This window comes from Nicotiana tabacum, chromosome 6, assembly GCF_000715075.1.
Source record: "Nicotiana tabacum cultivar K326 chromosome 6, ASM71507v2, whole genome shotgun sequence".
NCBI lineage: Eukaryota > Viridiplantae > Streptophyta > Magnoliopsida > Solanales > Solanaceae > Nicotiana > Nicotiana tabacum.
Genome location: NC_134085.1, coordinates 183,127,053 through 183,199,141, shown reverse-complemented (window position 1 = coordinate 183,199,141; position 72,089 = coordinate 183,127,053). Strand labels below are relative to the sequence as shown.

Here is a 72,089-nt window from a genome sequence, read left to right as displayed (position 1 = left end):
ATAAGATTTCAAATCAAATACGTGACTTAACAGTTGTACGGGACGGACCAAGTCACAATCCCCAACGGTGCACAACTCCGCACTCGTCATCTAGCATGTGCGTCACCTCAAAGTAGCACGACGATATGAAATCCGAGGTTTCATACCCTCAGGACAGCATTTACAATCATTACTTACCTCAAACCAGACGAAAATCTACGCTGCGATGCCCTTGCCTCTCTATTCGGCCTCAAATCGCCCCGAATCTATCCAAAATCAGAATCATACATCAATACATGCCAAAGGGACAAAGCCTACGTAAAAATAATCAAATTAAACTCAAAATCCCGAAATTGGTCCAACCCGACCCCCGGGCCCATGCCTAAAAATCCGATAAAAATCACATCAATAGAATCCTCATCCTCTCACGAGTCTATACATATCAAGATCATCAAAATTGGACCTCAAATGGCCCCTCAAATCTGCAATTTAACTCTCCAATTTCAAGCTCTAATTTCCACAACTCTTTCTCTAATTTTTCCCACTATTTTCATGGTTAAACAATAAAATAATCACCATAAACACAAGATACAAAGTCTAAGTAGCTTACCTCTCTATCAACACTTGATTCCCTCTTGAAATCACAACTTGGACCTCCAAAATCGCACTAAAATGATGAACAAATGACTGAAAATCGCGAAGGGACCTTTTTATACATTCTGCCCAGCACTTTCGCACCTGCGATCCCATAAGCGCACCTGCGCTTCCGCTTCAGCGGATTTCACTTATCTCACCAGGCCTCGCATCTGCGGTCGCCTCACCGCTCCTGCGGTATCATAGATGTTGTTACCAAGCCGCACCTGCGATCCTTCACACACCTGCGCCTCTCTTCCGCTCATGCGGAGCTCGCACCTACGGTCCCCAATCCGCAAGTGCGGATATGACATAAGCAACAATATCAACTGCAATTTCTCAAGTTCAACCTTCCCGAAAACTATCCGAAATCATTCCGAGGCCCACGGGACCTCAACCAAAAATACAAACAAGTCGCATATCACCATTCAAATGTATTCCAACTTTCGGAACACCCGAAACAACATCAAAACATTAAATCATCATCTAATTCAAGCCTAAGAGTTCCAAAAACTTTCAAATTTTGCTTTCGATCAAAATGTCTATCAAACCCCGTCTGAATGACCTAAAATTTTGTACATACGTCACAAATGACACAACGTACCTACTCCAACTTCCAGAATTTCATTTCGACCCCTATATCAAAATCTCACATATCAACCGGAATACGTCAAAATTCCAATTTTACCAATTCAAGCCTAAACCTTCCACGGACCTCCAAAATACATTCTAATCACGCTCTCACGTCCCAAATCACCTAACGGAGCTAACCAAATCATAAAAATTCAAATCCGAGATCATATACTAACAAGTCAAAAGTTGGTCAAACCTTTCAAATTTTAAGCTTCAAACTGAGAACTGCTCTTCCAAATTCATTCTGATTGCCCTGAAAACCAAAACCAATAATTTGCATAAGTCATAACACATTACACGGGGCAAGTCATGCCCGAGAACTGGCGAGCAGAGTAAAAAATCTCAAAAGGACCGGTCGGGTCGTTACAGGTATCCACTGCGTAGCTAGTGCCCTGCTAATCACCAGTAAAGGCAACTGACTTGTGAGTATCTACCTTTGGGACCCAAGTTGAAACCAATTTTTGAGGTCTTTTCTTCCTCTCAATTGGTCTAGTTTGCTTATGGTCCTCTGTCTTCAAGTTGTCCCTTCTTTGCTTATCACAATTGTGACCAATCATTAGACATTGTTCATAGTATTCAGGTTTTCATTCAAATATCACTCCCTGCTGAAATGTTTTCCCTGAAGGATTCATCACTGTTACTTCAGATGGCAAGGCCTTGGTGACATTAACTTCAATGAGCATTCGAGCAAATGATATTCTAGTATGTTTTGCTGTACACTCATCAGCATATTTAGGAACGCAAATAGCACTGGATATCCTACTCAATGAGTCCCTGCTCCAATAGCTCATGGGCAAATTTGGGAATTTAACCCATAGAGGCAGTTCTGTGAGGAGCTCTGCATTGAAATCGAAGTCTGGAGTCCATTGTTTTAAGATCATAGGTTTGTTGTTAATGCTATAGGGTCCTGCATATAATATTTCATTCATATCTGTTATGTTTTTGAATTTAACAACATAATATCCCTAGTTATGATAGTGGATTTCAGGCTCCGGTACAATATTCCAGTTTTGGCACGCATATTTGCTCATGAAGTTATACCCAGGTATATCTCCCACTACATATACTATTAGCGCAGACTTCCATTTGTCAATCTCCTTTTCTATTTCTCCTTTGTCAAGCTTAAAAATTACTGATCCTTCAACTAATTCCGGAGGAATGTAATCAAGAGACATACCATTAGTTGCAGCACGATTACGATTGAATAACCCAGTCCAATTGGGCGTTGGGTCCTATATATTCGGTGTTGCTTCAGCATTCTACGTTGTTGAGTTATTACTGCTTATACCTCCTTGTGGTTTGCCATTTCCAGTCAGTTGCGTCTTCAAGTCACCGCTGAGGTTTAATTGCTTAATCCCAGGGTTCAATTTCACCGTCGATGCTAGTGGTGAAAGTGCCGAAAAATGTGTTGCTACTGGGGTTGAGATTCTCTGTTCTCCTCCATTTTCTAAGGTTTCAGCAATTACTCTAGCACTTACCGAGCTCCCTACTGTAACAATTGGTTGTTTCTTCGGTCTTCCTCGCCCTCTAGCCATGGCCGCCGCCGTCGGCGTAGATTTACTTAACTTGCGTCGTTAGCCCTAGTCTAGAGAGAGAAAATTCGTCAAACACCTTAACTTTAGAAAAAAAAACACTTTAGTTTTCTTATTTACTAGGAGTACTATTATTTTTCTCTTATTTTTATTTTTATTTTTTAAGAAGGTTATATTAAATGAGGATACCAAAAAGTAAATGAAAGCTCTTTTCAAGTAAAAGTAAGTGAACTAAATTACGAGTATATTACTTTTAATTAAAAATATTGTTTGTTATTTTTCCAAAATTTTTATTTATATATAGTGGAATAGCACATTAAAAAATTTTCTTATATAAAAAATACATAAACTAACAAGAAATAAACACATTATATATGATTACGTAATTAGAAAAAATTGTCACGCTAATTCTAACAATATATACAAGATTAAATTACTTCAATAACGTTAAGTTAATTAAGAGATGATGTTTGCAGGTAAAATCATAAAATCACTTGATAACTAATTAATTTTTAATACTAAAATATACAAACCAATATTGCTTAAATACTATAATTTAGTTTCATCATGTTAAATAAATGTGAAAAGATAATATATGTAGGAGATATAATTTTTGTAATTTATATTAATTTTTGTAATTTTCAAAAACATATAATTTTTGGAAATTCGCAATCGAGACATATGCCCAACTAAATTTCCAAGAACATATCTTTTCATCTAGACATGCAACAATAAAACTTCAGATAATAAACTTCCCAGGTAAATTTTCAAGAAATAATCCCAAGCTAAAATTGCAACAACAAAATTTTCAAGTAATTTTCTATGTAATAAGAGTTTCAAGTAAATCCCTAAAAAATAACCTTCAGCTAAATTGAAGCAATGAATTTTCTATGTAATTCCCTAGGTAATAAAATCTCTAGGTAAATTCTCAAGAAATAATTTTAAATTAATATCGCATCAACAAAATCCCCAGATGATTCCCTAGGTAATCACATCCCCAGGTAAATTCCCAAGAACTAATCCCCAACTAAAATCGTAGAAACAAAATTCTTAGGTAATTCCCTAGGTAATAAAATCCCCAAGTAAATCGCCAAGAAATAATCCCCAGCTAATATCGTAATAACAAAATCCTCAGGTAATTCCCTAAGTAACAATATCCTCAAGTAAATTCCCGGAAAATAATCTCTAACTAAATTCGCAAGTACTGTTACCTGGGAAATGTTTTACAAATTCATAAAGGAAATAAAATTTTCATTTTTTATTATTATTTACCTACGCAATTACTTACGAAAATGATACTTGGGAATTATTTTCCTAAATAAATCCCTAGGAAATATATTGGCGCTAAATGGCGCCAAATTTACTTGCGGATTTACCTGGGGAAATCGTGTCTGCAGGTAAATATTCCAAAATTGCATGAAAATTCGCAGCAATTATCTGCGGAAAAAAAAATCTCAGGTAAAATTCACATGTAATTCGAGTTTTTCTTGTAGTGAAGGATCAAAGTCGAGAAGTCGTCATAGATTAAGGTCGAGGTCGAGCATCCTAGACAGAGTTATAACGGCTAGTTTTAAGATAGGACACTAAAAAGAATATTCTAGTGGATATTCTCTGCACATGTACTATAAGGGTTTCTAGGAATATATTCCCTATAATAGAAAGAGACACAATGATAGGGGACATGAGGATTCTTGTCTAGCTTATCCACTTGATCCACGAACAACTTGAATGTTCTAAGGCTCATCAATCATTCTTCATTGTCAGAAAGAATATCCACATATCCCACCCCTGTTCGGGTGACTCACACATTTTTATTTACTTAAATGACATTCATTGCTACTTATTACTATTTAATGCTATCTTCCATCGTTTTGGATTATTGAATATTATTATTAGTGCTCACATTCATTACATTCGGCCAATATACATATTATCTGTCATAAAATGGATAACCTTGTCTTTTGGATACTATTATTAGCTAAAATTGACTCTTCTTTATTTAAATCTAATTGGTTGAACCAAGATCTATATTTTGGGTCAAGCATGTAATTCCACATAATGATTAAACCTATGAGAGAGAGAGAAGGTAATCGTGAAAGAACTTAATAGTAGAACGGAAAAAATTGAAAGACTACTATTAGAAGCCAAAACCAAACTTACTTTATTCATATGAACTATGTTCCCTTTCTCTATAAACATAAAGAAATTATTCCATTATTCCTTAATAATAAGAGTGGAATTAATGGTTAAGATAAAAAAGAAAAAAGAGAGTCTATTAATAACCCAATCCAATAAATTTTGCTAAATAAATTACAAAACCCAGAGTGAAATAAAGTTCAAATGAATATTAAAATAATTGGGACCATCAAACAGAGGAGTTGACAAGTTAACCCTACAGTCTGTAAGAGGACGGTGTTTATTTTTTTTAAATAATCATGTCTTGGTTAGGTTGCTATATACGGTCAAAATCGGGCTTGCTCTTTTTGTATGATTAACCAAGACTGGGGCATGGCAGGTCAAGGTTCGACCCTATGTCATACCGGACCATGACACGAAGTTAGATTGCCAAGCTTGTGACTCAGGGACCGATCGAGATCGAGATCAAGATCAGCCAAGATCGAGACCGAGCGATATAGAGATTGAGAAATAGAGGAAAGCATGCCGAGCCAAATAACGGAAAGCCAAGATATCCGTAATCAGGCAAGGATCATGGAAGAGATCTCGGCACGTATCAAGAAGAGGCCGATTAATCAGCTAATCATGAGATTTCTTACTGTATTTAGGATTGTATTAAGGGTAGGACTCCTCTACTATATAAAGGGGGTCTAATCATTTGTAAAGCATCACATTCACGTTACATAAAGCAATATATTATCTTTCTCTAGTTTTTATTATCTTGTTACTTTGTTCTTGTATCAACTGAATCTTCACTTGGTTCAAGGGTGATCGAATTCGAGGGCCAAAGCTATTTGATTCGTTTGGTTTGCATTTGTTCTTTTACTATCAATTTCAATATCAATTTGCGTTTTTTCTTAGTTTGTGCCAAGTAAAGTCACGTGTCCTTAAAACCACATATAAATTTAATTGTTATCTGTTTTTAGGAAAAACATTTTGGCGCCCACCATGGGGCTAAGGATAATAGTGGTTGCCTGGTACAAACTTTCATAACACACACTATTTTACACTTGTTCTTTGAAGTATCTTTGATTACAGGATAAAAAAATGTCAAACTCTCAGTCAGCACCTCAACACATTGATAATGATCTCATCCACCACAGTGAAAATGAGAACATTGCACTAGGAAATGTTGTACCCCCTGCTAGCCTCGATGGAATTCCAGCTGTAGATCTAATCAACGTCACTTCACATGTAGCCATCAATGGAAATTTGGCCGTCGATCCTAAAAGCAGAATTCACGGGGGTGCCCGATCAGCTACTCAGAGCACAAATGGCGGTGAAGATGGCGGGATTAGCATGCGGGTGATCTTCGAAATGTTGTAGGCTCAACAGGCAGCAATAGCCCAGCTCTAAAATCAAAACCACACACCGAGCAGGATCGAACTCGAGCCATCCGAGGAAGTTGTACACAGGGTCGAATCGGTTTTGAGGAAATCGAGTGAGAAGGAATCGGAGACCAACCACGCTATCATTAATATGCTCTAATAACTGACGAAGTGAATCGAGACAAGGGAAAAGAAGATCGAGGAAAACGATAAGAAGGTGGAAACCTATAACTCCGAGGTCAACCAAATCTCGGGGGCACCACTAATATTAAAAGGACTAGTTTCCAAAAAGTTTGTACAAAAATATTTCTCCCTAAGTTCGGCTCCGAAGCCAATCCCCAAGAAGTTCCGTATGCCCGAGATTCCTAAATATAACGGCATGACTGATCCAAACAAATACATCACCTCCTACGCGTGTGCTATCAAAGGAAATGACTTAGAAGATGACGAGATCGAATCCGTCTTGCTGAAAAAATTCGGGGAGACCCTACCGAAGGGTGCTATGATATGGTATCATAATTTACCACCTAATTCTATTGACTCATTTGCTATGCTTGTAGATTATTCCGTAAAGGCTCACGTCGGGGCTATTAAGGTCCCAAAAAGAAAGTCAGACCTTTTCAAGGTAAGGCAGAAGGACAACGAGATGCCCAGAGAATTCGTATCTCGATTCCAAATGGAATGAGTGGATTTTCCACTGGTCACCGACGATTAGGTTAAGGTTGTAATAAGAAATTCAGATCTTTTCAAGGTAAGGCAGAAGGACAACGAGATGCTCAGAGAATTCGTATCCCGATTCCAAATAGAACGAATGGATTTGCCACCGGTCACTGAAGATTGGGCTGTTCAAGCTTTCACTCAAGGTCTCAACATTTGAAGCTTAGTGGCTTCATAGCAGTTGAAACAGAATTTGATCAAATACCCAGTCGTCACTTGGGCCAATGTGCACAATTGATACTCGTCGAATATCAGGGTCGAGGATGATCAACTGGGGGCTCCTTCGGGGTTCATTTATCCTATCAGACCTGTAGATAGAATCAAGAGGGATATAAACCGAGAACCAAGGTCGAATAGAGATCGATATCAACCGTATAATGGAGACCATAGAGGCAGCGGGTCTGGACGAAATTCTGCATGGAATGACCGGAGAAATGATCAAGGTCAAAGTTCACGGGGACTTATGAATAAAAGCGGCTTCAATAGATCTATTGGTCCCAAAGAAGCACCGCGATTGTTGGAATACAACTTTAATGTAGATGCTACCATCGTATCGACCATTGGACACATCAAAGATACCAAATGGCCTCGACCTTTGCGAACTAATCCAGTACAAAGGGATCCCAACCAAATATGCAAATATCGTGGCACATATGGCCACAAGACGGAGGATTATAGGAAGCTAAGGGAAGAAGTAGCCCGTTTGTTCAACGACGATCATCTTCGAGAATTTTTGAGTGACTGAGCTAAGAACCATTTCAGAAACAAAGATTCCAACAAGCAAAACAGACAATACGAACCCCAGCACATCATACATATGACCATCAGGGGGGTCGATATTCCCCAAGGTCCGATGATGAAATGTACCGAGGTGTCAATCACAAGAGAAAAACGGACACCGGAATACTTACCAGAAGGGACTCTATCTTTCAACGACAAGGACGCGAAAGGAATCATGCAACCTCATAATGACACAATGGTAATCTATGTACTTATGAATAAAACTAGAGTTAAACGTGTGTTAATTGATCCAGGTAGCTTGGCCAACATCATACAATCGAGGGTCGTAGAACAACTCGGCCTGCAACACCAGATCGTACCAACAACCCAAGTACTAAATGGATTCAACATGGCTTGCAAAACAACTAAGGGAGAAATAACGTTGCCGGTGAACGTTGCCGGTACCATCTAAGAAACTAACTTTTATGTAATCGAAGGGGATATGTGATACAACACCCTATTCGGGAGACCATGGATCCATAACACGAGGGTTGTGCCTTCGACCCTTTACCAGGTATTAAAATTTCCAACACTAGAGGGGATAAAGACGGTTTACGGAAAACAACCCGCCGCGAAAGAGATGTTTGCAGTCGATGAAATAATTCCAATATCAACACTTTCATCGACAAAGGACTCAAATTCGGAAGCAAAATAAGGAGCCAAATAGCAATTATCGGTGCTAGCTTCGACCCAGTCGGACAAGCAAGGGACTGAAGAAGATGATGACTTTGGGGTTCCTCAATCTTTTATCACCCCCGATGATTACGACGCTACAAATTCAACGGTCACAGAACTGGAGCAGGTCATGCTGATCGAATATCTTCCCGATCGGAAGGTATACCTGGGCACGGGTTTAACTCCTGAGCTCAGGAAAAAACTCAGTCAATTTCTTATAGCTAATATGGATTATTTTGCTTGGTCCCATCTCGATATGATAGGGATCCCACCGGAGATCACTACTCATAAACTAAGTTTGCACCTAAAGTTCTGCCCGGTAAAACAAAAAAGGAGACCCCAGTCCGAGATCAAACATGCCTTCATCAAGGATGAGGTAACTAAGCTTCTTAAAATAGGATCCACCCGGGAGGTCAAATACCCAGAGTGGTTAGCAAACGTAGTCGTGGTTCCTAAGAAAGGTAACAAACTTAGAATATGTGTAGATTATAAAGACCTGAATAAAGCATGCCTCAACGATTCTTTCCCTTTGCCCAACATCGATCGCATGATCGACGCTATGGTCGACCACAAGACTCTAAGTTTTCTCAATGCCTATTCCGGGTACAACCAAATACACATAAACCCAGGAGACCAAGAAAAAACCTCTTTCATCACTAAACATGGCACATACTGCTATAACGTAATGCCATTCAGATTAAAAAATGCTGGTGCCACATACCAACGACTAGTAAACCAAATGTTCGAAGAACAAATAGGAAAAATCATGGAAGTTTATATTGATGATATGCTAGTTAAGTCCCTGCGAGCAGAGGACCATTTAAAGCATTTGCAGGAAACCTTCAGTATATTGAAGAAGTACAACATGAAGCTAAATCCAGAAAAATGTGCATCCAGGGTCGAGTCTGGCAAATTTCTCGGATTCATGGTATTGAGTCAGTGGATCTAGATCAACCCCGATAAGATCAAAGATATCGAGGATATCACGACAGTGGATAATGTAAAGGTTGTACAAAGGCTAACCGGGTCATTGCAGCCTTGGGGAGATTAATCTCAAGGTCGTCCGATAAAAGTCATCGATTTTTCTCATTGCTGAAAAAGAAAAAAACTTCACATGGACCCCAGAATGTCAACGAGCCTAAGAGGAACTTAAGCGGTACTTGTCGAGCCTACCATTGCTTCATACGCCCGGGGCGGATGAACGAATGTACTTGTACCTAGCTGTATCGAAAATAGCGATAAGCGGAGTCCTGGTCCGAGAAGAATAAGATACGCAATTTTTGATTTATTATGTCAGTAGGACCTTAGGTGATGTCGAAACTAGGTATCCTCACCTAGAAAAAATTGGCACTTGCCTTGCTAAGTGCCTATAGGAAACTGAAACCGTATCTCCAGTGCCATCTTATATATGTTGTGACAACCTACCCTTTACGATACATAATGCATAAACCCGAACTCTCCAGACGATTAGCCAAATGGGTCGTCGAAATCAGTGGGTACGATATTGAATATCAACCCCGAACGGCCATTAAATGACAAATATTGGTGGACTTCATAGCCAACTTTACATCGGTCCTAATATCCGAAGTCGAAAGAGAATTGTTGGTAAACTCGGGAACGTCTTTGGGAATCTAGACCTTCTTTACGAACGGTGCCTCGAACGTAAAAGGGTCCGGACTTGGCATCGTACTTAAACCTCCCATTGGCAATATAGTTAGACAATCTATTAGAACTGTAAAATTGATTAACAATAAAGCCGAGTATGAGGCTATGATTGCAGGTCTCGAATTAGCCAGAGGCTTGGGGGCGGAGGTGATCGAGGCTAAATATGACTCCCTCCTGGTGGTAAACCAAGTAAATGGGACGTCCGAGGTCAGCGATGAACGGATGCAAAGGTACTTGGACAAGCTACAGGTGGCATTGCATCATTTCAAAGAATGGACTTTGTAGCACGTGCCCGATATCAAAATAGTGAAGCCGATGCCCTTGCAAACTTATGGTCGTTGGTCGGAGACAACGAGCTCAACTCGGGGGCAGTCGTACAGCTTACAAGGTCGGTAGTATAAGAAGGTCACACCAAAATAAACTCCACCAGCTTGACTTTGGATTGGAGCAATAAATACATAGAATATTTGAAGACCGAAAAACTTCCCTCAGATCCAAAGGAATCGAGGGCCCTACGCACAAAGGCAGCCAAATTTAGCTTGCCTGAAGATGGAACCTTACTCAGGAGGACGTTCGATGGCCCTCTAGCAATATGTCTGGGATCGGGAGATACCGAATATGTTTTGAGGGAAGTCGATGAAGGCACATGCAGGAACAACTCAGGCGTCGAATCATTGGTTCGAAAGGTAATCAGAGTCGGCTATTATTCGATTGATATGGAAAAAGATGCAAAGGAGTTTGTGCAAAAATGTAATAAATGTCAAAGAAATGCTCTGATGATCCATCAACCCAGGGAGATGTTGCATTCGGTTCTATCGCCACTGTCGTTCATGAAGTGGGGGACGGACATCGTCGACCCTCTTCCATCGGTGCCAGGTAAGGCTCAATTTGTTTTGTTTATGATTGACTACTTTCTAAATGGGTTGAAGCACATGCATACTAGAAGATTAGGGAGAAGGAAGTCATCGACTTCGGACCACATCATATGTCTATTCGGAATACCATCCGAAATTGCATGTGAAAACGAAAAACAGTTTATTGGCAGTAAAGTGACCAAATTTCTCGAAGATCACAAGATCAAAAGGATCTTATTAACACCTTATCACCCTTGAGAATGGGAAAGCTGAATCAACCAACAAAACCATAATCCAAAACCTCAAGAAAAGGTTGACCGACGTCAAGGGAAAATGGAGAGAGATCTTGCCCGAAGTCCTTTGGGCATATCGCACAACTTCGAAGTCCAGTACCGGGGCCACCCCATTCTTTTTGGTTTATGGAACTGAAGCTTTAATACCGGTCGAAGTCGAGGAGCCGAGCATTAGATTTTGATATGCGACAAAGGAATCGAATGACGTGGCCATGAATACGTGCCTGGAGTTATTAGATGAACAATGTGAAGATGCCTTTGTTCGATTGGCTGCCCAGAAGCAACAAATCGAAAGGTATTACAATCGAAGGACCAACCTTCGATATTTTAATGTCGGGGACTTGGTACTGAGGAAGGTCACATTAAACACCCGAAATCCAAATAAAGGGAAACTGGGTCCGAACTGGGAAGGGCCATACCATATTCTTGAGATCACAGGGAAAGGATCCTATAAGCTCAGAACGATGGACGGAGAATAACTACCGAACAATTGGAACGTAACTCATCTTAAACGATATTACTACTGAGGTACGGCCCCATTTCATTTCTTTCTATTTTTGACTAACACTTACATGTTAAACAAGGAATGGCACGAAGCCTTTAGGTCTGAAAGCATGCCTTGTACTCTTTTTCCCTTGAACCATTTTTGTCCTAATTGGATTTTTTCGGCAAGGTTTTTAATGAGGCAACAGTGGATCGTGCTAACTTAGAATTGAAGGTCGATCACGAATCGGTGTCAAAGACAACATTAACAATATTCGAGGTTCCTCTACAATCAACCTCGAATACTGGGGGGCATTTACCTTGGATGTCAACTTTGTTGCGAGGAAATTACTTCATAATAACGAGGTCTCGATAGGTGAGATTTGTAAGTCCAAACGATCGAACGAACCGTGCCCACATAGGTTGCTCAAGCCCTGGCACAAAACATGTATGCATGTGTAATCATTTTTCACAAGAATAAAGAGGAGTATTTTTCCTTGCAATTATCTTATGTCTTAGAAAAAGTTCTTCTACTTTACAATTCCAAACTTTCGATCTATTATGGAAACAAGATCAAGGGCCAACCATAACCAGAGTTCGGAAAATCACTCCCGCACTCGGAGACAGCCGTCCGAAAAATAAAACTCGAACATATCGAACTATTGAGCGTCGAGGGCATAAGACCTTTTAGGAAACCCTCGAATTTTAAAGGCCACGGCCATACCAACTTGGAACTGTTGTCTTAGGCAATCCTGGATAACTTGGGGAAACAAGCTCACTAGGCTACACCCGAACTAAAAGGCTACGGTTAGTTTAACACGGTTCGGAGATGTCCGAAATCCGTAACAAAAATAGGCCTTCAAAAAAGAAAAAATTCATTCATAACCGGTTGTAAAGGCTACCCTCGGCAGAATCTTAAACTTAAGATATTTTCGGGGGGAAAACTTCGGTAACATCGAACCCCGATAACGCCTTAACCCAGAAGTCAATAAGGGCAAGGTTTTGTTCGAACCCTCGAACACAACCTTATTATTTCATGCTAAGGCATTCCAGCCTTTGTAAATATGAATGATAAAGCAAAGGGAAAAATTCGGGAGCTGAAAAGGGTAGAAAGCCTTATATATATATATATATATATAACGATCTTTTACAAAGGCCAGATTGATCAAATATAAAATTTACAACGGCCAAAATAGCCTCAAAAAAGACACAAAAGAAAGCAAAAACACAAAGGCCTAAGGGCTACTTTTATTTCGACTTCGAGAGATCACTCTCACTATACTAGAAAGCCTAAGGGCTACCTTATTTCGAGTTCGAGCAGGTCCTCACTCGATCATAAAGCCTAAAGGCTACTTTGATTTGGGTTCTAACAAATCTTCTCATTTTTGCATCTACATATTAAGCCTAAGGGCTACCTCAGCTCAAGTTTGAATGATCATTCGGGGTCCATCGATCAGAAACGACCGAGGACATTACTTATTATTGGTCCTTACCGTCTCAACCTCGGACCTTAGAGCACAACTTTGTGATTTTGTAAGGCGCTTTGACCTTTGTAAAAAGGAAGAAATTTTTTATATATACATCAAAAGTCATTTACAAGGGCAACATGCCCCGATGAAAATTCTTTACAAAAGCCGAAACAGCCTCGAAAGAAACACAAAATATATGAAATCCTAAAAGGCCTAGTCATCTCTGGAAGCATCATCTTCGCCCTCGGGATCTTCTCCACTTTCGGATCCTCAGGCTCTCAAAAATAGCTATCATCAGAGTAAGCTAACCCCCTAACTTCAGCTTCGAGCTCCTTAGCGCTCTCGATCTCGGTTATAAGATCTGTTGATACCCAATTTTTCCCTATATATTTTTAATATATAAAATAACTTCAAAATAGCATACATATGCATATATAAGCATATCCAAGTGTTTTATTATTTTTTCATAATTTTTAAAAGATTTTAATTGATTTATTTCCCTTTTTATATCCATAAAGTCCTAATAATTATTTCCAAAATTATTATTTTTGGTAATTTATCTATTGTATTTTCATATTTATGCCAAAACATATCTGATGTAATTTTTACATATTTTTACAATTTTATTTAGTATTTTTTAAAGCTAATTGCATATAATTACAATATTAGCCTTTTTAAGATTTAATTGTGCTTTATATTCATAAAATTAATCCCTATATTTTAAAATTATTATTTAGATGATGTGAATCATTTTAGTACTTTCAATTTATTTCCAGAAATTTATTTACTATTTTTTATAATTTAAAAGGGGGAAAATTGGCTATTTAAATAACAACCCATTTGTATTTAATTTTTAGCCTAAATTGAACCCCAAATCAAACCCAATTTCCCCGTCCCAATTCTAATTAAACCCGACCCCAACCCAATTTCAACCAACCCAAACCCAGATTCCCCACCTACCCGTTTAATCCAGGCCGTTGATCATTCATATCAACGACCATCGTTCATCATTCCTAAAATAAACCTAAACGACTCTTACCCTAATTCATTTTTCACCAAACGCCGCCCTTGAATCCCTCTTCTCTCAATTCTCTCTGTAGCCTCATACGAACCCTAGCCGCCGCCACCTAATTCCACCATAATCCACCCCAATCCCCACCTAATCCATGGTCTCCTATGGCCGTTTAAGATGTATACCGGCCTCTTGCATCTCCCGGTGGCCCGTTTGTGTGATTTCATGGCTAGATCTCAAAGAGATCTGGTCCATTCCTTGCTCAACTTCCATTCATGGCCTTTCTCTGGCCATCCATGGTTATTCAAATCAGATCCTTGACTTTTCCGGCTAGATCGGTAACTTTCAAAGTCTTTCTCACTTTTTCTAGGTTCTCTGAAACCCTAACCTTTAGAATCTTTCAATTTTCTTTAGATCTATCTTAGATTTGTGCATATTATAAACTTCTTAAGTGTTTTTCTCAAAGGTTCTCCGATTTTCTTTCAAAGTGACTCTTCATTTTTCAACGATTAGGGTTTCTCTTAACTTCTTTTTAAATATCTCTTCTTTAACGTTTGGTGTTGTTTTATGATTTTACTATGTTCAAACAACTTGTTTATGCTTTCCTTCTACTTGATTTAGCATGTTTAAAACCCTAGGTCTTTTGGTCTTATCCGAGTTCTGAAATTGTCCTTGTTTGTTTGAATGTGTATTTGTTCGATTAAGTTCTTTGTTTCTGATTTTCTTTGTCCTTGTTTGACTTATTTGATTCTGAGCTCTTACCATTTTTAAAACTCAACTATTGTTAATACCCTAATTTCTTAAAAAGGTTTTCCTCACTTGTTATTGTGATACCTCTACTTGTTTCTGACTCTCTTTACCTGTTGCTATGCTTTCTTCACTTTTGATTCTATGTAACTACCTGACCTTGTTGACTACTGTGCTACGAGTAGATCTCTTTACTACTGAATCCTAGTTTATTTCTGCTACTACTGTATGTTTGTGTTATCTCTTTTGCCAATGTGTTTGGTCTCGCATGTCTGATGTTTCTGTTCACTCTATTTATATATTGAAGTGCAGAATCATGTTTCTTCCTTGATAGATCTTGATCTTGCGATTGATTGTAAAAGCTTTCTTATAAACCCTAATTTTACTCGTTTGTTTAAATTAATTGATTCCCCACCTTTAATTACTGTGATGTTTACTTTGCCGAACCCCTTCCCAAAATTAAGCCTATATTGTACTTAGACTCAGTTATTTATTTCATACTTTTACTGCCCTTATATGACAATAATCAATCTGTTTCAAATTGATTTTCTTTCCTTAATTAACCACTATTAGTATCCGTTAAGCAGTGATTCCTTAATTAAAGGGAATCACTTGCGTTAATTGATTCTGATTTGTGATTATTTACATGTTTGTGTTAAGACTTTACTTATTACCTTATTCTTCACTCGTTTTCAAAACTATAAATACCCACCCTCTCTTCTTTCAAAGACACGAACAATTAGAGTTCAAAAACATGTACTTATACTCAAAACTCTCTCTTTCTCTACTGCTACTTGTGCTACTGCTTTGCCTAGCCGGCTGAAAGCCAAGGCTAGACTGTGAAACCCTGCTTACTTTACCTTTTGCACTTTGTTCTCTACTGGTATGTCCTAGTTAATTTTTTAAAGCCCCAACAACAACATGTTTCTCTAATTGTTCCAATTTCTTTCATTCTTGTCTACTTTTGCTTATGTTTTCTGCAGTCAAGTTACATTAGCAGCATGCTGCAATATGTTCCCTTCCCCTTTTAAATTAATGCTTCCCTATGTGTGTACTCTGTCAGTCACTTGTTATATATTTGCTGACTTATGAATCCCAAACCCCCATATCCCCTCTATGTGTTTGTGTTCTCTGGCTAGTTTGTGGGCATGCCGGCATCAACTATTGTTGTGCATGACCAAACCTGACCCCTACTGTGGTCATATGCAAACAAGCGTATTCCCAAAATCCCTTGACCCCTTTGTGTGACTACTGATTCTGTGTAGTTTTGAGCTTACTACTACAACTAATTTCAAACACTTCTATTACTAATTACTTTCAAAAATCGACTTGCCAGTCCAGTTTTAAACAAACTCTTTTTCAAACTGTGTGTTCTGCACTTTCACTATACTCTTAGAACCTAGGTTTTGCCCCTCTTGTGTGAGCCTTGCCTTTGGGACCCCTGAGCTCCCTCTAAACTTGGACACATAAGGGCTGACCCTTCCACACTGCACTCATTCTATCTGATTATGCAAATCTGGGTGTGAGCACTGCCCGGGATACCATGAGGTCCTTAAGGAACTTTGACACACCTAGATATGAGAAAGGCTTTGAACAACATTGGCATTTGAGGTGGTTTATTCCATAACTCAGAGAGGAAGTCAGAATCAGGCTTCCTATGGTTGTAACTTCTTATTTTGCACTTTTTTCTGATGTAATTCAATCATTTGGTCTGTAATAATTTGTAATAAATATTGGGGTTGGCTAGTGAAAAGGGATATGGTGATTATGCATGCTTTAGCCATTAGAATGGTAGATAACATGTCTATAGGATGTATTTCGATATGATCTGTTAGAGAACATGCCTATAGAATCTGCTTTGGTTTTAATAAAATTCTGCATGCTTACTTTTACAATTAGGAACCATGTCTATAGGATCTAAAGGGCTTTAATAATAGAGATCATGCCTATAGGATTAAAATCAATTTTAATAGAGATCATGCCTATAGGATTAAAATCAATTTTAATAGAAATCATACCTATAGGAATTTCGCTTTGATCAAATAAATCATGCCTGCTTCACTTCATGTTCAATTAGATATCATGCCTATAGGACCAAAAGTTAGCTTTAATACTTAGATACCATGTCTGTAGGAATTAAATCAGTTATAATAGAGATCATGTCTATAGGATTTAAAAACCAGTTTAGTTAAAAATCAGTTTGACTCGTACTTATCTGTTCTGAATCAGATTAAATAACCTACTCTAATAATTAATACGGTTTAGAAAGCATGTCTATAGGATCAAGATCGCTCGTTTAAAATTGTTTACTGTTTTACTGCACTCCTAATCAGTAATAGATATCATGCTCCTAGGTCCTCACTATTACGCCTAGGCAAGCCTTAAGTAATAATAATGATAAAACTGAATTTGCCCTTATTTAGCAACTGCTACAACCAGCAGACAAACCTGATTCAGACTTCTTATATGAGTTATGTAATAAATTTGGTCTTCTTAAACAATTTAAACACCCTGCTTTAGTGTTTTAGAATTCAAACCCTAATTGTGTTTAAGTCATGCTATTTATATGCATTGTCTGCGGAGGTATATATGAGCCCTTTAATTGTTTATATGTCCCCTTCAAAATGCAGTCCTACGTATTTTGTATGTTGCCTTAGCCTTTTACCTTTAAAACCTAAGAGTCAGCCTAAAATCCTCTCTCTTATAGGAATAATAGTCCTAAATTCCTCCGAGACTGATAGGAATGGGGCGGGTAATAGCATGCAATAGAGGTCGAGACCAATCCGCGCTCTAATACCTTAACGGGGTGGGAAGGGTAGATATGGATATGTGTATCACCTCTTCTGAGGAGAGTCATACCGGGTATCGCATTGATGTGATCCATATTATAAACAGACCTAGGACCCTCCTTCCTTTTACATTCTTAAGTATGTTTTAACTCTTTTTTTCAAATTTCGCCTTTTAATAATTGTTTTCAAACTCTTATGTGTTTAAACTTAAATCCCCTACTATTTGAGCCTATACTTGTCTATTTGCTAATTGTACAAAATTCACAAAACTGTCTGGCCGGGAACCACACTAGTGGATCCTGAAGGGTGCCTAACACCTTTCCCTTAAGATAATTTCAAGCCCTTACCCTATATCTGGTTATCAAACAAACTTAGAAATGAACCCTATAGGTGTCCTAATGCACCTTAAATCATTAGGTGGCGACTCTTCGAAAATGCAAACCCAGTTCCCAAAAGGAATGAGTTGTTCCATACTTAAAATGTCATAAACCCAATTTTTCGATGTGAAGAGGGAAAAAGGGGGTGCGACAAGATCGAATCCCCGAGCATGGATCTCTTCAAGAGTCTCCCTTCGAGACTGGTATTTGGCATGCTCGGCGACCCAATTTGCTCAAACCTGAGCAGCCTCGGCGACCTCCTTTGCTCGGACCTGAGCAACTTCAGCGTCGGCCCGGTAAATAGCCACCACTACATTAGTATTGGCCTTGGACGCTTCAACCTCCTATTTGGCCTCTTCGAGCTCTATGACCAGCTTTTCCCGATCGGAAATTGCTGAACACAACTAAACTGGAGCTCCTCGATTTTCTTAGCTTGCACCAAGGATTTTCCCTTTATATTTTTGTGCTGAACTTCAACCGAGGACAGTTGGACCCGGGCAGCCTCATTCTCCGAGTCTAGGCGATCCATATTTTTATTTCCATTCTTCGGCCTCGATCTTTACAATACCCACTTCTTCACGGAGCTGCCCGATTATGTCAATCTTTTGCTGAACCTGCGGGTTTTGACCATTAGTCAACGTGCTCGGTTCACCATCATTAACTTCAAATATTCTTCTTACCTGCTCGACCAGATCGGCGTGCTCTTCTTGAGCCATTTCTAGCTCAGCCAGAGGCTTTTGACTTCCCCTTATCTTTACTCACTAGGAAGTTTGAAGGCATCTTTCTTCTCGATAAGCCCCCGGATATCGGCCTCATACTGACTCAGCTCCTCTCGGGATCGGAGGAAAGCCTCATGATGGAGCACCGAAGCCTGCAAACACGGAAAAAGGAATAAATATAAAAAAAATATAAGTGCAAAACTTGAAAGTTGACAAAGAGATATAAGGGTACCCGATTTAACGCTTGCTGAGCTTCATTGAACAAGCAGGGTATTTCCACCTCGTCCATCTTGGCCTGGTCCTCTTCGGTTACCAAACATTGAAGGTAGCTAGCTACCCCCATAGGGGCAGAGAGGACCCGAGCATCCTCTGGGACCGAGATGACAATCGATCGCTTACGCCCAGGGTCGACACTTGGAGTTGGAAACTGGCTGGTCAGTTTAAGGCTTGAGGAAGCCTTGCTCGATCTCTTCCTTGGTACTTCCAAATCACCCAGGCCGGTGACATCCTCCACTTCGATGAAATAACCACAAATGGGTCCTCTACTTTATGGACCCCTTCCTATGGCTAGTCTCCACCGCCTTCACTTTCTTGATCATTGCCTTAGTAAACGAAGGAAACGAGGGAGAATCCTCGACATTTATCACCCCAAGTAAATCTTTTGGGGAGCCTTCATCTCGGGAAGCCTAGAGCCTGGTTTCTATATCAGCATCGATCGTCTCCTTGATAGCTTTCTCACCTCGAGGAAAAGCATGTTCGACCCTTTCTAGCTCGGGGACTTTGGTTAAGGCTCCCTCAAGTTCACTTGGCCGAGGCGGTACGATTTTAGCTCCCAAGAGTTTGGGAGTTTCTCGAACATCGCCACCGGCTCGCACACGGACCACCAGCCCAGATTTCTCTTCTTCTTCTTCTTCTTCTTTTTCAGACTCCTTCCTTAGTCGATGAATCGACTCCAAAGAAAGAAGGATAATGTTCCCCTAGGGTTTATGAGCTTGCTTCTTTTTGGGCTTCTATTCCCCTGATTATGAACTCGGAGTCCCTTTCCTCTTCTTTTCCCTCACCGGCTTCGGAACAGATGGTGGAGGAAGGATTTCTTCATCACCAGATGGGGGCCTCATCATCACATCCTTCCCGAGACCTACAAAAGAAGTGAAATGAGTAAGCTCGGGAAAAAATTCGAACAATCGTCAAATCATTAAGTCAGGAAGAAAAATTTACCATGACCACTAGCCTCTCATCGACCCTTTGACAAATCGTGCCACCGTGCTCAACATGTGTCGACTGCGATATTAGGCTCCTGACCGAGTCCTCGAGTTGGGGAACCGCACACATCATCCAGTCAATGGTTGCATAAAGTAAAACACTGATAAGAAATGGTGAAAAACAAAGACAATAAACAGAAATTAAGGACGGAATTGTACTTACAATCCATATTCCATTTCTAAGGAATGGCATACTCTCGGTCGAGATCAAGTCCAAGGTCTTCACTCGAACAAATTGGCTCATCTAGCCCCGTCTTTGTCCTCATCTATGCTCGATAAAGGTGCCCTATTGGCCCAACGTTGAAGCTTTATTAGTCCTCCTCGATAGAGTCAGAGGTTATACAGGCGTATGAGGTGGTCGAGGGTGAAGGGAAGCCCGTCGATTCTGCTTACAAAGAAACGAAGTAATATCACTATCCTTTAGGAAGATGGATGAATCTGACCGAAGGTCACCTCGTACTTCTTGCAGAAACCTATGATAATCGGATCCAAGGGACCCAACATGAAAAGGTAAGTATAAAAACTTAAGAACCCCTCTACGTGGGTGGTGATTGATTCTTCTGGAGCGGGAACCACCACATATATTTTACCCTAGTTGCAATTTTTTTTAACCTGGGAGAGGAGGTTATCGGGTATCGAGCATATATACCTCGATACCGGCTCGCATCGAGCCGGAACCGAGGAGGTCTTTTAAATATTGAAGTTTGAATCGATGACACACCCTCCGGGAAAGAACTCTTCAGGGCGTGGCTCCGCCACTGGTTCCTCGCCGGCCGGCCAGGACGAGGAAACAATTTCCTTTTGTGGAACAACTTTTGAAGTTTTAGCTATTTAATTTTTATGGATGAAGAAGAATAGAAATTAAAAAGGGAGTACTTGGTATTTTGGGATAGAACAACCAAAGAAACCTAGAGATATGAAAATAATAGGCTTTAAGGAAGCAAAGGGTTTTGGAGATTAGAATGAAGAAGATTTGAAAGTAAAGTTTGAAAAATGAAGAAGGAGGATATTTATAATTTCTCAATGATAGTTCAAAACCGATAATGACCGACCGTCGACTGACACACATTAAAGTCTTGAGAAACTATACCGACGAGATATTTTGGTTACCTCTACTGCTTACATCATTGTCATGCCCCGAACCTAGACCTGGATGTAACATGTCACTCAGTGCCTAACTACATGTGACCGAACGAACCAACTGGCTGGCTGAATCAACATATGATATCATAATATACTAGATGCGAAAGATAAACTAACACGTGCTGTTATACTGAAAGTCCGAATGATAAAAATCAAAGTGTGAAAACACTAATACAAGTCTAAAACATATTTGTAGCCAACATTTCTTAACATGAAAAGCTTGTGACTCTGTATGACTATTACTCTAATCTATGAAGCCTCTAATGAAGTATTGAAAACATTGACTGTCTAAAAATATTGAAGATTGTAAGATAATATAAATCCCCGAAAGAACTTGAGATCACCAAATAGCTGGTACGAGAGTCCTAGCGCTCTGAATCGTTAACCTGTAAATCATTACCTGCATTGTGAGATGCAAGCCCCGTGCAAAAGGGATGTCAGTACATTTGAATTGCACTGGTATGTAAAGCAACTGAGAGAAAGAACTATAAATGCAGAAACTAATACTGAGCTGATAACGAAGAATTGATAATTGATAATTGATAACTGAAATAATAACTGTTGAAATTGAAACTGAAATGATAACTGATAGCTGATAATTGAAATGATAACTGATAACTAAACTGATAACTGATAACTGATAATTGAAATGATAACTAATAACTGAACTAAACAATGAAAGTAAGGATATGAATACTCCCTCTTCTGAATGGTTAACAACTTGTTCATCTGAATAAACTACAGCCTCTAGCCCAATATATATAAGCACAAGCTATGGTCTCGGGCCCAAGTATACGTATACATAACTATGACCTTAGGCCCAAAAATGCATAAAACATCAACTACGACATCAGGACCAAACATGCATAAAGCATAAACTACGGCCTCAGGCCCAAATACAGGTGTTCGACATTCAGGATTTAAAATAAGGAACTGAGAATCATGATGCAATACATGATACTGAAATATTGAACCACACTGAGTTACATGATACTGAAATGCTGAATAGGACTCAACTGGAATGCGTATTCGTAATAAAATGATATGTCATAACTGAGACTCATGGGGTATTGAATGAATTATGAAACCACGTCATCTAGAGAATAGAAATTCTACAACTATTCTGGAACTGAGGCATAATTACTTTCTGAGAAAATTTGTAATAGTCATAATAACGAGACGTAGGAAGGATCATAGACATTCCCAAACGTAGAGAGTTAGCCCCACATACCTTAAATTCCTGCTCTCGAGCGTAATACAATGTTTGTCAACCCTTTCAAATTTAATCTATAGCAATACAAGTCAAAGGGATTCCATATAGCTATGATACTCATGGTTTGGTCACTTAAGCATTTTATTAAATACTTGGTGAGAATAAAGCTTCATAGTCCTTATTAATGGTGTTTCTATACCCAATAACCCATTCTCTTGCTCCTAGATAAATTCTAAAATCTCAAATGGTTATAATCAATATCATTCTTCATCACCCATAAGGTAAACAACACCCTTAACCAATAATCAACAATCCAAACCTATAACCGTTCATGCTTTTCTATCAAACCCATCAACTCATATCTTATGAACTAGAGTCTATAATCATTAATCCAATGCTAGAATCAATTAGACGGTGAAGACATTACCTTTTTGAAGTTCAATCCCCTTGAATTCGAATTCTAGGGTTCCTTCTTTCAACAATGATGTCCCAATCAATTATCTAATGATATGGAGGGTTTACCCATGTTAATAAGATGTTGGAAAATTGAAATTAATTTAGAATTACCATTAGAACTTACCTTGGATGGTGGAGGGACCTTTAAGGAGTTAGATTCTTGAGAGCTTTCCTTTCTAGAGCAAATTTTTGTATTTTGGGGTGTGGGGGACGAAGTAGGGCATTAAAATGACCCCCAGGTGCGCCCCCACGCACCTGAAGGCCTGACCGCACAAAATGGCAGTAGCACTGCCACAAGTGCGCGGCCGCGCAAGTGATCCTCTAGGCGTGCATATTGTACACTACTCTGTAAAACACACATAACTTTTTGCACAAAGATCCGTTAGCGCTCCATAATATATTGTTGAAAAGATATTTCAAAGGCCTACAATTTCATGTTTTGATTTTTCCCAAGTTCCTTGCATAATGTCACTAAATCCTCCTGTAAGACAGACCTTTTGTAAACTTAGTAGATTCTATCAAATCTTATACACCTCACTTTTCGTCTTGACTCTAAAATAACTATTTCCACCCATGCTCATACCAATAGAACTTTACATGTCCAAAATATAACATTATTACTCATTTAACACATTCATACCTAAGCCGAATTTACGGGGTGTTACAGTCATGATGTATCGAGGTAAAGATTGAGGGCTCAAATCATTTCTTGTCATTACTCTCCAAAAAACGAGGGGACTATCTGTATACAGTCAAAATCGGGCTTGCCCTTTTTGTATGATTAATGAGACAGGGGCGTGGCAAGCCAATGTTTGACCCCATGTCATACCGGACTATGACACAAAGTTAGATTGCCAAGCTCGTGACTCATGAACCGATCGAGATCGAGATTAGCCAAGATCGAGACCGAGCGGGATAGAGATTGAGCAAGATCGAGGGAAGCCTGCCGAGTTAAATAACGGAAAGCCAAGATATCCGCGATCGTGCGAGGATCACACAGAGATCTCGGCACGTATCAAGAAGAGGCCGATTAATCAGCTAATCATGAGATTTCTTACTGTATTTAGGATTGTATTAAGGGTAGGACTCCCCTACTATATAAAGGAGGTCTGATCATTTGTAAAGCATCACATTCACGTTACATAAAGTAATATATTGTCTTTCTGTAGTTTTCATTATCTTGTTACTTTGTTCTTGTATCAACTGTATCTTCACTTGGTTCAAGGGTGATCGAATTCGAGTGCCAAGGCTATTTGATTTGTTTGGTTTGCATTTGTTCCTTTACAGTCAATTTCAATATCAATTTACATTTTTTCTCAGTTTGTGCCAAGTAAAATTACGTGTCCTTAAAACCACATATAAATTCAATTGTTATCCGTTTTTAGGGTAAACAATTACGCATATCTATTACCTTCTACCGACATAAGTATTAGATAATTTTGTCTACTAGAACTCGGACAAATGGAAAGAAATTACATAAATATTTTTTTATCGGCCGGGATTTGGAAGACGATGGTGTTGGTATAGTGATTTCGAACTAAAAAATGGCTCCGTTAAAACTTTTGGTCCCTAAGATAACGCACAGCGTAGCACACTGACCACATGTTTTGAAAAAGTGGAGAAGCGAACAAAGATCCGTGGTTCTATTTTTGAGGTCAGTAAAAATATAATACTCTTTTTGAAAAAAGGTCACATTGTTCTGCTCCAAAAGAATATTTGAATTATAGAGAAATTAGCATTACCCTAAGATGAAAGCATCAGTAGCACCGCGACCACATGTTTGAAAAGGCAGAGAAGCAATGAAGGATTTTGGGGTTTTATTTTTGGACGCGTGTAAAAATAAATTAGAGGTGCATATAATACTCCTCGTGAAAGAAGATCATTTTCTTCTGCTCCAAAAAGTATTGATCAATGTGTAAAAATCATATAAAGTATTGATATCACAGGATCATTTTAATCAAGTACAAAATTTTTAGAGAAATTTTTCAGCCGTCAATACACACGATCTGACTGCAGGCATAATTAAATTGATCGAATTTACATTTTTTTTACTGTCATTTAATCAAAATACTAGATTAATCATCCCCCCCCTCCCCCCCGGATTTTAAAAACTTTTTGTCTATGGTCTTAATCTCATAAAGGCCTTCTATCAAATCTAAATTGCAAGTAGTAAATTTGTATTTGGTGTCTATGCTAAACCAATAAATGCATAACACTTATTTGAATATAAACTTGTATAACTTTGTTATGATTAATTAGTATAATTCATTTTTTAAATATTTAATTATGATAAAATAATATAATTTGATGTCGGGTATGAATAAGTATCTACCCGTTTGGTATGATTGTTTAATATATTCGTTTGGTATCTACCCGTTTGTTGCCTCTTTGAGCCGAGGGTCTCCTGGAAACAGCCTCTCTACCCCTCGGGGTAGAGGTAAGGTATGCGTACATATTACCCTCCGCAGACCCCACTTGTGGGATTACACTGGGTTGTTGTTGTTGTTTGGTATGATGAATAATCAAAAATAATTAGGGGATAAAGTTTAGTACCGCCTTATCCCTTATTTGGTTAATAATCCTGAAATATATTATCTCAGGATTAAAAATAATACCGAGATAAATTATCTCAGGATTAAAAATAATACCGAGATAATTTATACCTGCCAGAAGGTGAAATAGTAATCACATGATAAGTTATCAAAGAATAAAACAGTAAAATTAACAATCCCATAATTAATACTCCAAATATAACTAATCTCAATTAATTAATATCAGCATAACTTATCTTCGAAGCTAACGAACTAGTGTATTATAGTTTGCATGCAGCTGTACAGCTAAGCACGACAAATTGCTTGTGCGGTGAGTAAGTCAGTAAACTAGTAAACAAGCAAAATGATACGCGGTTAACACAATATAAGGTAGAACGAGGATACGTTTATTGGCAGTCGCTAATGTGAGTGTCATACTACTAGGAAAAATAACAGAAGCTCACACAATTAAAAGATACCGTAGTATTTTAAATAGTCACACTATTTGTGCTGCTGATATTAGTTTTGCTTCTACCAAAGTAGGAAATTAGTTAACTAAACTACACACTAATATTTGCTTTACTTTCTCTTTTTTAAGTCATAAAATAAAGTCAACTTTGATTCTGTCTGACAGACACCGTCACATTCTATATATTTGCTAGCACACATTACTTGGTGCATTTTCAATTTCACTTTTAGAAAAAGTTATTTTATTTCCTTTTTATTTTTGTAAAAGATTTAATAGAGGAGGTGGAGAGACTCAAAGATTCCTTTTTTATTATATTAATGGTAAATTAATATAAGTTTTTACCTTGCTTTTACTAGCCTGCACTCGCAAGTCGTAATTGATTACTTCCCTATACAGAAGAAGGAAAAAGGAAAAAGGAAAAAGGAAAAAGGAAAAAGGAGGATTCTTCAGTAAAGTTTGACTTTTTCAGCCCAAAGGCTATTTTCTACTATCTTTTTTCTTTTCCGAAAAAGATTACTCCATTTTCTATCTACTACTTGCATAGGGAAAAGCCAAGGGGGGAAAAAATAAAAAGAAGAAGATTTGACTGACGTAATATAATCATTTTTTTATCATTGCCAACTTGGATAACAAGCTTGTGTGCGCGTCACACACAATCCCCCCCAATTACATAAAAACAGCGCAGTGATTTGAAGTTAGTTCCGTTCCGTTCTCTGTAATTTTTGTCTTCATCTGCTGATCTGTTTTTGCTGATTGATTGATTGGCGTAAAAAGGTAAACTCATGGCGGCTCTATTATCTTCAAGTCCTTTTCCTCCTACTTAACTCAGTTTTATTAATAATATATTTATATTTATTATATAACGTGATGGCGCTATTTAATGAGATTTATTTTGTTGTACAAGCATAATTATTTTATTCATGTGTTTCAGGGGAGAATTGTTTAATCGCGGAGAGACAAAAAATGGGGGTTTTTATCGATTGGCGTTTTTATGGATTCCGCGTTGGAGTGATTTGACGACAGTTGGGTTTTATAGAGAATAGCGTGTTCTTCTCCTCCTCATATATTGCCCGCGCTACAATAAAAGGTTTGCTCATCTATATATTTTGGATTCCTAATTTGGAATTTTTGGGTGGAGACTCATTTTCAGGTTTTATCAAATCGGATAACTCCTGATTTAGGGTTTCTGTTGCATGTTAATGGGCTGTTGATGTAGTTCGAATTAGCCTGCTATTGATTGTTGAGAGATCAAGGATTTTCCTTTAATCAGCGAAGACCTTGTGTGGTCAACTTGTTAAGGGATTTTGGATCAGAGTCTAAATTTTGAGGGATATTTGGTATCAGGAATTGGATATGAGCTTTGTTAGGGACTGAGATTATAGAAATGAGAGGCGCAGAAGGTCTGTTTTGTCGATGGATAGGACATTCCTTGATCTGGTAGGGTTGCTGAAATCGTGGATCCCTCAGCGGGAGTCTTCTGCTAACGTGTCGAGGGATTTTTGGATGCCCGACCACAGCTGTAGGGTGTGTTACGAGTGTGATTCTTTGTTCACATTGTTTAACCGTAGGCATCACTGTCGACTTTGTGGACGTGTTTTCTGTAGCAAGTGTACATCTAACTCCGTTCCTGCACCACCCCGTGAGCCAAGGTCAGTACAAGAGGAGTGTGAAAAGGTCAGGGTCTGTCACTTCTGCTTCAAGCAATGGGAGCAAGGTTTTAATCATGCTATTCGCAACCTGGATTCCAGTACTTTCCTTTCCGCAACAAGTTTTATCAGCATCAAATCTAGTGGAACTGGTGACAGTAGTAGCATTACCATTACTTCAGTGCCACACTCTTCTGTGCTTAGTCCACGCCAAGCAGCAGTAATGGAATCTTCTTTGGAGAGGCTAAGTGTTGCTACAGCAAAAGGGAGCAGTGATCCTGCTGATACAGGGGTCCGGGATCTGTCTACAAACCAATTTTCATTTTGCACAACAAGGTTCTTCTCTCACATCTTTACTGACTTGTCACATCTGGAAGTTGCAATATTTGTTATTTCTTTGTTTTCAAATGTAAATGGGTAAATTGCCCTAACGGTGTAGGAGAATCAGGTAGGTTGGCCCTATTAGTGATATTTGTGATCACCCTCAAGCTTGGCTCTCTCTGTCGGACTTGGTTCTATGATTTTCCTCGATGCCAAAAGTTACATTAATTAAACCCATAATTGAAACTTTTTCCCTTCTAAAGTAACGGAAAAGAAAAGTAGAAATATCATACACTTTAGGCGGAAAATATCCAACACCTAACGGCAGAAGCAATTTTGTGAAAAAGCTACATGCTGAAGTTTGTTTCCTGGTCAAGGGCCTTATGGAGGCATATATTTGTGATTGCAAGCCCTTGGTTTACCAAGCAGCGACTAGTCAGAGGAAATCTGATGTATGCTTAGATGCAACTTGCAAGATATTTATCCAGTGATAGTACCTGACCAATCTCCAACGACCCTAATAAAGAATTGGCCGAATAGAGAAGGAAAGGAGAATTAGTCTGTTTTCACTTCCATGGTTATTCTTTCGTTCCTCGAATTGTCTGAGCTCATGAGTCCAGACCTGAAATAGGAAACCCAGCTCCACTTTTCTAGTGATTTGACTACTGTTGAGTTTGATTGAGAATAATGCTTTTTCCCTCATAGTGTCTGCGGTATAAAAGGTTTGCTTTTCTAAAATCAATTCCAGCTCCACTTGTCTAGTTGAGAATGTTTTGATTTTTAAAGTTTGATTTGCTCTATTTGACTGCCCTTCTTGCTACTTGTGGTCGTACAAGTATTTCACGTCAGTTAACTGTTTCTTGTTATATTCTGGAATCAGGAGTGATGATGAAGATGATGAGTATGGTGTTTACCAGTTAAATTCTCAAGGAAAATTTTATCCTCAGACTAATGGCTACTATGGTCATGTTCGCTATGATGACAGTGATAAGGACTGTGGATCACGTAAAGTTCATCCTAATGGGGAAGCTGTTGATGAAAAAAGTGCGAACAGCTTGTCCTTGCAGAACAATTTTGATTCCCAAGCTTTTGAAGAAGTGCGGCAGATAGTAAAACAGGATATTAGTGATGAATGTGAAACTTCATCATCCCTATATGCTGCGCAAGATGTTAATCTGGAACCTGTAGATTTTGAAAGCAGTGGAATTCTGTGGCTCCCACCTGAACCAGAAGACGAAGAAGATGAACGGGATGGACTGTTGTTTGATGATGATGATGATGGAGACACTGCAGGAGAGTGGGGATATTTGCATACATCAAGCAGTTTTGGAAGTGGTGAGTATAGAGGTAGGGACAGATCGACTGAAGGGCAAAAGAAAGCAGTCAAGAATGTTGTTGATGGCCACTTCAGGGCTTTAGTATCCCAGCTTATGCAGGTTGAAAAACTTGCCATTGGTGAGGAAGATGACAAAGAGAGTTGGTTGGAGATTGTTACATCCCTATCATGGGAAGCTGCCACACATTTGAAGCCAGATACAAGCAAAGGTGGGGGAATGGACCCTGGGGGATATGTAAAGGTGAAGTGTGTTGCATCTGGGCGTCGTAGTGACAGGTGAACAAGTAAATTTTTTCATTTTGGTCCACCATGTTTCGAAGCTCTTTGTTCAATTCTTGCCTCTTATATTACATTGAAGCTAACATTAGCAGCAACAATGTCTGAAACTGGAGAGTAGGAGCTTTTTTTTGGGGTCATGTATCTGCATGCACAGTCTCTCAATATCTGTCTGTTTCCCCTTGTCTGTCTGTTCCCCCCGGCCCTCCCTCACTCCCTCTCTGTGTGGGAGCCATTTGTGTCTCCGTATGTTTTTTTTATCTTGTGAGATACTTTTGCTTTTCCTCATTAAGACTTTCAATTGTTTGCCCTCAACCAATATTTGATGAACTGGTTGTAGCATTACAATGAATAAAGAAGCTGTCAAACTCAAAATCGAGTTTGGTTTTTTCCTATGATTAACTTGTCTTATGGCAGCTTTTGCTTGCTTGCGGCAATGTTCTTGGTTCTTCTTCTTGTGTTATGTCTGCCCTTCTTCACTTCATTTTGTTGTTGCATACATTTTTAGACATATCTTCTCTCAACTGACCACATTTCCCTTAAATAGTGCTGTGGTGAAAGGGGTTGTCTGCAAGAAAAATGTGGCTCATCGGCGAATGACATCAAAAATAGAGAAGCCCCGCATATTAATCCTTGAAGGCGCTCTTGAGTACCAGCGCGTCTCCAACCTCTTATCAAGTTTCGATACATTGTTGCAGCAGGTTTTGAAGATTTTGCCTTTTCTTCCCAAGACTTGTACAGAATAGTGTTAAGCTCTTGTGCTTATAGATATTTATTGCTATTCAGGAAATGGATCATCTGAAGATGGCTGTTGCTAAAATTGATGCACACAATCCAGATGTCCTTCTGGTGGAAAAATCTGTTTCTCGCTATGCACAAGAGTACCTCTTGGAAAAAGACATATCACTTGTCCTAAATATCAAAAAGCCAGTTCTGGAGCGTATAGCTCGCTGCACTGGTGGTCAAATAGTTCCTTCAATAGACCAACTGTCATCTCAAAAGTTAGGATACTGTGACATGTTTCACGTTGAGAAGTTTCTAGAAGAACATGGTACAGCTGGAGAGAGTGGAAAGAAACTGGTAAAGACGCTGATGTATTTTGAAGGCTGTCCAAAGCCACTGGGATGCACCGTAAGTTTCTTATAATTTACAAGAACAATAAGAACATAGGTAGAAGTATATATTGACTTGCTATGATCTAAACAGTTACGTGAAACCTACTTTTCTAAAATGACCATGTCTCAGGTATTACTCCGTGGTGCAAATGGGGATGAATTGAAGAAAGTGAAACGTGTGGTTCAATATTCTATTTTCGCTGCTTATCATTTGGCTTTAGAAACATCCTTTCTTGCTGATGAAGGAGCCTCTCTTCCTGAACTTCCTTTGAATTCTCCGATAACAGTTGCACTGCCAGATAAACCATCAACATTCGACAGATCCATCTCAACTATTCCTGGTTTTACGATTCCTGCCAGTGAAAAAACTCAAGGGCCACTATCTGGTAGTGAGCCACAAAGGTCAAAGAGTGTTCCGGCAACAGACCTGGTCAAGGCTGCCAGCATTTGTGCTCAGAAAATGTGTGTCTCAGAGTTTCCAGGCTTCTGTACCACTAAAAGCACACTTTCTTCCTTCTGCAAGCCCTTTCTTTATAGTGAGTCTCACAGAGGTATTATGGATATGATGGAGTGTTCTCGGGCAAAGGCATCAGTAGACTACGATGTCCAAGATACCCAAGGATACAAGTTCCTTTCTACTGGTTTTGATCCTTCACAGGAAGTTGAACAAGACATATTGTCACAGAATGTTCAAAATGATTTCAATGCTATGGATGTGAACCAAAGTGGTTCGCAACTAGATGGGAAAAATGTTCCTGATGAACTGAATTCTTCAAAGGAAGAGTTTCCGCCGTCTCCGTCTGACAATCAAAGCATTTTAGTTTCCTTGTCATCCCGGTGTGTTTGGAAGGGAACTGTCTGTGAAAGGTCTCATCTCTTTCGGATTAAATACTATGGGAACTTTGATAAGCCGTTGGGTCGTTTTCTACGAGACCATTTGTTTGATCACGTAATTTCTCCCCTCCCTTTCCTTATGTTGTAACATTACTGATATGCTTAAGGTGACTGAAAGGATCTTCACTAATTTTTTTCTCTTCAATATGTATTCTCAGAGTTACAGGTGCCGTTCATGTGAGATGCCTTCAGAAGCTCATGTTCAGTGTTATACTCACCGACAGGGTACTCTAACTATTTCTGTTAAAAAGCTGATGGAAATTCTTTTGCCTGGTGAAAAGGAAGGAAAAATATGGATGTGGCACAGGTGCCTTAGATGTCCACGGGATAATAAGGGCTTTCCTCCAGCAACTCGAAGAGTAGTGATGTCTGATGCTGCTTGGGGCTTGTCCTTTGGGAAGTTTCTAGAACTTAGTTTTTCAAACCATGCAGCTGCAAGTAGGGTGGCAAGCTGTGGTCATTCATTACACAGAGATTGTCTTCGCTTTTACGGGTATGGTCTTACTCTCTTGGTAGTATGAAGCACTTCACATCAGGAGTGTTGCAATCATCTGTTGTCCTTGGTCATGCATAATATTCAATATGTTGGCATGGTTTTCTGGTGTTAATAGTCAAATCATGTTTGACCAAGCTATGATGATAATATATATGTATTCAGCGGAATCTGTCGGGAAAACATTAATGCCTTCAGTAGTTGAGTATGTTTTGCAATATTCATTTTGGAACTTTTGCAGCTTTGGGAAGATGGTTGCTTGCTTTCGCTATGCATCCATTGATGTTCACTCAGTATACCTTCCTCCCTCAAAACTGGATTTCTACTATGAGAATCAGGAATGGATACAACAAGAAGTTAATGAGGTGCGAAGAATGTGGCTTTGGATTTTTAGTAGCTGCGGTCTCATCTCATCCTGTACTGACTTAATGGTTCAATATAAGCAGGTCATTGGTCGAGCTGAACTTTTGTTTTCTGATGTTCTGAATGCGATTCGGGTTTTGGTGGAGAAAAGATCTGGGAGACAACTTAACAGACGTCAGATTGCTGATTTGGAAAGGATGTTGCAGAAGGAGAAAGAAGAATTTGAGGTATGGATCAGTCAATTGGACTTGTGAATAGTGTTCAGTGATCGCTAATTGACCACTGTGTAGCCTACGTGGTCCTGCAGAAATTATTAATTTATTTTCTCTTGAAACTGCACTTGAATCTTTCACTTGTTTTCTCTTCAGTTGAGCTATCAGTGACCTCTCTGACAAATAGGTCTCTTTAGAATTCCCTATGTCGGTTCGGTTGCGGGTTTGCAACCTTGTCGTGCTTGTGGAAGACAAACTGTGGTGAAATTGTCTTCTCTGCTGTCGATTTGTCTACTAACACTGGTTTGACGCATCAAATAATGTATTGCTTGCTGTTGTTGTTGAACATTTGCATGATTGTTGAACTTAATATGTGTATCATGATCTTAATGACCGGTAAATTAGCAGTTAAACTGAAATTCTCATGGGGCTTAGTATCGATGTTATTTTAAAAGATATTTCTAATTTGTTTTTAATATTAGCAGGAATCTCTCCAGAGAATTCTTATGAAGGAAGTGAAAAAGGGGCAGTCTGTTGATATTTTGGAGATTAATCGATTGAGAAGACAGCTTCTTTTTCAATCTTATGTTTGGGACCATCGTCTAGTATATGCAGCCAGTTTGGATGAAAAGACTCATTGGATTAATGGAGATGTGGCCTCTTCGGAACCTGAGAAACCGTTGGTTTGTAATGATAAGTTCACTGATCTAGATAATCCCTCTGATTCAAGCAAATATCCTAATAACTCTGAATCTGCAAATTTCGAGGCTGGTGGAAATACGGATGAAGAAAAAAGTGTTAGCCAAAACAGTCATGTGGATTCTGTTCATCAAGAATCGGTGGTTGGTTTTGATGCTAATTGTGCAATAGAAAAACCACCTGGTCTTCCTGTTGCAACAAAAAGTTTCTGCGGAACACATCCTGCAGAATCCATATTACAGGGGCGTAGAGCACTATCCGATGGGCATTTCCCGAACATGGAGAGTTTGTCAGATACTCTTGAGGCAGCCTGGACTGGTGAAACGACTTCCGCTGTTGGAATCCTGAAGGATGGTATGGCGGATACTTTGACAACTGGAGTGGCAGAAAAAGTAAATACTGAAGACCATGGGGATGAAGAGAGTGGAACTAAGATGTCTCAATCTCCTCCTCTATTGTCCTCTAAAGGCTCTGAAAATGTGGAAGACTCTGGGAGCTGGTTAGGTATGCCTTTTATTAGCTTCTATAGGACACTGAACAAAAGCTTTTTACCAAGTGCTCAGAAATTGGATCCACTTGTTGGATATAATCCAGTATATGTTTCTTCATTTCGAGAGTCAGATGCCCGAAGTGGTGCAAGATTGCTTCTGCCAATTGGGGTTAATGATACTGTTATACCAGTGTATGATGATGAGCCCACTAGTATTATATCTTATGCACTAGCATCACATGATTATCATGCTCAACTATCTGACGAGCTTGAGAAATCTAAGGATGCTACTTTGGACTCAAACTTTGCAATTCAGTCACTGGATTCCGGTAATCTGCAGTCCCCTCAATCAATTGATGAAATGGTTTTAGAATCCTACAGAAGTCTTGGATCTATGGATGAGAGTATCTTGTCCTTGTCCGTCAGTCGCAGCTCTTTGGATTTGGATCCACTCTCATACGCAAAGACACTGCATGCTAGAGTTTCTTTTGCAGATGATGGATTGGTAGGGAAAGTGAAGTACACAGTGACTTGTTATTATGCAAAGCGTTTTGAAGCCTTGAGGAGGATATGTTGTCCATCGGAGATGGAGTTCATAAGATCTCTTAGTCGCTGTAAGAAGTGGGGAGCCCAAGGAGGCAAGAGCAATGTTTTCTTTGCTAAAACTTTAGATGAACGATTTATTATCAAGCAAGTCACTAAGACAGAGCTGGAGTCTTTTATGAAATTTGCTCCTGAATATTTCAAATATCTTTCTGAATCAATTAGCTCAGGGAGTCCAACTTGCTTGGCAAAAGTTGTGGGGATCTATCAGGTATATATTATTAGTTGACTACTTCAGATTCCCAAATTTGTGATTAAGATTTATAAAGCTCTTCGTGACAAAACTTGCAACACTAACAATGACCTGATTGCTGTGAATCCAGATTTCTTTTTACGATTATTATTATTTGGACAAAATAAGTAGTGAATTTAGAATTTATTCGTGAGGCAAAGATGAGTTTTGCTTCGGGGAAATAGGGAGATAATATGGATTCCTGATTTATGAGGTGTGAGATTAGTATTTACTTTCTTTATCATCATCTACTAAATCTAAAGGCAGATGAAATAGGGTAGATAATGTGGATTCCTATTAAAAACATGGCCTTTTTGGTGAATGGACATATTTGCTGCTTCAGGGAACAGTCTTTGATTTGCAAATGGTTACTAAAATAACAAGTTCTTCATTATTCCTCTCTGCTATTTTGGCTAGTCACAGGATTGCCCATTGTGGAATTTATTTTTGTATCAGGCCATTTAGTGTATTTATTTCTTGGTTTGTGTGAAGGTGTCGTCAAAGCATCTTAAAGGAGGAAAGGAATCCAAAATGGATGTGCTTGTTATGGAGAACCTTCTATTTGGGAGGAACCTGACGAGGCTTTATGACCTGAAAGGCTCTGCGAGGTCTCGTTACAATCCCGACTCCAGTGGAAGCAACAAAGTCTTGCTGGATCAGAACTTGATTGAAGCAATGCCAACTTCACCTATTTTTGTGGGAAACAAAGCAAAAAGACTTTTGGAACGAGCTGTCTGGAATGACACTGCTTTTCTTGCCGTAAGTTTGTGATGTTCTGTGCTTACATACAATGAATTTACTGTCAACTACTATGCACCTATTGTGGTTGGATCATGTAACAGTTACCTATCTGTCATGGTCCGTCAAAAGTTTCATATTACAGTTGATTGAAGCACTTCCAACCAGTGAGATTCTAATATCAATTCAGAACAAGTTAGTTTTTATACGGCACTAGGATTTGGTGTGGGAGGAATAGGGAGGGGAAAAAGCACCTTCCTTAACCATAAGGAGTTGATCTAGTGATTGGTGGTCAAGCAGAATCTGTGTGGGGTTTTTTTTTTTTTTTGGGGGGGTGGGTGTTGAGCCTGAACCAACCTTATCATTCCCTCCTCCCCATATCCGACACCCGAAACTAAATAAATAAATAAGATTATGACGGGAATAAAGAGGTTATTTGGGGTTCAGTGTCCCTCCTCCAAACTCTTCTATTACGCATAAAGATGAAGTTGGGGATGTTATTTTGACCTTTGCTTTCCCTCCAAATATAGATTCAGATGTCTGCCTTTCACAAAGGCCTTCATCTTCGTCCCACCTAAGGCTCAGTCAGGGTGTGAAGAAAAAAGGAAAGGAAAGAGCTAGTATGTCAAAAAATTCCACGTTTTTTGGTGTGTGCATTTGGTAAGTATGAAAGTGGTTGGGATCTTTTCCACTAGAAACAATATCCTCCGAAGCAAGTCAGTCCTGCAAAAAGAAAGTGCAGAACTTGAAGAAAAGTGCTAATTCTCCTTCCCTTTCAAAAAATAAAGACATACAAGAAAGTTTACTCCTTTCCTGTTTTGCTTTGATTTTCTCCAGAAATATATATACTTTATTGACATCCAAATGACGACAATTATGCTATTATATATGTTACCATTCTTATAAGCGGCATATAAGTTTACTTTCTAGCAAATTCCTTCTGTGGTCAGGATTAGTGAGGTTTGGACTAACTGAGTTAATTATCTTTGCAGTCAGTTGATGTGATGGATTACTCACTATTGGTCGGGGTTGATGAAGAGAAGCATGAGCTTGTTCTTGGGATTATTGACTTCATGAGACAATATACGTGGGATAAGCACCTGGAGACATGGGTTAAGGCCTCTGGGATCCTTGGTGGACCCAAAAATGAGTCGCCCACTATAATCTCACCTAAGCAGTACAAAAAGAGGTTTCGCAAGGCCATGACCACCTATTTTCTCATGGTCCCAGATCAATGGTCACCACCGTCTATCATTCCCAGTAAATCACAGACTGATTTATGTGAAGAGAACATGCAAGGTGGATGATCTGCCAAGTGATTTTGTACATCTGTTTGTATATTGAGCACATAATTGGGTTTCTTGCATTGGTTATCCCAGGTTCATACATCTCCCATATTTTCGATTCCCATTCTTTTGGAACGCAGTTCCAGTTGCATTCTCCCTAAAGTGGGAGAACACATGATTTCTTGTCAGAGCACTTGGTAAGAGGCTTGTATTTCAGTGAAAGTCTCCATTGCATAGAATTTAGGTGGCTCTCCGTGGAAATATTTTTGTAAATCTTTTTCTTTTAATTACAATTTTCTTTGGGTGTAAAATCCAAGGTATACATGAGTTCCGAAGGATCATTGGCAATTTTATACAATGCATGATTTTGGAGCAGTTTAGCTGGTGTAGTTTCAAGTATATCGCGATTCTTTCCTCTGTGTAATTTTTGTAATTGTGATTTTGAAAGGTGAAACTTTTTACCTATCTTCCTCGTTGGTTTGATCTCCATTTTGACTGTATATTCTTTGAATAGAAAACAGAGTTAATGGAATTAACCTATTAGAAGCTGGACTTCAATTTTTTCTGGTCCAAATGGTTAAAGAAGTAATTGTAGCGCCATTACATATCTCATACTCTACTTAAATTCACAACTGAAGCTTGTAAATCTTTAGTCTTACCCAACCCAGTTTATTTATTCTGTTTAATACGTAGTGAGGTGAAAACCCAAATAGAGAAAAGGTGATTGAAACAAAAACAATGGGTTGAAATGGGAAAATTAATTCTCATTAAGCTTCGACACTGAAATAAGCGATCCCTGTTTTATTGTCAGAAGTATGAAAGTGGTGATATAGCAGGAGAATGAGCTGAGAATTCACAAGAATCTAATTGAACTCAGCAGAATCAGCTATATGAAGCCAGCATCTTTGGAGGAGCTCTATAATTTCTTCATCTCTGCATATTTTACACAAGCACGAGTCATAATAAATAACTTATACTATATCCTTTCATTACTACACGTAAAATATTATTATTATAGTTACGTACCTTGAATTAGAAGAAAACCTTGGCAATTGCTGGCAGAAACGAGGACCTTCATCATATCCTTCACAAGTGATCTCTCCATTCGCGTCTCTATAACAAACTATGCCCGTTGACTGATCTTCAAATACCTATCAAAGTGAATTAATTAGTTAAATTGTTAACTCCATCGTCTGGTATGACTTGGAGACAGGTGAACTCAAGAGGGTTCAGCCGAATCCACTATAAGTAAATACGAAAAAATTAAATTCTTTTTTTGCATCGTTAGAATTTCTGGCTCTAATCCGCCACGGCAGTTGGAGCATACAAAAGATGAGAAGGAAAACCTTAAGCTTTTGGTTGGAAGGTGATCCGATCTGAAGAGGACTAGTGGTATCTCTAGCTAATTTGATTGAAGATTTGTGATTGCTTGAACGCACCAGCACTCTTTCTGAAGGCCTTTCCTTTTTTGTTGAAGATGATTTCCAAACTAGGAAAGGAACCAAAGGAGAGTGTCTCACAGCCATTAATCTTGATGACAAATAAACAAACAAAAATAATAATGGAGGAAGGAAGAGAAGATGAAAATTATAAATGAAATGCTGTTAGAGAAGTACTGGCCATGTTGTATTAGTACTAGTATTAATAAAATAATCAATGATTTGGTGCTAAAGCTTGTTTTGTGTTTATAAGCTAAAGCAGATGATAGGTTATATCGGAAACTAATATTTGGTGTCTTGTCACGATGCATCATCTAATATAGGTTTAAGAGGGGAGTGGGTCCTTTTAACATTATCTTCAAACTATTAATGTTGGTGACTGAGTCATTTGGACGGTTATTACATTTTTTTTTGCTTTCTATTTGATTGATTTGTTGGTGGGTCTCTCATTCTCTCAATGTGATTAGGTATACTATGTTTGTTTCATTTTTCAAGAAAACTAAAATAAGAAAGAAGACTATTTGTACCTTTTTCTTACTTCTTTTCTAAAGTATGTCTAAGTATGGAGCTAAATCAAATACTTTAGAGAAATGACAACTTTTATTCTTTTATTTTTCATTCAATGACTAGTTTGTGCTGTTTATTCCCTAATGAAGCAAGACTAAGTAGTTTCTCACTAATTTGTCTTTTTCTGTTTCAATTTTCTGTGATATGTTTAAATACTACATCTTCTAGTACTTGTTTCCTCATTATTATTTTTCCTTTCCACATTATTAGAAATGCACTTTATCTAATGTCTATCCGTGTACTAGCACTAAATTTTTTTACTAGTTTAATAACTATTCCGTGGTTTTTCTTGTGCCTGACTGATAATTGCAAGGTGAATAGTAAATAGTCGGGTTTCCCTTAAAATAAATTCAATTTTGTTTAATATCTCAATGTAGTTACTTAAAAAAGAAAATGTAGTTACTTGCATCATTTAGTTTCTCAGAAAAGAAAATGAAGTCAAAGCAAAATTTGAGTATGAAACTAATGCACTATTTAACTCTATTATTATTCTTTTGTGGCTTCTCGTGCTTTCAGAGGCCAATACGACTTTACATTAAATCACAAGTGTTGTTCGATGGAATGAGGAAAACGAATTGATTTTACTTATATACATGATGTTCGACCAAAAGCATGTATTTCTGCATATGAATCGCCTCATATTTTGCTCTATTCTTCGTTATTTTAATGTGTAATTTCAATAAGTTGAGCTTAATAATATTATTTATATGTATAGGAGTTAACTGGAAGTGATTTGAAAAGTTTGCATGCGAATTGAAGTCAAAATGGAAGAATTTGGAGGAAGTATAAGTTTGGTGCCCAGGTTGGTACCAAGCACCTACCAAAACGCCAAAAATAGAAGACCAAAAAGTTTGCTATCTTGGTTGGCGCCAGGCGCCAAGCGAGACGCCCAAGGGCGGATTTTGTCCTAATTCAGCTGGGACTTAGTGATTTCAACCCTACACGCCCCCAACATGTATAAAGGGGGTTCTAAACTTATTTTTGGGGGGATCGAACATACATTGAAGGAGAATTAGAGTGGAGGAACACACACCACGCTTGGAGGAAGCTTCTAACTAGTTTTTCTTCTCCTCTCTTCCTTTAATCTCATAGTTTATTAGTTCTAGAGTTGTGGGGTGCTACCTCTAGCTTGAATTTGAAGCTTGAATTGTTCTTATTATTTTATTATATTGGTTTATTTATTTAATCTTGTACTTAATTATTTGATTGTTTGATCACCGATTGAATACTATCTACGAATCTAGGATTGAACTCGAGAGAGGGAATTTTAGATTGCAAATAAGATTGAATAGAGAAAGATCTTGAACTCGAGCATCGGGAATGAATTTGCAATTAGGATAGGGATATACCTAATCGCCTTGCTTGGTTACTATACGAAAATTATAAATGCATTCTTGTTAATCCTAATTCCATAGGAATATATGCATTATATTAGCTTGAATAGAGGGGTAATACTAAAGGAGAAGGCTACGAGCAATATTAACCCCGTCAATCAATAAACCAGATAATTTAGGTGGAAGACTCAACAGAATTGTTAGTTAACCCATAGCTCTAGAATAGTTTCTCTCATTGAATTCGTCTCTAATTTCACCAACTTGTTCCTTTAATCTCTTAGTTTGTTACTTTAGATTAGTTTTAGTTAAATATTTACACTTTAGATTCGCTTGAATAGATTAAATGTCTTAGTTTAATTTAGTAAATAGTTGATCACAAGTCCTTGTGGGTACGATATCTGGACTTACAATCCTATATTACTTGTCGACCACGTATACTTGCGTGTGCGTTTGGGAGCAACAAGTTTTTGGCGTCGTTGCCGGGGACTTAGAAATTAACTATTCTACTGGATTGGATTTTTACTTTCTGTCTATTCAAGTTTTTTTTAATCTTAGTTTAATATTTATTATCATTGTTGACATGACATCTTAGAATGAGAATTGGTCATTCTTATTACGGTGATCCTTGTTCTTATTGCGGAGGACCATACTTGTGGCAAAATTGTGCATTTCACTCTAATGTGTGGAATTTTTATAATGTGTGTGGTTTTCAAGGCGGCCATTGGGATGGTTGTCCTAATTCTTATTATCCTTCTCAGAGTTTTTATTAGAATATTTCTAATAATGTTTATGAATTTGATAAGAGCAAAGAAGTGGATGATATGGAAATAGTGGCTCGTATTATGGACATGATGAGGCAAGTAGCCGAGCAACAAGATGAAAATTAAAAGGCTATACAAAGAATTAGTGCAACATTCATGATAATGAAGGCCGGGGCGGACGAAGTGGCTAAAGAGAGCGAGTTCCCACCAGAAGATAATTTTGAAGAAGGAGATATAGTGAGCCCATCTTGACTAGAGGAACAAGCTCAACTGGTAAAATCTCATAAGTTTCTACGTAATGGTCTTTCAAATATGGCAGAACAGTTGATAGACGAAAGAACTGAGCTCAGGCAAGATACTGGCCAACTTATGGAGCAAAAAGATGAATCCCAACTATTTGACCAAATTATTAATGATACCAAGGTTGACGAAGTGCGCAAAAGTTAGGATATCAAAAGTGAAGCGATTATAGAGTTGGAGCGCATTGGACCTCATTCTAACCATTTTTCAACATTGTGCTTGGTTGGTGAAACTAAGTGTGAGGTACCCGCACAAGGGATCATACCTAGGGTAAGTCTGAGTACCCGTGAGCTGCTAATTCTTCGGCTTTTCGCCTATCAGGGAGTTTCTTTTACCCTCTTGTTATTTTCAGTGTGCATTGAGGACATTGCACAATTTTAAGTGTGGGGTGAGGAGATTGTCTGAGTGATTTTTTGTGCTACCTTAGCTTAGTTGTAGTACTAGTTCTTAGTGTAGTAGTTTTTGTTAAAAATAGAAAAGAAAAAAAAATCAAAAAATTTAGACTTTTCTTGACGATGGATTTTGTGGACAGTTTTCTTGAGGGATTAAGGTCCAATGAAAAAAAAATTCAAATGTAAAATATATTGATTTATATTAATTCGAGGTGTTTTTATGTGTAGGAATCATCCAAAAGCAATTGGGGGCGAAAGGTGCGAAATTAGAGCCAAAACGGGCGAAAAAGAAAAATTTGGATTTTCAGCGCCACAGGCAGCGCTCCACGCCACCTGTGGTGCCAGTGGCAGAAAATTTAATAAGCTAGCGCTAGGGCCAGCGTGGGGCATTGGGCTGGACGCTGGTGATGGAAAATTTATCCAAGTTTGCCCGGGACAAGGTTATTTCGGTCCTAGACCTATCCAACGCGTATAAAAGCAAGACTAAGCTTATTTTGAGAGGAGAAACGCCACTTTGAAGAGAAATTACACACAGTAAACATTCAGAAGCAAGCATATCTCACATTTCTTTAGTATTTTCAATTATCCAACACTTATGAATTTGTTTGATACTATCATGAGTGGCTAAACCCCATAGTTCTGGGGTTGTGATTTAGCCATGAATATTGTTGTTTAACACTGACTTAACCTTGATTATAATTCACTAATATATGATTGTTTCTTCAGTTCTGTAATTAATTGCTTAATTGTCTGGCCAATAGTTAGGTTGTATTTACTATCTATGTTATGCTTGGGAAAGACATATTTAGATTATAGAAGAATTGAAGAGAGCACAATCTTAACTCCGGGGGGGGGGTGGATTTATGGTTAGGATAGGAATATACCTAGTCATCGTGCTTAATTAAATATCATAATTGTCGCACTCCCTTTTTCCTCGCGAAGTCCGGGTTTCGACATTTTGAGGACAACTCATTTCCTTTTGGGAATTGGGTATGAGATTTAAAGAGTCACCGCCTAACAGATTAAGGTACGTTAGGGCACCTAGAACAAATAACTCGTATACTAGCTTACGTTACCAGAGATTGGGTAAGGGCTCGAAATTACCTTGAGGGGAAGGTGTTAGGCACCCCTTAAGGTCCACAATGGTGGGTCCCGGCCAAACTCAATTTAAGCGAATTAGTCTTATAAGCAGATAAATAAACAGACATTACTTTAAAAATAGGGAGTAAAGGGGTCCTAGGTTTTTTAGCCTATAGGATCACTTTTGTGCAATACTTGGTAATCGCGCCCAAATTGGGGTGCTACACATAGCATTAGTGCACAGGTCATCATATCCTTTACTACCCGATTACCCTCCCCTTAATTATTACCTAAGCGTTCTAGCAGCATCGAATACGTATCATATGCGTGCACTACCCGTCCCTTTCCTGTGACCTTGGAGGTGTTTAGGACCTTTATTTAAGGAAGTTCTAGACTCACATATGTTGTTTTAAAAGGAGAAAACTAAGCAACAAACAAAAAGTCAAATAGGACTATCACATAAAGATGCAATAAAGGGCTCATATTTACCTCCACAAACAGACACAAAGCAAGTGCACGCCATTCAGACAAGCAGTTTTATAAGTTTAGGAGTCATATAGGCATGATATCTAAATGAGTACGAATAAAATAGGCAATAGTTTTATTTAAGCGAGGCAGTGAATACTTATCAGTTTGCCTACTGATTTTATCACTTACTGAATTTGAACACGTTTCAAGCAGCAAAAAAATCACAATTGTAATCTCACGTTTTAACTATCCTACTGGTTTGCCTAAGTGATAACCGGGCAGAACTCTATTAGCATGGTACCTAAGCTGTAAACAGTTTTAACAGGCTAATTTTATCTTTAGACCCTATAGACATGTTTTCTAAGTGCTGGGACTGATTACAAGCATTATTTTATGATGCAGAAGACTAATTTTAGATGCATTCCCTATAGGCATGATATCTAAATGCAGAAACTGATCTTAGAACCTTATAGGCATGGTATCTAAATGTAGAAATTAATTTGAAACCTTATAGGCATGGTATCTAAATGCAGAAATTAATTTGAAACCTTATAGGCATAATATCTAGATGACCTTAGTTCCTATAAGCAAAATCTCTATTATTCATGCATAGGCAGAATTCTTGGAGCGCATTGACAGAGAAAATGGTTATTCAAACAGTCAATAGCCTACAAACATGGTTACTAATGCATGTTGGATTGAAACATACGTGCAAGTCCTATAAACATGATATCTAATGTGCAGAAATAAATGTAAAGCCCTATAACATGATTTCTAATATGCAGATGTGCAGCACAAAGTCAAACCAATAATACAATACTAGCATAATCAAGTCCTATAGGCAGGTTCTCTACCCGATTCCAACATAGATATATAAAAATCCCTCCTAGCTTTTACTAATAACCCCGATATTTGTTTTTACAAGAATTATAATACAGACCAATATAAATAAATTACATAATGAAAATTACTACACTATAGAGAGCCTTCATAGGCCCAACATCAACTTGGAACCAAGCCTCCAAACATAGCACCTCTGAGTATAGTGGTAGTACATTTATAACACATAAAGTTGGTTCTTGGTGTGTCAAAGTTCCCAAGGGTCTCAAGGACCCTGGACAATGCTCACACCAGAATCAGATGTTCAACAAGATTCTCAAGGATTGAAAAACCAGCCCCAATGTGTCAAAGTTCAGAGGAGTCTCATGGACCCTAAGCAGTACCCACACTAAGGGTGGCAGGACCCTAGACAACTAAGAGTAGGAGTTGAAAATAATATATGAAAATAGGAGATAATTTTTTTTTAGAAAAATAGTTTGGATTTCAGAAGTGCATAGAAACAAATTACCAGGCTACAAGAACCACAAGCAGCACACATTTAGTAGAAGGAGTTCAGCCATGAACTCCAACAATCAAACAACAGACAAAATAGAGTGACAATTAATTTGAACAAGGTTTCACATAGCCTTAATCCATTAGCTATTACTAGGTGAACATATAGGCATATATTAATTAGAGAATAACATGCTAAGATCAAGTTACTGATCAAACAATCATACAGAAAGGTAGTAAAAGTTGAGAGCATAGAAATCAGGAACACATAAAACCAGGTCAGGGGTTAAGGCATGCTAGTTGAGAAATAGGTAAATAAGTGTCATGGATCAAATATGAGCATGCTAAAGTGTACTAACATATTGGAAATGACAAATTCACAGGAGTTGAAACATGCTAGTTAACAGAAACATAAGGGCAAACAATGGCATGTTGATATCTACAGCAGATAACACGTTGAATAAGACATGATAACAGAGGTAGACATGTTGTTTAAAAGCAGTAGACAGGAATAACATAAGTCTAATTACATAGCATATTGAACGATATCAGAAGTGGAGACATACCAGTTAAGAGATAGCAATATGAAAGTGAAGAAAATAGTATCCAAGAGCCTAGCATTGGCCTTCAGCCGGCTAGACAGTGCAACAATCACAAGTAATAGAAAGAATTACAATGGAGAGTGTAGTGAATAAGAGCAAGAATATGTGTGTGTTTCTGTCTTTCTCAGTGTGTGCATGTATAGGTGTCTGAGTCTGTGTTCGTGTGTTTGAAAGAAATCAGAATGGAGTTTATATAGCATTCAGCAGAGAAGACAATTAAGGTAAGAAAATTAGAGTTCACAAATAAGGCAAGCAAATACAATCAGCCCGTTAATTTGGGCTAAACTTGATCAAATAATTCCACAGAATCCGAAAAATACCCCCCCCTCTAAATTTGGGAGAATCAATTAACAACTCAGTTTGGGATTCAAATAAGGGCAAGAAATAAATCATAAGTCGGTTAGAGTAAATCAAAGCCTAGAAATCAGGCTAATAAACTAATTAAGGCAAGTAATCCATTAGGCATCACAAATAAGGAAAATAGGTGAAAATCACGGGGAAGTACTAATTTCAACAGAAAAATATAATTTGAATCCTAATAAAATTAGTCAGTCTCTTTTAATTGACAGAGATGAAAAATAACGGGCAAATATTGAAATAATCAGTGAAATACGTAGAAACCCTAGGGTTTAGAACATAGTCATGAGAATCAGTCGGACAAGTAAAGAAAATTAGGGTTAAACACTTAAAAAAATTAATATTTTTTCAGAAACTTAAAGGGATGAAACCCTAGCTTTAGAGAAGACAAAAATCGATTAATAATAAGAAAACACAGAAAGTTTTGAAAGAGAAATAACAAATAAACTTAAAATTATCTCAGATCTATAAGGATCTGAACGGATTCGAGTAGAAAGAGACTAGGGTTTTAAAAGAATGACAGAGATGAAAGAAAATCTGGTTTGGAACCATAGATTCGAGCCATAAACACGAAGATAATAGTACTTACAGACGGAGATGACCATAGGTCGGTTCATAAAAAGGCTTTGAACAAATCTGAGTTGAGTCTCTTCGAGATTCCTTCATATAACAATAAAATTGAATAATTAGAAGAGGTAAGAGGTCGACAGGGGCCTAAAATCACAGAGGAACACCATGGAATGGGTAGTTTTTCGGTGATGACGGCTAGGGTTAGGGGAGCGTCTGAGAGAGAAGAGAGGAGGAAAGGGAAACAGAGGCGGCGAAATTAGAAAAAAAAAGGTAGGGTTTAAGGGTATTAGGGGGTAATTAAAAATGGTAAGTGATCCTTGACCGTTGATCTTTTGAGATCAACAGCTAGAATTTGATCTGATGATGGGGGGATAGAAATTGGGCTTGGGTATTTTAATTGGGCTGGGGGTAATGTTTTGGCTAGGTCTGAAGTTAAAACAAAAATCAAAAGGGCTATTTGTTAAATACTCAATTAATTCGATAAAATATTTTAAAAATAATTAATAATTCATTAAAAATTATTTTCATGTATAAAAAATGATTTAAAATAATAAATTAATATTATAAAAATTATAAAAAGCTATTTTCTGGTGAAATAAAGTAATAATGCATACATAGGCTATTATTGCAAAGTTATTGCAATTATAACCCAAAAATGTAAATGTGGCTATTCATGAAATAATTAAAGCTTGTTACAAATATAAATGATAAAATTAAACCATAAAATTATTATAAAATCATTTCTGATGCAATTAGTAATTATTTATATAATACAAATTCCGAGATAAATTAATAAAAATCATTAGAAAATGCAAAAATTATGAAAAAATATCAATTGATGCTCATGTACTATTTTGAAGATAGATATGCATTTTGAAAATAATATAGAGAAAAATTGGGTATCAACAGTAATCTTAATGCGTTCTTAATAGATTAATTTCATAGGAATATATGCGTTAATCTATTTTGAATAGGTGAGTAGTACTTCGGGAGAAGGCTACGCGAGCAATTGTTCGATTAATTAGAAACCATGAGTGAATTGTATGAAAGGGAGAGTTAACTAGAACACAATAGTATTGGTGAATCGATCACAACCCTGGAATATTTGTCTTTGTTGCTTGATAATTTAGTTATTACTTAGAATTATTGTTTAGTATAACTACACTCTTGAACTCGAATTGGCTCAACTGAATAACAAACTTGGTGAATTTAGTGGGTAGTTGATATAAGTATCTGTGGGTTCGACACTCGACTTATCATTTTATTACTTGTACGACCACGTATACGTGTGTGTGCATTTGAGAGCCACAAGTTTTTGACGCGGGGACTTGAATATTAACTACTTTCTAGTTTTTGCTTTTCATTTTTATTTCGTCAAGTCTAACTTTACTTTATTGTTGCTCTGATCTCAGGAACTTTGATTGAATACGTAGGGTCAGAAGCCAGGACAGACTTCAAGGCTTTAACCCCGAACCTGAGAGAACATTTCATAGGAGGTTGAGGGAGGTAAGGGAAACAAACAATCTCCTAGCACTTGTTCAATTTACTATGAACATGGCAGAGGAGCAACATATGGCTGTTCAAGAGGTGGCGATGCCCAGCATTGTAGAAAGGGGTAAACTCGGACTCAGATAGGATAGGATTGTGCGCGCCGGGCCCTTCGGGTCTCATATCCTCCGTAATATCTAAAAAAATGAGTCTTATGTCGGTCATATAGAACACCAACACATAGAAAAAGGGCTGAAGAAATCAGTCCATGACTTGACATCGGTAGAATGCTACCTCCAATTCCCTGTATGTTCGATAGAGCCAAAGATTCCCCCCACTGATCAGAGTACGCCGATTACCCCCGAACCGTACAAGATAGTTACCACCTATCATACGACTTTCTAACTTAACTTCTTTTTCTGGTCGTTCTGCTCTATCGATCGATGGTAGTATAAGAGATCTGTAACCCCCCGACACCCGAAATATTTTACATAATGATTCTTGCTTCCTACCCATAGTTAGCATGTATCTCCCCTGGTCATACTTTAGTATCACATCGTAGACCCCCACCCCAACGCTATCTTCCTTATCAGTGAACCAGAACATAGTGCATAGGTACTTTTCGATGCAGTGGGGACGAGATGACGTGACATACTACGATCACGTACAGAAGTGTTGTCCTTCGTCTCGGCAATATGGAACCTCTTAACAGCTCCCGTTCTTTTATGGGGTCCTATCGGGATAGGTAGGTCCAAGCCTTTCCCCTCCCCCTCCCTCCATAAGACCCTCTTTCTCTTTCCCTCTCGGGAAAGAAGATAAGAAAGGATTCATTTTTTTCTTTCATGTGAACGACCCTATCTTGTATCAAAAGGTTTTTCGTGCTATACACCACGTTGATAAAGACCAACCTCCTATATACCGTACTCTTTTTGTACCTCGAAAGGGGGGTCCCCCTTATGATGCTACGGACGGCTGTCCGAAGTGCAAGGGGTAAACTCGGACTCGGATAAGATAGGATTGTGCGCGCCGGGCCCTTTGGGTCTCATATTTTGGCTGAGTTTACCGTACCTCCATCCCCTATGTTAGGCGGTTGTAATATTTTGTTATGTTCTACCGCTGTTACGCCAGAATAAAAGGTTCCACACGAGCTCCCGTTCTGCGGCGTGGTGGCAGGACCGCTAGGGGAGTGGCTCCGGGTATAGATAGGGTTAAATTTGCAGGGGTCATGCAAATACATAGGCCCCTTCCCTTCTCTTTTGGATGAATGGGGTGGTTTAGAAGGCGCTTTCCGATCTACGGTCCCTCGGAGCGAAGGGTTAGTAGGTAGTATGGGCCCTCTGACTTCCATCTATGTGTTGTGCGACTCCCGCGAAGCAAATGAAGGGAAGCTCTTTGAGCTTCTGGGTGAGCTTACGCTTACTCTCAGCCTCTTTGATTGGTAGGCGGGCGGGCTAAGCCCCCTACTTAAGATTCAATTCATAAGGCTAATTTTATGTTGTCGTGAGGCTTTGGTTAGGCCGACTACTATAGGCTAGCTACTTCTAGCTTTTATACTGGCCCTTCCACTTTGGTGTAGTTTTAGTTTGTATTGGTACTGAATGAACATATCAAACAAAGGCGAGCAGTATAAGCCCTTCTCCGGCCTGGGAAAAGCAGAGAACTCTAGAAGCTAGGGCTTTGTTCACCTTTGGACACGAACACTATTCCGTTCTCGGCGGAAACCCGCCTTAGAGATTGAACGGCAATAAGATAAGTCAACGTTCAATCTAAGACAGTGCTGAGCGCTGATAGATTGTATTGAACAGCCCCATTATGAAACCAACCGAAATCAGCCTTTGGTACTTAAGTAGTTAAGGTTTGGAACCCTTGCAACTATGATAGAAAGCCGTTTGCTTGTTGCCAAACCCTTCGTCTTTCTTTTGAACCAAAGTAGGTCGCGACTGTTGTATTTTAGTCGGTCGGGTGAAGCGGTAGCTTCGTGCTCCGCTTCTCTCGCGCTTGCTTACGTGAAGGCTTAAAGCTCTTTTCTCTAGGTCCAAAAGCTTCCCAAAAGATCTGATCCAACAGAAATCTCGCATTGAGCGTAGCTGATATGCGGCTACGGCTAGCCGATTATATCATTCCATAAAAAAAATCTATATGTATAGAGAGAAAGGAATTAGGGCTTAGAGCTATGAGCTATAACACATACGCAAGAAGGAAGAATGCCTTAATGGATGGGTATTCTAAGGAAGGGGAGTCACTTGCTTGTTTGGTATGTTTGGAACCGGGTTGTTTAAAGCTACCCTTTCTTGAAGAAAGAGAACCTGGGCCCAAGTCTTGGTGTATTTTGACATGATTCTCAATACGCTACCTAAACTAGGAAAGTCAGTAAGGAAAGATGGGACAAAAAAGCTCTACTTCGGGTAGCTGGGTGCATCAACCTCTTTCTTTCACAGGAGAAGGGACAATACTTAAGGAGCTTGGGCTACTCAACCGATAGGAATAGGGGCTTGTTTCCACAACTGAAAGAGAATCTGAAGCAGGATCGGAAACAAAATAAGATTGAGGAGCGGGGTAAAACCATTCTCAGAAGGAGCAGGTTTAACGGTCAGTAAGAAACTCCTCAATCAAGATGAATGAGACCTTTCATGGAAGTCTTAGTTGGACTCTACACCGGTACTCACCTTACGTCGATCTAGATGATAACAAGGCCTTTCTTTCTCATGAAGAAGGAGTAGAGACCTTGCTTTCATCTGTCCGTTAAAATGTAATGCTATACCTTTTGTCCTTGAGAATCGGCTGGGTATAGCGGGAAAGAGTTTGACGATCTAGTTACATATCACATAAGATGGGTACTCCCGATATTGTCTTGGGAATATTAGGTATATATAGTAGCGTACTGGACTCCATCTACATAAGTAGAAGCATTCAAGAATCACTTGACAGTTTTTATTTCAATTTTCCGACTCTCATCTTGTTAACTGACTTAACCGCAATACTTATCCAAAGACAGGACAAGTTGAAAGAGCTTCGGTAGTTACACTTTCTGTCTTGCGTAAGAAAGAGAGTTTAGAGTGCCATACAAAGAACCTTAGATAAGGGGATTCCTCCCATTGACTGAAGTTCTGAGTCAACCTTCCACACAAGGCAATCTTCTGATAGAGGGGAAGAGGCAGAGCACAACCGCTTCTGTGGCACAAGATGCGCTGGTATTGCAAAGGCATGAATGAGTTCACAATGTTCGAATAGGCTACTCGACCGACTAAATCTAAAAGGAGAAAGGGAGATGACTCTAGTTGTTGAGTACCCTGAGGAAGGTACCAGATCGACTTCTAGTTGTAGTGGATCTTACTTACATCGGTTCTAGCGCTTTCTCTTGATTCTATTTTTGAAAGATCTTTCCTTGCTCTGAGGAATGCCCAGTTTAACCAGAATCATCTCGTTAGCTTTTAGAGTCATCCCGGGATCTTTGGCTTATGCCATGTGCTCCAAACTTGAACTCAACTTCCTTTTTTCACCAACATCTGCTTCTCACTCAAGAAACTGGTGAAAGTCCTTTCCCTTTGCTAGAGTCAAAGGTTGGGAAGTAAAGGAGGTTCCTTTCTAGTCTAGTCTAGGCTTCTAGCCTTGGAAACGAGTCCTTAAACTCCCCTAGCTGCATTAACGATCTTAGCACTTTCCCTTTTTTTTGGACGAGTCAAGCAAGTCCAGGAAGAGTGAATCGTCGAATAGGGGGAAGTAATATCACGGCAAAAGCCTTTTGGGTCGGAAGAGCAAGCTTCTTATTTTCGATCTGGTAGGAGGGGAAGGAGGACAGAGCTTTCGATTAAGCATTTGTGTGGGTCTAGCTCTGCTTTCTAAGGGCTTCTTTTCTTAGCTTCACCGGCTGGAAAGATAATTCACGTGCATCAACAAAGGTCTAACAGTTTCATTGTAGGCACATCTTTCTCTTAGTGAAAGTCACGTTCACACAGCCCTATGCCCCCTTGTGGTATTCATCCGGATTTCTCTATCCCATGCCGGTTTGTTCACAAATCTCGGATATTACGTTTTTGCATGAATTCGACCTTTTCGGGGTTGAAGGCATAAGCGCAACTATTAAATAAAATCTGCATCTGCTATTGACTCGTTCCGCTTGAGGTTTGTCGAAGATAAGTATCAAGTCCACTATGGCTGAACTAGACTAGATTTCGAGGATGAGTAGTGGATAAAAAGTCATTCCGAGGTATACTCACAAACTCTTTCACGAGCTGGACGCAAACCATCATCTCTGGGAGCAAAAGACAGGCCCAAAGAATAACATTTCATTTTGATCGTGACAAAAAAAGAAAGAAGAGAGGGAACTTGGAGTTGGCGCCCACATAACGGATTGCTTTCTTACCAAGCCATCCTGGCTTTCACTCCTCCAGTTAGATTATTCTGCTTTGTCTCACCCAGGCGGCCTACCTGCTTTCCTTTCGTTCAGCTGCCCTCAACCGCGCCATAGGGACTTCTCAGTGCAAATCCAATTCATTATCATCCACCGAGTATTCTATTTATATAGGCTAAGTTTTGGCCATGTGTTTGTATATCGCGAGACAGTAGATTAAAAAATTAGAGTTCTCTCTAGTCCTTTACTAATACATTCCCGCCTTGTTGGTCAAGTTCACTTCGTTTATCATCCAAAAAGTCACAAAAGTCTTCTTGGGGGGCGGCGGCATTTTCGGCCAAGGCAAGATGTGAAGTAAGTATTTGTTGAAAAAGAGAATAGCATGAATGCTTTTTCTCACGGATCCGAAGATTCCTATTCTCGAACTCGATCAATTGGTTATATTCCTTTTGCGAGGAACAATTGTTGAGTGAATGTTTTACTTCTGCCCAATAGACCCCCTATCTTTATACATCAAAAAAATGTTATTGGTATTTTCCATTGCCAATATACTATTTATCATCGATGACTCCAAGGCTATATTGTAAGTCGGGGGCCAAGGCTCTGATAGGACCTGGAGCCCGAATAAATCTTCCGATGAGGAGTTTGAAGGGCCTGGAAGAGGAAGTCATTGCCCTCCCCCCACACTAAAAACCAAAACAAAAGAGAAAAGATCAGCCAAAAGAACATCTAAGCGAGAAAGTAAGTAGATCCGGAGAAAATAGAAAAAGAAAGAGATGAAAAATATTAGGAATAAAAGAATCACACTCCTTTTTCTTTTTGTTGAACGAGAAACTAGAGTCAGACTTAGTAAAAGTAAGAAGAAAAGAAGGATCAATTCTGGGGTGGTGCTTCTATCTGATCCTAGAAAACGTACGAAACAACCTGCTACGGAACTACCGATAAGGGGCAAAAACACTTTACTTAGTCGAGGCATCATGTCTTTACTTTATGCTTTGCGCTGTTTGCCTTACTGTCCGACCACGGAGAAGGCTACCACATCAAGGTGACAGGATTCGAACCTATGGCCCTCTGTACCCAAAACAGATACGCTGACCAGACTGCGCTACACCTCGTCTCACCACCCCGAAGCATATAGATCCACCCGATCGATGAACACTCAAACCGAACTTGCCCATCCTTTTGGGCACAGGGATGCGAGAACCAATCCGAGTAATCAACCATTTTTTTTTGAATCTACCTCAAGCAAGCCACCCCAACCCTACTGCCAAAAAGCCGTCCGTATAGTGCAGGAGCGCTCATATTTTATTGCTTACTCTTTCACTTTCATTTCTAAATCCGGCTCGCTCCCGGCTATGGTTTGGACCTTTCGCCTGCTTAGAAGTGGATTTGAACCACTGACACATGGATTTTCAGTCCTTTGATCTAACCAGCTGAGCTACCTGAACCACTTTCCTAAAGTCTGTTTTCTTCATCGAATAACGCCCTACCTTACCACTTGACTAGTAAGGGAAAAGCCCTTTACTAAACTAAGAAAATAGAATAGATAGGCTTTTTTCACTTGTTCGTCAAGATTTCGAGCAGCTCTTTCAACTGCCACCTAATCCCCCAACATGCTCAAGAATCGAGAGTCGTCCAGGGGCTGGACGGTCGGAGGGAGCTTGCTTATAGAAAGAAGATAGGTCGGTCAAAGAAAAATAAGGTGCAACGGGCTCTCCGCTCCTAGTCACTAAGAAGTGCTATTCTGTCCTCTGGGAGACTGGACTCCACCAAGAGGTTCTTTCTCTCACGTAATTTCGCCCGCCTCTTTCATTTCCGTACCAGAGGAAATAGGATTCGAACCCATGATACAATCTTCTTGTATGTTGATTTAGCAAACCAATGCCTTAAGACACTCAACCATACCTCCAAGTTGTTGATCGGAATAGAATTGGATGTGCCGGGTTTGGTTGCTTGCCCGAAGGAAGGGCTATCTGATCTGATCAACTACATAAGCCGTAGCGCGCTAGCGCGCATACTCTTCCTCTATGAGCGAGACTCTATCTGGATCTATGGATCTCATCTCCCCAGCATCAAAGCGAGACTCCATCCAAATCTGCCACTCCTTGGGCGAGGCCTTCTGTTCTATGAACACCCCACCACTGAATGATTCACTTTCAAGTTCTCGCCTCTGACCCGGGAGAACATAGGGTCAAGCCAAGCCCTGACCCGCCTAAATGGAATTCATATCTCCTTCGTCTGGTCAATAAGGGAGGGGAACTGGACTCTGCCTCTTCTATTACATTTACATTACATTATGAAGAAGTCCATTCTCGTCATGATCGATCCACATCCTAGCATAGTGCCCGGCTTGCTTAGCAACCAAAGCTAGCTTACTAAGGTAGTTTACTTTTTCATTTTGAAAAAAGAAGGCGAAGGCATTTTTCCTTGATTGCACGAGCTAGAGAGCAAGCCAGCAAACCCCCCTTACTCACCTCAACATCTATTAAAAGAGCTCTTTCTCCTTTTCATAATAATAAGGTAAGCATCCAGCTCTCGATCCAGAGCTACTGCTTCAAGAATCAACTGAGCTCAGGAAGTCAGGTTAAGACGTCGACTTTGACAGGGGAGATGAAAAATAATTCCCGTCTTTAGAAGTAAATCCCACTAAACTAGACTTGTACGCTTGACATGAAAAGTAGAGGTAAGCGGAGTCAAAGGCCGAACCTCAACCAGCAAAGGGGGACAGCCATGCCAATCCAAGCACAGTAAAAGTGTGGCCACTCTACCCTTATTTCTTTACCCTAGACTTCGTTCTTCAAGGAGACTCATGTGCATTTCCTCTGTTCTGTGCTCGCTACGCCCTTGTGCCTTTAGTTGAAGTATAGGTCGTCGATTCAATCTATCTTGATGGGATTTTTCTAGTAGGTAGCGAGAAGACTAGTAGTATCGACAAGAGGCTACATCAATAGCTGAAACTTTTTTTCGGGTAGGGTAGGCTTGGAGTCAGAAGTCCTATTCTTCCCAACCAAATAAGCACTTTTGCAAAGTTCACCTTCCCGCGGTCAAAACAAGACTTACGGATAACAATCAGACCTTACCAGGGACAGGGACCAGACTATAGAGCCTAATTAAAAAGAATTCGGGCTTGCTTTTTCAATTCACATCTATGAGCGAGGATTCCTCTATCTCTTGCTCGCTTCGATCGGACTCTGACAGCTTAGGGAAGAATGATGGGTCGCTAACGAGGCCCCTAAATGACCGCTCAGAAGGCCTACCTATTTTTTTTCCCAATCTGTCACTTGCTCGTCCCTCTCTCATGAAAATGGTCTCTCCTCTCCCGGCGGCTTAGACTCATGTCTATAGTCAGTTGCTAAGATGATTCCCATTCAAGCATTCTCATTCAATGTCAATGCTGCCTTATTTTTTTTTTTTTTAATTCCTTTCTTTCTACTAGTTCTTACATAAGCAATTTACAGGAAGTAAACGAAGTCTTTCCTTCCGAAATCCACTCCTGGAGTCACGTCTTTCAGTACTGGGACTGAAGTAAAGTACTTTAGAGCTGCTCTTTGCCCAAAGCCCTCCTTCTGACTTAGTTAGAAATACCAACTCTAAATAGCTTTAGCATTTCTTGTGTTGAAAAGGTATTTATAGATTCTAGAGTTCAAGGGAAGGTTTGGAACCCTAGTAGCAGAATGGAATCAGTTTACCGGGCTGACTTCCATGCCAACATGAGTAGTTTAACTCCTCACTACCTCGTAAGGGCGTTGAGAATTATTTTTGCTTTTTTTGCTAAAACCTTTTTCAAAAGTATTCAAAGAGCCTTTGCATAGTTTACGAATTCTGCTTAGTAGGGACCTAAACACAGGAATTTTTTTTCTCAGAGTCAGACCACGTCTTATGACGAAAGGGGGAGAAAGAACGGATCACCTGTCGATCTATGATCAAAGAAAACTATACCTGAAGAATGGGATACAGATTGACAAGCACAAAGAGGTAGGCTTGGCTATTAATCTACGCTCATTGATGAGACGACGACAACATAATAGCTCATGACATGCTACAGAACCTCCACCGTGCCGGGGGAAGGGGACCAAACAGGGCATAGCTAGCGGCATAGGAGCCGACTCGGCATCAGCGGCTTCGTGCCGCACTGGAGTAATCCAATATGTGGTTCCGCACGTTCCACCACTTCTCCGTTCATTTCCAATATTGATCGTGAAACACCATGAGCAGCAGGATGCTGAGGTCCGAAATTCGAAGTGAAATTTTTGATTTGCCTGTTCTTAGTCGTCATGGGAAAGAAATACAGAAATAAGAAAGAGATTATTCCCTTAGAGCTTGTCCAATACCACCAGTACCAGAAATGCATCTCCTTCGCCTAGTGGGAAGTAATGAGGCTAGTCTCCCCCGTCCCCCCTGAATGAAGAAGTAGCGGGGGCCCCTTCCCGCGTATGCGCCTTTATTTATATTCTTTCTATTTTTGAATTAGAAATGGAGAATCTTTCTAAAAAAATCTCTCTGGCAAAACGCAATTCATCGAGTTCAATTCAAGGTGCACCTTGTTTTTTTTTTCAGGTAGCTTTTTCTTACGCCTATTTAGCTAGTGGGGCATTGGTCATAGCCGAAATTCGTCGAAGGGATAAAACAAAAATAAAGAAGATAAAGAAAGGGAAGTTTTTTCTTTCTTTCAATCCAAATAAGAGAACAAAGAAACCACTCAAAACTGAAAGTTAGATAAAGAAGTCTTAGTAAGAACTAGCACTAGACTTCTTCCCTCCTTTCTTTTCTATTTTTTCTCTCTCCTTTTGTTTGTGCTTCCACCTGGGCTTTTCATTCTGTTTTATAGAGACCCGGGGAAATTCTATATAATAATAAATGTAGAAAGGTGAGGGTGAGGTACTTTCCCCGGCATACGGAAAGAAAATCCAGGACGACGGCTTTCAAAAGACGAGTAAGGGACGGGGAGAGGGAGTCTCTCGAAACCAAACGAGACTAGAAAGAACATGGGAATTAGCACCATTTGTATGAGTGCTTTTGTCTCTTCGAGACAACAAAAGGACATCCCTCTCTATATCTCGGTCTCGGTTTAGCATCATATATCGCTCTGGAGAGCATTTTTCTTGGTTGTAGTGCGGATGTTGGAGTAGCTCCTCTATGCTGTGGGTGTGGAGGGGGGATTGTCGCTGCCTGATAGAGGCAGAAGTGGGGTCCATCGGAGCTATCTGCGTCGAGTGTTTCGATTGAAAGAGGAAGGGAGACAACTCAAATGCCAGCACATAAATAGAAAGAGTCGTGCTTCAAAGTGGAATTCTTCTAAGATCCATTGCTCGATTTTGCTGCATGCTCTGCTCCCAAAATGCGGAGAGACTTGCGAAAGCAGATCCGGGTTGGTTGGTCCGGAAAGTCATGGGAGAGGCAGGCTAAGTAAAATAATATACTGGTGCTATTGATTATAAAATCTTATGAATCAAGCACGACACACTTTCTATATCTCCTCCGTCTACAAGGTAAATAGCTTAGCTTAGAGCACAACGTGTTCGCCACCACACTGGCTGGCTGGTGCATTGGCCTTACCGTAAGAAATCCGAGAGCGATATATCTCGTGACACGCGCTGTGAGCACGTGATTTTTGCTTCACGAAAACTACTCCAAAAGAAATCAAAAATAAAACAAATTTCATCTGTGTACAATTTTGAGAATTTGCGTGACATTTTGGTAATTATTTTGTCCGTAAATGTTTACCCTTGTTATAGTTAATTGAAAAATACAAAAATACATGTTGCATGCATATTTAGGATTTAATCATGCATTTAGGAATTAATTAAACCATCATTTAGCTCTAAAAGGAAAATCAAAAAATATAAAAATATATATACCTTTTTATTCTATTTGTTGTCTTTGAGTGATTTTATTTTAAGGTTTTAATTTGTGTGTTAATTGTTGTAAGTGTTAATTAATATTTGTGTAGTTTTATTTTTGATTTTACAATTTAATTAGGAATTGTGTTTAAATTAGAAAATTAAAAGAAGAAAAAGAAGTTAAAAAAAATGAAAATTCGGATTGGGCCAAACAAATCAGGCCCAAATCGATACGTAGACCAAGTCCAAACTCCCTTGTGCCCGGTCCATTTCCACGGTCACTGAAACGACGTCGTTTCAACGGCAATCAATCATAGCCATTGACCCTCCATGAATCCAACGGCTCAAAATCCATCTCCTTTACCCATCCCTGTACCCGACCTGTTGCCCGGTTCGAACTGACCCCCTACTTAAACCAAACGATGCCGTATTGGTTAACTCCCTTAATCCTGGCCATTGATCTTGATTGATCTAACGGCCGGGATTCAATCCCCTTCGTGGAATATATTCCCAAATCTCTACCCAGCCCCCCCAAACTAAACCCCCATTTCATCATCGTCTCTCTCAGAGACGAGCCTAACCAGCAAACCCTAGCCGCCGCCATTGAACCCCTGAGCTCAAAACACGGTGGCAACGATGACGGTGATCGCCAAATTAACACCCTAGGACCATCTAGCCACCCTGAATCCAAATCCACAAACCGTGTGGCTCGAATCAGCCCCTAGCTTCTCGAATCTTCATTTGAAGATTCGATCTAAACCTCAACCTGCACCAACTGACCCCAAATTCACACCAGTTAATGCCCCGACCTCCCTCGTGACCAAACCAAGCCTGGTTTGGTTCAAATCTAACCAGAAAAGCTCGAACCCTTAATCCGAGCCCCAAGAACCCTAGAACTCAAATCCATGGGGGTCTATCCAAATCAACAAAGGATTGGGGTCTAATAGACCTTAATTGAGGTGTTGTCAGTTGAGAACACTTCAATTAAAGTCCGTTCGACCTCAAATGATCGAGTCTGGTTCAAGCCTGGGTCGTTTTGTTTTTGAGCTTCCAAGATAAGTTTCTCTTTCCCTTATGTTCTTGTTTGAATTCTATTTGTGTTTGTTAGCATGTCTAGTTAATTTGTTGATTTTTCTGTTATTTTCTTTCAATTCTCTCCATTTTCATAAGACTTTTTATTTGGTCAACTCTTCTTCTGACCATTGTTAAATACGTGTGGTATGATACGTATTCGATTTGATTAATATCGTCAAGGGGTTAATTCATGTAGGTTCCTTGTTTTGTGCAAAGCCGCTGAAATCATTTGGTGGCCTGTTTAGTCTTATTTGTTTATCGATTAATTGTTATATGTTATAGCTAGTATAGTTGATTGCGTAAGTGTCATCGATTGATTTTTCATGCTTGGATGCTAGAAAGCCTGTTCCATTTTTCAGTAGGGTTCCTACCTTGTGTCTCTGTTCTAGTGTTGTGATTAAGAACCAGCCTGCTAATTGTTTGAACATGTGATTGATCCTCATTTCTGCTTGCGTTATCAACTCAGTCCCTCTGATTGATGCCCCTCTTGTTGATTTGGTCTAGTTTCCTGCATTGAATCTGTGTGAATTGGTATTAGGATGTTGGTTTATAGCCGTAAATGAGCAATTAGAAGATAGTTAGTGTCACACCTCCTTTTTACATACCCGAGAGGGTACGAGGGAGTTTTTCCAATTAAAGGACAATCGAAACAGGATTGGTTTATTAATTTCAGAGTCGCCACTTGGGAGATTTAGGGTGTCCCAAGTCACCAATTTTAATCCTGAATCGAGGAAAAGAATGACTCCATATTACAGTCTGCGCACCAGAAATCCGGATAAGGAATTCTGTTAACCCGGGAGAAGGTGTTAGGCATTCCCGAGTTCCGTGGTTCTAGCCCGGTCGCTCAACTGTCATATTCGGCTTATTTATCTGATTTTAAATACCATTATGAACCAATGTGCCAATTTTAACTTTTTACCGCTTTATTGTTATTATTTCAAAAGGATGTGAACATCGCTTAAAACATGTCTTTGGACTGCGTCACATGAAATGCACCCACAATCTGGAACATATTTTATTTGATGTTTGGGATTTGGATCTGGGTCGCATGAAATGCACACCCCAAGTTTTAAGAAAGTAGATTATTAAACACGCACCTAAAGAGACTATCGTGTTATTATTTTGGGAAGGGCCGTGAAATTTGCTAAACGGCCCGTCCCAGAATCTAAGTATTTAATATATACATTTAGAGGGCCCCGCAGCTTCTACATTTTTGTTTGTCGAGGCTCGTCTCATTTTTATTTTAAAGGATAAACCTATAATGACTATATTTCCTATTAAGTTCGTCTCTAAAATAAAAGAAAATCTCTTAATTATTTACATGCTTGCAGATTATTTATAGCAGGATCCGAAATGCTTTTACAGAATAAGGAAACGTGACCATGCATACGGACAACTGATCGAACATTATGGGCCCAAATCCAGCTCATGCGGAATGGGCCAGACCTGGGCCACTGTTTATCCGAGGTGGGTCTGTTTGGTCTGTTTTGACTTGGGCTCGACCTTCATAAGGTTGAGGGGCGCGGACTTGTGCTAATTGTTATAAGGGTGTGGCTTGATAATTGTAACGAGGCAGTTTATCAAAAGAGAATGAAAACTAACTGAGGCAGATAGTTTTATTCTTTGACATGCATTAAAAGAGAATGCTAATTACAAAACACAACTAATTTCCAAGACATAGCCTAGTATACTGCCAATCCTTTTGTCTGTCAACCTAACCAACATATGATATTAAACCATACTACATTTTTTGTATTCACTATATGAAAGGACCAACTCCAATACCCAAACAATATTGTAAACCATTACACACTACATGATCATCTATATAGCAACCACATGTGGACATAGATGTCTTCAAATCTTCCCTTTTGTATTCATGCTCGACTTTCAAATTACATGGACAGTATTAGTTGTGTACCTGGTATAGAGGAACAAAAGAAGAAGGAAAAGGATCAGCTGAGTAGTGCACAGCAAACAACAGCAACAGCAGATTCACAGCAACAACACAGCAACAAACAACCAGCCAACAATGATGCAACAAATAAACAATACCAGAAAAACAGAGTAGGAAACAACAGCCCAGAATGTTGAATGTAACAGCAACAGAAATCCAATGACCACAAGAAAGCTTGGCAAACGACAGAAAAGCAAAACCACAAAGACAACCTGATCAAACTGGACTTTTACACAGTTTCTTTTAGACAATACTCATTCACAGTGTTCTGAAATTTATTTCTGTTTTTCCTTTTTCAGTTTTCTTACTCACAGAATCTCTCTAGATTCCAAAAATGAACTCCTTTTCTAATGGAAGGTCTGCCTCTTTTATAGCCTAACCTTAACACTTTACAGTCTGTTTGACAACTCAAAATTCCCCCTCCCTGTTGTTTTTCCACTCACTTATTTTAAATAACAAAACTCCCATGAAATCCCTGACAGCCCCTCTCTCTTTTTGTTGTTAAAGTGTCCTAATCTCTTGTTTATTTAACCAAAATATGGGCAGCAGGAATATAATCTGACAGCACATGCTGTCCCATTATTTTAATTCCTTAAAGCTAACCATACACAGGCTGCCCACAGTCTAAACCAAATAAACATGGCATCATATTTAAAATCAAAGTCTGAACTGCCATTATAACCTTCCCCTAGATGTTCTTTAATTCAATTTGAACAAAATCAATAGGCAATACAATTCAGTTCCTAATGGGATTCAAATACGATCACAGCAGAAATAAACAACATGAATCAAGTTGTTACCATTAATGACTGAAACTAATTGACGACATATATCGACTCGACTATATTAATCGTAACACATAACAATCAATCGTTCATATAAACAACACGTACAGAGTCCCGAATGACTTCAGACAACTTTGTTCAATCACTGGGAACCTATATGAATTAACTCGTTTGACGACTAATCTAATCGAACATGTATATCACAGAATACATTCAAAACACACATAGAAAATCAAACGACCAAATAAAAGGTTTTTGCTAGAGATGGAAGAAATCAGGAAAAATAACAGATAATAACAAACAACAAATCATGCTGACAACTCAATCAAAACTAAAAGGAAAAGAGGACACTTACTGGGGAAGTTTTAAACCGAAACGACCCAAGTCCGACTTAGCTTTGACCATTTAAGGCCAAACAAACTTTAATCAGGGTGTTCTCACATGAGAACACCTTGATTAAGGTCTATTAGACCTCGAACCTTTGTTAAGGTCGGCTGGATTCCAAGGCTATCCGTGTTCTAGGTTTTGGATTTTCAGATCTGGTTTTTTAGGAGTTGTGGGTAGATTCGGACCAAACCAAGTTTGGTTTGGTCACGAGGAGGGTCAGGGGAGTGTCTGGTATGAAGATGGGGTGGTTTGGTATAGATCAGAGTTCGACTCAAATCTTCAAATGAAGATTCGAGACGAAGGAAGGTGATTCGAGGCAAATGGATAGCAGATCCATGTTTAGGACAGTGAGGTGGTCCTAGGGTGTTCAGGAGGTGGCCACCGGCGTCCATGCCGCCGGCTTTAATGGCGAGGGAGATGGGGCGGCTAGGGTTTCTAAAGGGAGGTCTGGGTTTGAGCTTTGGGGACGACGGGATGGGGTGTTCGTATAGGGGGCGTGGGGTGTAAGGGAAGGCTTATATATGGTCTAGGGGTTTAGATCTGAGCCGTTGGATCAGATGATCTCAACGGTCAGGATCCATTCACTTAGGGGAAACGGTGCCGTTTGGGTTTTGGTAGTGGGTAAGACCGGGTAAGGCTGGATCGGGTCAAAAATTGGACGGGTTTAGGGGGAAAACCTGGGTCCGTTGGATCAAGGGGTTGGACGGCTCAGATCAATTGCCTAAGACGACGTCGTTTGGGGTTAAATGAGTGGCCTGATCAGGACCGTTTGTTTGAGTCAGATCAACGGCTCAGCACAGGGACGCTGATACGGCGTCGTTTTGGGACGTACCCGGGCAGCTTGTTTGGACTGGACCTGTGTCCTGGTTTTGGGCCTGATTTTAATTCATTTTTGGCCCAAATCAACCCTTTCTTTGTTTTTCTTATTTTAAAAAAATGAAAATAACAAAAATAAATAATGAAACAAAAAATGAAAAGAAAACAAACAACCATGTGACGCTTCAACACAATTATCACACCAAATTTAAGCAAGTTAAATCGCAACCTAGGACGAACGACGCACATATATTTTGAATTTTCGTTCTTTTTTAACGACCGAATTACGATTTTGACTACCCTGACAGACATGTTTTTGTATTTTGATTGGTACGATTAAATGCAAAATGGGCAGACCCACACATGACTAATAACACATGTCACGGAAAAATGACAAATTGTACAGTGAGGCCATTTATCACTATTTTTTTGTTTTCCTTTTGGAGTGATTGCTCGTGAAGCAAAAATCACGTGCTTACAGCTGCCCCTCTTTGCCCGAAGACACGAAGGGTTTTCGCGCAAAGATAAAGCGGGCGATTTTTGCTCGTCTGAGTACTCCGTGTGAAGCATTTTTTGAAAAAGATTTGACCGAACCTTTGCTTCAGAGGTTTCCTACATATCCTGGGCTGAACAGGAATCAGGTCAATGTAGTTCGGGAAATTTTGGTAGCTGGGACTACCGTGTGATTGTAGTGCTCGCTGCTGTTGTGCGCTGTTGCATGCTGCTGTAGGATGCTACCGCTCACCGATCTCCTTGTTACATTGTTCTAAAAGGAAAAACAAGAAGCTAAGCTAGACTATAGATTCCCGCATTTTACTTCTCGCATTATACTGGTGGGCGACCTAGAACTGAAATGTATTCCCGCATTATACTGGTGGGCGACCTAGAACTTAAATGTATTCCCGCATTATACTGGTGGGCGACCTAGAACTTAAATGTATTCCCGCATTATACTGGTGGGCGACCTAGAACTTAAATGTATTCCCGCATTATACTGGTGGGCGACCTAGAACTTAAATGTATTCCCGCATTATACTGGTGGACGACCTAGAACTTAAATGTATTCCCGCATTATACTGGTGGGCGACCTAGAACTTAAATGTATTCCCGCATTATACTGGTGGGCGACCTAGAACTTAAATGTATTCCCGCATTATACTGGTGGGCGACCTAGAACTTAAATGTATTCCCGTATTATACTGGTGGGCGACCTAGAACTTAAATGTATTCCCGCATTATACTGGTGGGCGACCTAGAACTTAAATGTATTCCCGCATTATACTGGTGGGCGACCTAGAACTTAAATGTATTCCCGCATTATACTGGTGGGCGACCTAGAACTTAAATGTATTCCCGCATTATACTGGTGGGCAACCTAGAACTTAAATGTATTTGAAATTGTTTCCCCGTTCTTCCGAGAAAATTCTTGGCAATCGGCAGAAAATTTTCTGCCCCGGTTTTTGGTGACTTCCCTGGCGTTGCATCTTGCTGCCATCATCAATCCTTTGTTTTCCTGCAGCAGACAAAAGGATTTAATTAGTTTTCATCGTGGTGGTAGAGGGTGCCTTTCTGGCGGATGATTTTTCCTTTCTTCTCTTTTCTTGCTCTATGTCCCCATAATTGATTAGTGGGCCGAGTTGCCTGCTGGGGGTCTCTAGCCTGCTGGGGATAGGCTTTCAATTAATCCCCTTTTCTACTTTCTCTTTAAGCACATGCTGTGGGGGTCTGCTTTTAACTCCCGAAACCACTCCCTTTATGAGCTTACTTCCTCCAAAATTGCTGGGCACGATCACTGCATTGCCTGGGATCGGCCTTTAAGACTGTTTGTACTATGCTGCATAGGATGAATTCCCCTCCGGTTTCTGGTAGTAAGCTTTGAAAAATCCTTTCAAGACACATTTTAGGAAAAGAAATAAAAGATAGAAAAAGGAGAAAATCTTTCTGAACCAATATTTTGGTGGGAGAAGAAACTCAAAAGAACTTATCTGGAGGACATGACTGGTCCCCGTGATCATGACGTGCACCACCGATTCCCGACCCAGTCTATTTGTATCAATCGATTTGCCCGATGGTTTGATTTGCTGGGGATGATAAAGGAGTGTCCATTTCGAATGTGGTAGCTTTTGTTGATCTGTCTTGTCGCCTCATAGTGACCTTCGAGGGGTTTTCACCAATGAGACTCTCTCTTTTCTCTCATCTCCCGGCGCCTTATGGTGCCTGTGAAGGTTTTCACCAATAAGACTCTCTCATTTCATGTTCCTCATCTTACATCGCCTCTCGGTGCCTGTGAAGGTTTTCACCGATAAGACTCTCTCATTTTATTTCTTTCGGGGAATCGGGGTGTTGTAGATACGACCCTCTTTTCTGGAGATTCCTTTGACCATCAATTCATTCCCAGTCTTACGATCCTCTTCTTTGCTGGGGATCGGTGTATTATTCTCGGCCTTATTTGCCGGACTTGGCATCTCTTGAACATTGATCGGGAGGTCTTTTGGACGTTGATGTTGGTCTTGGTGTGGGGTTAAAGAAAGGCTATAAAAATGAAAATAATTTGATGGGTGATGTGCTACAACTTTTGGAATCAAACCTTTGTTGGAACTTAAAACATAACCTCTGCCCCAGTTTTCTTGCTTGGGGAATTTTATTTTTTACACTTATGTTGAGCTATGTGCGTTACGCACATTGTGCCATATTGTGCACACTATGTACATTATGCATCCTATATTCACTATGATGCACACTATGACCGAGCCGTGAGGCGCCTACGTATCCTCTTCGAGGAATCAGGTCAAACGTAGTTCCCACGGTTTTGTATTTCCTTATGATTTTATCTTCCCTTTTTTTTTTCTTTTTTTTTCTTTTTTTTTTCTTTTTTTCCTTCTTTTCATTTTTTTTTTCATGTCTTTTCCATTTGTGATTCCAAAAGAGGGGTATGAAAGAATAACTTAAGCCTCAAAGGGGGAAGCAAGGGTTAAAAAGTGTTTGGATAGAAGAAAAAATTGCCTCCGTCGTCTCATTATCCAATAAATGCCAAATACAAACAAATAAACCAAAAATTGCCATAATTAAAGAAGTTACGCATAATATCTCTTGACTGCATCTGAATTGATAGCCATGTCGACACGTCTACCTTCGACATCTGTCAAACACAAAGCACCGTTGGACAGTACTCTGGTCACGATATAAGGCCCTTGCCAATTTGGGGCGAATTTGCCTTTTGCCTCGACCTGATGTGGGAGGATCTTCTTCAATACCTGCTGCCCTACTTCAAACTTCCTGGGGCGCACCTTCTTATTATATGTTCTTGCCATTCTCTTCTGGTACAGCTGACCATGGCACACTGCTGCCAATCTTTTCTCATCTATCAGGCTCAACTGTTCCAATCGAGCTTTGACCCATTCATCATCATTAATCTCGGCTTCAGCGACAATTCGGAGGGACGGAATTTCGACCTCCGCCGGTATTACGGCTTCAGTTCCGTACACCAACAAATAAGGAGTCGTACCTATGGAAGTCCGGACAGTAGTGCGGTAACCCAACAAAGCAAAGGGTAATCTCTCGTGCCATTGTCTAGATCCTTCCACCATCTTTCGCAGTATCTTTTTGATATTCTTATTGGCTGCTTCGATCGCCCCATTTGCTTTGGGATGATATGGGGTGGAATTGCGGTATGTAATCTTGAATTGTTGGCATACCTCTCTCATCAGGCTGCTATTAAGATTCGCACCGTTATCCGTGATGATCACTTTTGGGATCCCAAATCTGCAGATGATATGGGAATGGACAAAGTCCACCACTGCCTTTTTGGTTACTGATTTGAAGGTTTTAGCCTCAACCCATTTGGTGAAGTAATCAATGGTCACTAGAATGAACCTATGACCGTTGGATGCTGCCGGCTCGATGGGCCCAATGACATCCATGCCCCATGCCACAAACGGCCAGGGTGCTGACATCGTATGTAACTCCGTTGGCGGAGAATGAATCAAATCTCCATGTATCTGGCACTGATGGCATTTCCTTACAAAAGTGATACAGTCGTGTTCCATGGTGAGCCAATAACACCCTGTTCGAAGGATCTTTCTTGCCAATACATATCCGCTCATGTGTGGCCCACAAACTCCAGCATGTACCTCTGCCATAACCGTCGTTGCTTGACTGGCATCTATGCATCTCAACAATCCCAAATCCGGGGTTCTTTTGTACAATATTCCTCCGCTGAGGAAGAAACCATTCGACAAATGCCGAAGGGCTCTTTTTTGGTCTCCAGAGGCATGTTCTGGATATATCCCCATTCTGAGGTATTCCTTGATATCATGAAACCAGGGTTCACCATCTGCTTCTTCTTCTATGGCATTGCAGTAGGCGTGCTGATCGCGGACCTGGATGTGCAGAGGATCAACATACATTTTGTCAGGGTGGTGCAGCATTGATGCTAAGGTGGCCAAGGCATCCGCAACCTCATTGTGAACTCTCGGGATGTGTTTGAACTTCACCGATCGAAATTGCTTGCTCAGATCATGCAAGCATTGTCGGTATGGTATGAGTTTTAGATCTCGTGTTTCCCATTCACCCTGAATTTGATGTACCAAGAGGTCCGAGTCACCCAAGACCAAGACGTCTTGGACATCCATGTCGGCAGCCAAGCGCAGACCCAGAATGCAAGCCTCATACTCGGCCATATTGTTGGTGCAATAGAAGCGTAGTTGAGCCGTAACAGGATAATGCCGTCCTGTTTCAGAAATGAGTACTGCTCCTATTCCAACCCCTTTCGCGTTTGCAGCTCCATTGAAGAAATGCTTCCAACCTGGTTCCTCGGGTAATTCCAACTCGTTTGTATGCATTACCTCTTCGTCAGGAAAATACGTTCTTAAGGGCTCGTATTTTTCATCAACGGGATTCTCCGCCAAATGATCGGCCAGCGCCTGGGATTTCACGGCTGTCCTCGTCACATAGACGATATCAAACTCTGTGAGCAGAATTTGCCATTTTTCTAACCTTCCCGTGGGCATAGGTTTCTGAAAGATATACTTCAATGGGTCCAAACGGGATATGAGATAAGTAGTATATGAAGACAGGTAGTGCTTCAACTTCTGAGCTACCCAAGTTAGGGCGCAACATGTTTTCTCGAGTTGAGTGTACTTGACCTCATGTACTGTGAATTTCTTGCTAAGATAGTAGATGGCTTGCTCCTTCCTTCCTGTGTCATCATGTTGCCCCAATACACAACCAAATGAATTTTCCAAGACCGTCAGGTAAAGAATTAGGGGCTTCCCGGGCTTAGGCGGGACCAATACGGGTGGATTAGACAGATACCCTTTGATTTGGTCGAAAGCCTCCTGACACTTTGCCGTCCAACCTACCGCAACATCCTTTCTCAGCAGCCGAAATATGGGCTCACAAGTTGCTGTGAGTTGAGCGATGAACCTGCTGATGTAATTGAGTCTACCCAGCAAACTCATTACCTCTGTTTTGTTCTTTGGTGGTGGCAAATCTCGGATGGATTCAATTTTGGATGGGTCTAACTCAATCCCCCGTCGACTGACGATGAATCCTAGCAGCTTTCCTGATGGAACCCCGAATGCGCATTTGGCCGGGTTAAGCTTGATATCATACCTCCGGAGTCTTTGGAAAAATCTCCTTAGGTCTGCTACATGGTCCTCCTGACGCCAAGATTTGATGATCACATCATTGACGTACACCTCGATTTCTTTGTGTATCATGTCATGAAACACAGCAGTCATTGCTCGTATGTATGTTGCCCCGACGTTCTTCAATCCGAACGGCATTACCCGATAGCAGTAAGTTCCCCATGGCGTAATAAACGCTGTTTTTTCCGCATCTTCCTCGTCCATTAGGATCTGATGATAACCCGCATAGCAATCTACAAAGGATCCGATCTTGCGCCCCGCGCAATTATCGATCAAGATATGGATGTTGGGCAATGGAAAATTGTCCTTGGGACTTGCTTTGTTGAGGTTGCGGTAGTCGACGCACACCCTGATTTTTCCATCCTTCTTTGGGACTGGTACCACATTGGCCAACCACTCGGGATATCGAGTGACCCGAATGACCTTCGCTTGTAACTGCTTAATTACCTCTTCTTTGATCTTTACACTCATTTCTGTTTTAAATTTCCTTAGTTTTTGCTTGACCGGAGGGTATGCCGGGTCAGTGGGTAATTTGTGGACCACTAAATTGGTGCTTAATCCAGGCATATCGTCATATGACCATGCAAAAACATCTTTGAATTCCATGAGGGTTTTGATCAATTCTTCTCTGACATTCGGCTCAATGTGGATGCTAATTTTGGTCTCTTGGACGTTATCAGCGTCTCCTAGATTCACAGCCTCAGTGTCATTTAGGTTAGGCTTGGGTTTCTCTTCAAATTGGCACAATTCTCGGTTTATCTCTTCGAAGGCTTCACCTTCGTCACATTCAGATTCATCATCACAAACGACCTCTTGCATCATTGAGTCGGATTCAGATTGATTTATTAGACTAGGTCGAAGATCCGTTGTGCATGCCATGTCATTAGAACCAGTAAAAAGAGAACTGTTCAGAAAGAAAAAGAACAAAACAAAATCAAAATGGGACAAAAGAAAAAAACTTTATTAAACTTGCGGGATAAAAGGGTTCACACATTTACAAAAACGAAAGTAAAATTTAGATTACACCCTTGAATAATCCGGACAAAACAAAACACACAAAACTTAAATCAAAGCCTACTACCAAGACTCCCCTCGGACAGGAAGAGGAGTAACTGTCCAATTGTTGGTCTTGGCCTCAGGCCCCACAAACTGTATCTCTGCTCTGCTGGAACTTTCTCCAGCTTCCACCATACTAACATCCGCGAATAGCCTCTTAAAACTCTGATTTAGGTCTTCATTTATACCGATCAAAGGTCCTCGAATCTTTGGGACCGGCGACCCCTTGGCACTTGCTTTGACAAAAGACCTTGAGAGACGCGGCACTGGTTTAGGCAGAAACCAGACCCTCTTCTTCATTTTTCGCGCTTGCTTCCTATCTGCTGCGGTTGGTTTGAACCCTAATCCGAAAGTTTCCAGATTTTTAGGAAGGGAGACAGGTTGGATAATCCCTTGAAGCTCGACTCCCAGGCTTTTTCCCGACACAAATCCATTACCCAGCATTTCTGAGACCATCATGACTGTTGCGGCAGCTACCCTAGGGTGCGGGATGATTTCTCCTTCAGAAATTTTGTTGGCCGACCCTGTATCGAAAATCTGGTAGACCCAAGGACCTTTGTCATCAACGGTCTCTATGAAAGGTACAATGGCTCCGCCCATGGTGCACGTTGTATCCTCGCCGTGTAATACGACCTCTTGTCTTTCCCACTCGAACTTCACCATCTGATGTAGGGTAGATGGCACTGCCTTGGCTGCATGAATCCAGGGTCGTCCCAACAGCAGGTTATAAGATACTGTGGCGTCTAATACCTGGAATTCCATGGTAAACAGGACTGTACCGATGGTCAGTTCAAGTACAACATCCCCCACAGTGGCTGTTCCGTTTCCGTCAAACCCTCGGACACAGATACTGTTCTTGTGGATCTTTTCGTGGTCGATCTTTAACTGGTTCAAGGTAGATAGTGGGCAAATATTGGCGCTTGAGCCGTTATCCACCAACACTCGAGTTACCACCGAGTCTTCACATTTGACAGCTAGGTATAGAGCTTTATTATGCTCCGTACCCTCCACCAGCAGGTCATCATCTGAGAATGTTACCCTGTTCACCTCGAAAATCTTGCTGGCAATGGTTTCCAGGTGATTTACAGAAATCTCACTGAGTACATGAGCTTCGTTCAATATCTTCAACAGGGCCCGACGATGCTCCTCAGAATGGATCAGTAATGACAACAGTGAGATCTGGGCCGGTGTTTTTCTCAGCTGCTCGACCATAGAATAGTCTTGTACTTTCATCTTCCCCAGGAACTCTTCAGCCTCTTCTTCGGACACAGGTTTCTTGGTTGCAACTGGGTTGGTTCTTCTTAGCTCTACCGGGGCAAAACATCGACCTGATCGAGTCAACCCTTGTGCTTCACAACTGACTTCTTCCACCTGTTTTCCTTTGTACATCACCATCGCCTTTTCATATTTCCAAGGCACAACCCTGCTGTCAATCATCGGCAGCTGAACCACAGGCTTTATGGTCACCAGTTCTCTACATACCCCTTTTAACACGACGGCCGGTGTGGGCGGGATCCCTGATATTACCAACTTGCTTGGCTCGGGTTTGCTTTTATGGCGGACGAGCCCTTTCCCAATATCACTACCGGCTTGACGCCTTCTCCCTGTGACTGTACACTCGTTCCTCCACTGGTTGAGACTTCTTTCGGGGCGGCTTGGATCATCATCACTGTTTGTGAGGGTTTTCTTAATTCTCCTCCCTCACACACCAACTCAATCATGTGAGTTTCGTGGTGCGCTGGCAGTGGGTTTTGGTTGATGTTAGGAGCCTCCGGTGTCTGGACCTCGATCTTATTGGTGTCAATGAGATCCTGTATGGCATGCCTTAATTTCTAGCACTTCTCGGTATCATGCCCGAGCATCCCTGAACAGTATTCACAACTGATTGATCGATCCAAATTCTGAGGTGGGGGATTTGGTTCTCGAGTCTGGACAGGACTAACCAAACCCAATTGCCTCAGCTTGTGGAACAAAGCGGTGTAGTTTTCTCCTAGCTCCGTGAAAGTTCTCTGCTTCCGCAACCTGTCATTCCTAGCATCTAGATTTCCCCGAAATCCTGCCCCTGAAAGGTTTCTATACGCCCTTGGTGGAGGGTAGGTGTTTTGTGGTGGTGCATATATGTTCTAGGGAGCCGGCGCGCGCCATTGTGGGCAAACCGGAGGCTGAGTGTATGCCTGGGCTTGGTGTACGGAACAATGTGGTTCTCGAGGTGGATAGAAATTTTGTGGTGGGTTGTATGGGTATTCTGACCTGTGAGGTCTGGGTGGGTTGTAGTGCGGCCTGCCAGCCCTAGACCAACTGCCTGCCTCGATCGTGGCAACCTCTTCTTTCTTTCTTCTCAGCGCACCTCCCGTGCCGCTTTGAATAGCCTGGGTTGTGGCTTTGAGTGCCGAATAGTTCAAGATTTTGTCAGACCTCAGACCCTCTTCTATCATGACCCCTATCTTGACCACCTCGTTGAAAGATTTTCCAACTGTTGTCACCAAGTGACCAAAGTAGGTTGGATCCAATGTCTGCAAAAAATAGTCCACCATCTCTCCCTCTCTCATGGGAGGATCGACTCTAGCTGCTTGTTCTCTCCAGCGGAACCCGAACTTGCGAAAACTTTCCCCGGGTTTCTTCCCAGTTCTCAATAATGTGAGACGGTCAGGGACTATCTCGAGATTGTACTGGAAATGACCTGCAAAAGCCTGCGCTAGATCATCCCACGTGTACCACCTGCTGGCATCCTGCCTGGTATACCATTCTAGTGCAGATCCGCTCAGACTTTGGCCGAAATAAGCTATCAGCAGCTCATCCTTGCCGCCTGCCCCTCTCATTTTGCTACAGAATCCCCGCAAATGTGCC

At 40.0% G+C, this 72,089-nt stretch overlaps 2 protein-coding genes and 1 non-coding gene across 6 annotated transcripts; 1 reads left to right on the top strand and 2 right to left on the bottom strand.

The window, feature by feature from the left end:
- The first annotated feature begins 26,533 nt into the window (after positions 1-26,533).
- Positions 26,534-37,103, top strand: LOC107821235 (1-phosphatidylinositol-3-phosphate 5-kinase FAB1B). 4 transcript variants are annotated; one of them, XM_016647661.2, is made up of 12 exons: positions 26,534-26,708; positions 26,866-27,916; positions 28,782-29,513; positions 30,061-30,214; positions 30,300-30,644; positions 30,759-31,577; positions 31,681-32,015; positions 32,257-32,380; positions 32,462-32,605; positions 33,076-34,593; positions 35,107-35,373; positions 36,345-37,103. In XM_016647661.2, exons 2-12 carry the CDS (start codon positions 27,348-27,350, stop codon positions 36,657-36,659), a joined length of 5,322 nt encoding a protein of 1,773 aa, XP_016503147.2. In that variant the 5' UTR covers positions 26,534-26,708; positions 26,866-27,347; the 3' UTR covers positions 36,660-37,103. The 4 variants fall into 4 exon arrangements, with proteins under 4 accessions (XP_016503147.2, XP_016503146.2, XP_075112193.1 ...); XM_016647660.2 differs by having other exon boundaries at positions 26,572-26,708; positions 33,073-34,593; XM_075256092.1 differs by lacking the exon at positions 26,534-26,708 and having other exon boundaries at positions 26,762-27,916.
- A 278-nt stretch (positions 37,104-37,381) lies between these two features.
- LOC107821236 (uncharacterized) lies at positions 37,382-38,311 on the bottom strand. The gene is made up of 3 exons (XM_016647662.2): positions 37,985-38,311; positions 37,665-37,789; positions 37,382-37,571 (listed from the first exon to the last, which is right to left on the bottom strand). The coding sequence occupies exons 1-3, from the start codon at positions 38,162-38,164 to the stop codon at positions 37,502-37,504; spliced, it is 375 nt and encodes a 124-aa protein (XP_016503148.1). The 5' UTR covers positions 38,165-38,311; the 3' UTR covers positions 37,382-37,501.
- Positions 38,312-52,719: 14,408 nt separating this feature from the next.
- Positions 52,720-52,794, bottom strand: TRNAP-UGG (transfer RNA proline (anticodon UGG)). Its single transcript has one exon. It is a non-coding gene; the product is annotated as a tRNA-Pro (tRNA).
- Positions 52,795-72,089: the final 19,295 nt, after the last annotated feature.

Coding starts and splice junctions, on each gene's coding strand:
- LOC107821235 (XM_016647660.2), top strand. CDS start 27,348: ATGGATAGGACATTCCTTGATCTGGTAGGGTTGCTGAAATCGTGGATC. Junction 27,917..28,781: donor TTTTCATTTTGCACAACAAG/GTTCTTCTCTCA, acceptor TTCTGGAATCAG/GAGTGATGATGAAGATGATG. Junction 30,215..30,299: donor TCGATACATTGTTGCAGCAG/GTTTTGAAGATT, acceptor ATTGCTATTCAG/GAAATGGATCATCTGAAGAT.
- LOC107821236 (XM_016647662.2), bottom strand. CDS start 38,164: ATGGCTGTGAGACACTCTCCTTTGGTTCCTTTCCTAGTTTGGAAATCA. Junction 37,790..37,984: donor CTTCCAACCAAAAGCTTAAG/GTTTTCCTTCTC, acceptor TCACTTTGATAG/GTATTTGAAGATCAGTCAAC. Junction 37,572..37,664: donor AGGTTTTCTTCTAATTCAAG/GTACGTAACTAT, acceptor TAAAATATGCAG/AGATGAAGAAATTATAGAGC.